The 72,089-nt window shown below is 43.6% G+C and overlaps 3 protein-coding genes across 3 annotated transcripts; 2 read left to right on the top strand and 1 right to left on the bottom strand.

Annotated features, from left to right (window-relative positions):
• Nucleotides 1-35,617: 35,617 nt before the first annotated feature.
• On the bottom strand, nt 35,618-40,438 carry LOC308105224 (clathrin heavy chain 1-like; the record flags this gene model as incomplete). The annotated part of the gene is made up of 1 exon (XM_080455859.1): nt 35,618-40,438. The coding sequence occupies one exon, from the start codon at nt 40,436-40,438 to the stop codon at nt 35,618-35,620; it is 4,821 nt and encodes a 1,606-aa protein (XP_080311985.1).
• A 7,959-nt stretch (nt 40,439-48,397) lies between these two features.
• Nucleotides 48,398-62,480, top strand: LOC308105223 (heat shock protein HSP 90-beta-like; the record flags this gene model as incomplete). Its single annotated transcript, XM_080455858.1, has 3 exons — nt 48,398-48,551; nt 52,680-52,934; nt 61,033-62,480. 3 exons carry the CDS (start codon nt 48,398-48,400, stop codon nt 62,478-62,480), a joined length of 1,857 nt encoding a protein of 618 aa, XP_080311984.1.
• Nucleotides 62,481-63,086: 606 nt separating this feature from the next.
• On the top strand, nt 63,087-63,950 carry LOC308105222 (protein adenylyltransferase FICD-like; the record flags this gene model as incomplete). Its single annotated transcript, XM_080455857.1, has 1 exon — nt 63,087-63,950. The coding sequence occupies one exon, from the start codon at nt 63,087-63,089 to the stop codon at nt 63,948-63,950; it is 864 nt and encodes a 287-aa protein (XP_080311983.1).
• Between the last annotated feature and the right edge of the window lie 8,139 nt (nt 63,951-72,089).

Raw genomic sequence — 72,089 nt, 5'->3', positions numbered from 1 at the left:
AGTGGAGCTACCTCTGGTGTTGTGATTGTGGACTTCATTTACGTTTTTGAAGTAGGCTACTTTGACAGTACTTTGACAGGTCTCCGCCGAAAACAAGCGCTCCCTAAAGTCTCACCTCCTCCCACGGAAACAATAATAGCCTCCCCGGAGGTGCCTATAGAGCGTGATGACGTATATGTCCGCTCCTAGTTCAATGTACTCCTTGGTGGTTTCGGTTGGGTGCTGTGTGCCTCCACAAAAAAAAAAGAAGCAAAAAAAAAAAAAAGCAACAACGGATATAATAATATCTCTAACAGGTTATCTATCTGACTGCCGGGTGGGTTTAACCATTTTACACATCTTATCAACACGGTTTTTATTTGTATTTATTTTTACCGGACGCTAAACCCTGGTGGCTTTGCATCTTTTTTTAAAAGTTTTATTTAATTAAAACATTTTTGCTCATGGAATATTAGGGGCCGAACAGAGGAACGTTGGGTTTATAGTTGTCGGGGAGCTCGATGCGTGCGTTTGGGTGTGAGCAGCAGCCAGGCAGCGGCGGGGCGGGTAGGACAACACTGGGTGTGAGCAGCAGCCAGGCAGCCTCGGCGGGGCGGGTAGGACAACACTGTCGGGGTGGCAGGTGGACGATATCAGGCTTGAAAGGAACCAACAGCAACCGCTGCGTTGATGAAACTTTGTTACACATTTCCATCCGGGTAAAATGAACTTTATATTCTACCATTATTGCTATAACGTGGAAATACTGTTTTAATTGACCATGATCAACAGGCATGCAGGAGGACACGGTGCCCCATGTTGGATATTATGATACACTGTAGCCATGGATCACACGACAGTGTGATCCGTGGCTAACAGTGTATCATAATATACATGATCCGTGTGGCTACAGTGTATCATAATATACAACATGTGATCCATGGCTGCTACAGTGTATCATGATGTTCAGGGCTCAATTTCAAAGGTTCAGTTGTTCAGGGTCTAGATACACTGTAGCTCTGGTCCATTAGAATGAGTTCTCCTTAACGCTATGTTACTTTTCGGCCGTTCCCCGGCATGCCCCACTACCCACCGGTAGCGGAGCCTCTCGTCTCTAGTAAAAAATAAAAAATGCTCTTATGCTGCTTTACCAAAACAAAGACGGTTTTAACATGTTGAAAGCCTACTTTCCTTAGTGGGAACACTCGGAGCCCCCCACCTCACGTCTAAAATACACATTTTGACCACAATGTAAAATAATCCACCGAATGGATTTTTTAAAATAGTTATTCCACTGCGCCTCCTACAGATTTGGTCGATGGCATTTCTCCATTGACCAGATATGTAGGGGGCGCAGTGGAGTAAATAAAATGTTTTCCCATCCGGTGAAATATTTTCTTTTCTCCCCAAAAAGTGTATTTTAGGCGTGAGGTGGGGGGCTCCGAGTGTTCCCACTGAGGAAAGTAGGCTTTCAACATCTTAAAACCGTCTTTGTTTTGGTGAGTAGCGAAAGTGTATGTTTTATTTTTACTAAAGACGAGAGGCTCCGATACCAGGGGTGTGCGGGCAACGGCTCTAAAGTACCATAGCGTTAAGGAGAACTCCGCGTTAGTATGGACCAGAGCTAGATACACTGTAGCCACTGTAGACATTGTTGTGGTTCTTCTTACCACAGATATAACGCAAGTTACTGTAACGTTAATAAATAAAAACATGTGCTTTGTGGTGATGTACAGCTGCTGGGATCTGTTTTTTTGGTCCCATATAACCACCACATTAGGCAAAAATAATAATAATAATTGTATATTTATACTGTAGCTACTGTAGACATTGTTGTGGTCCTTCTTACCAGAGCTATAAGGCAAGTTACTGTAAGGTTAATAAGTAAATACATGTGCTTTATGGTGATGTACAGTGATGTACAGCTGCTGGGACCTGGGGGTTTATTTTGTGCACCGACACGTTTTTATGTGTCCCCTATAGGCCCACATTAGGCATAAATAATAATAATTATGCAACGCTAACATTGTTTTCCTTTAATAGTACAGCCACGGGCTGCGTTTATATTGTCCCGAGTTCACTCATATTTCTATTGCCTAGGATGAAGACTATCACATACATGTATTTTTGTGAGTCTGACTTTTACTTTCATATTCACAGATATCTATGCAAATGTCAAAATCGATCAAATACATCTATGATAGTCTTCTTGATCCAAGCCATATTTCAGTTTATCAGTGATTCTTAAAACTCAAGGACCCCCAGCCCATGTTTGATATGCATGCATTATTATGGCATGGAACCCATGGAATAATTTTAATTTCTGGGACTCCCAATCTACACTGTATCCTCCAGTGTGTAACTCTGAGACTGTACAAATGTGAGGGTCCATTTGGTTCCATTTGCACGGTCTCAGAGAGAGTTACAGACCCGTAAAGGGTCCATTTGGTTCCTATAAAAAGAATCATTTAGCTGCCGGGGGAACCCCCTCAAGAGAGCTATAGTGGTCCAGATGATGCTGCTGCCACAAGGACAATGAATGCATCGAAAGAGTTCCAGTTTGAATTCGGAAGGGGAGGTGTAATGTAATATTAGAATGAAATGCATTTCATTATCAATTTTTATTCTTCTAATTCCAACTTGTATTCAAATGGTATATTGGCCTATGTTATTTTAGGTAAAATAATAATATACCTAATAAGCCACTACGTTTTGCTTTGCTAATGGCATGACTTGATGAAGCTTCAGTACAAATTGCACAGTTTATGAGCAGCTACACAATGGCTAATGGTTGGCTAATGGAATCTTTTAAGGCTGCCTGGAAAAGACACCTATTCTCTCAGGCTTATGGCAAATAGTTGCTTGTTGTTTTGTTCGGTTTTTTGTTCGTTGGTTGTTCATTGTTTCTGACGTGAAGCATCCTTGGGTTCATGAAAGGCGCTATATAAATTCAAGCTATTATTATTATTATTATTATTATTAAGCCTTTTAAATGTCATTGCTAAATTACAGTCAGCCTTTTATGTGACAACTAATCAGTCTGCTCGGCCAAAAGGCAATCTTTTGAGCTACAATGCAACACAAAATAATATGACAAATATCGATTGAGTGTTCTGTACATTGGTTTTGAAATGTCTTCCCTCGCTACGGAACTGAAGATGTTTAGCCGACAGCTGAACACAGTTCAGAGGGTTGTTTGGAGTGATAACAGGGTTACAGCATTGATTTCCACTGTGTGCACTAATTGCTGCATAATGTATGGTAGGGCTGGGCCTATCGAATGTTTTCATAGCGATTGTTCTGTTGATTACTTTTCCGATTAATTGAATAATCAAGAAGCATGTTTTTTTGTTTGATTTCTTTATTTATGAGTGAATCAATACCCCCAAAAATCTACTGATGTTCTTATCGTCAAAATCGACTAGTTTCAGACTGAGCTTGTAGATGAGCTATATTTGCTCATTTAAGCGTCACCCCTCAGTAAAATCAATTAGCGATTAGTTGTCATAATTGATTAAATCAATTAGTTCGATTAACTGTAGCACCCCTAATGTGTAGCCAGTATCCATATTGGTTTAGAAGTTCAAGGTTGTACTTTATTGTTACATTTTTTTGTACAGGTACATAAGACAGACAATGCAGCAGCATATGTGATGATGTTGATGATAATAATTAATAATAAAAACAGATAAATAATAGATGCAAAAAGAAAGGGAGAGAGTGCAAAAAAAGAGAACATCAGCATTGGTAAGAAGTGCACGGTTGATGAGGTGATTTTCTGTTGACTGGAATGGAATGAGTCATATCTGAACATGCATTTCTAACAGGGTTGTTCCAATCACAAGAGCTCTAGTATAGTGTTTCACTTTCCTTCTCAGACCAGAGCCTGACTTTAGTCCCTTCACACAGCATTGTATACAGTAACGATGCTCTATTCTGTAGTATTATTCATACCTAACCTTTTGCACTTGCAATTGTGCTGTTGTATTATAAATGATGCTGCATTGTTTGCAGTGGTGTAAAGTAACTAAGTACATTACTCAAGTACTGTACTTAAGTACAATTTTGAGGTACTCGGAGGCAAATATTGTACTTTTACTCCACTACAATTATTTGAAGACATTAGTTACTAGTTACTTTGCAGATATAAATTATTACATTATAAAACATACATTAAGCACTTTATCCCTATTTTATTTGAAAATAGCAGATCTACAAGCTCACAACGCGTTACGCGTCGCATCTCGACGCATTGTGAGCTTGTAGATCGGCTTTCAAACATTTTAGTACTTTTACTTTTGGTACTTTAAGTACATTTCGATACCAATACTTTAGTACTTTTACTCAAGTGAATGTTTCATTCCGGACTTTTACTTAACACATCAGGTGCCAGCATTTTTTCATAACAACTTACGTTGGGTGCCAGCATTCTCCCCATTGACTGCGCTTTGCTGTTTAAAGCTCTAGACTCCACGAGGAGCAAATCCATGTAAAAAAAAACATCCATTCATGTTGCGCGATGACCCTGGCTACAGCCTGGAACGATAACATTTCACTCGCGAGTTACAATGGGGGGGGATCGCGCATCGCGCATGACCGGTTTTCCCCACCGGAAACAGATTCGGAGATATAGGTGTTTTAAAGAAGGAAATAGACAGGAAGTGGATGGCAGCCATGTTTTTTTTTCCGGTGATCTATCTGGCCTATCCTTCTCAAGATCACAATGGGTACTCCCAGAGCTGCTCTAGCCCCGCCCGTGTGGAGAAAAACGAAAAAAACAAAAAGACATATTTCACGGTCTGGACCGTGTTCGGCACCGGACCGCTACTCTGCGCAAACACGGTTCAGACCGTGTTTGGCACCCGATGTGTTAACAGAGTACTTCTACATTGCAGTATCGATACTTTTACTTAAGTAAGACATTTGAGTACTTTTTCCACCACTGATTGTTTGTGTGAATACTGCACGTGTAGATTTCTTTAAACTTCAATAATCATATGAAAATATATTAAGGACTGGGGGAAGAAAAAAAAGTTAATCCTTGGGTTCTGCTCCATTTCCAATATAATTAAAGATTTTCTTTGAACCACAGCTCGATATGTAGGGCAGGGCATTTTGCCCAGAATACTGTTAATACCTCGGTTAGGGAGGAAGGAAGGCTGTCTGTACCACTTTCTCCTCTGTCTCTTTCTTGTCAATATGTAGACACCAGTGTCTCTTTCTTGTCGTGTAGATCTTGTCAATATGTAGACACCAGTGTCTCTTTCTTGTCATGTAGACACGAGTGTTTTTTGTTGAGATTCTGAATTCTTAACTCCCCATCTTGAAACCAATCCAGTAACTTTGATTGGTGCAGGGCCTGAGCATGGATACCATAATGTATTTAGTTCACTGCAGATAGTCTACATATAAAATGCATCATATAAAATTCAATTCCCCTTATAAAAAAATCATCCTTAACCCTTAAATTCATTATTTCAATGGACTAAAATCTTGTTTTATTTGATGGCCTGTTTGCCCTGGCATTTGGCCTTTGTGCCCTAAAAGAAATGGATAACACCAAAGGTCAAGTGGCCTTGCCCCTAAAATTCCAGGCCTGCATAGCAAGCAGCAGACCCAGCAAGGTTGGTCTACTACACGTAGCCTACACACTCTGATGGCATCAATATGATGTAATATACTACTGAGTCTGACGTCATAGTCTGGCCTGGACTCCATATTTGGACATGGCTAGCACGGAACCCCATATATGGGCATGAAAGGGACACGGTGCTCCTCGACAACGGCCTGCGCTATTAGGAAGCGTTTTCCGTTTGTTTATTGTTGTTTGTAGTTGTTGTTGTCAATTCATTCATTAAAGGGATTCTAGGTAACAAAAAATTCAGAGAACCGGCAGGGGTGGGCAGTGACACGTATGTATCCGAATAAAGCAACCTATTTTCGGCAAAGCCCCTTCAAAAGTCCCCTTCAAAAGTCCCCATTGGCTGGTGGTGGGGAAAACGGAGCTGCTGATTGGCTGAAGGGGAACGAACTGCTGATTGGCTGAAGGGGTTGTCAGTCAATGGTACAAACTTTTTTTTTTCTTTTTTTGATCTCTTAAGTTGCCTAGAACCCCTTTAATCGTATTTGAGGCAAACGTTTGAAATAATGGTGATATTGAATTGAATATCGCCCAGCGCCTAGCATGCAGCATTTGATCGGCACGCGACACACGTTCACATTGACCAGTTTTCCGAAAACAAGCTAAACGTAAATTCCTACCTGTGCCTCCGCCTGTAGCTGCAGCTCACCCATGGGGTCTCGCAGCTCCTCGGGGTCTCTGGAGGAGGAGGACCGGGGGGGCTTGATCATGATGTCGTCGTTACATTCGGAGTCGGAGTTGTTGGGCGACTCGGCCAGGTCCAGGAACTCGTCCCGGCGCTGGCCCCGGAAGCGGATCTTGTCCAGCCGCTTTAGCATGGTCCACAACACACTGCTCTGGGTCTTTATCTTAACATGGTGAATGGCAGCCCTGCACAGACCAAGACAGAGACAAAACAGGACATTTAATAAGGTGTTTGTTACAACAAAAAAAAAACATTTTCCCATCCCCCGGGCCGAATTTGTCACATATAGTACATTTATAGGCTACATAATACCAGCGCAGCCTAATAGTCTTTTACGAGCCAAGGACACTAGGACCCAGGAGCAACTGAAGAGCAGGCGTCGTCAGTACCTAGTCTGTGTGAAGCTAGGCTGCACTCGCCCTCCTGTTTTCGTACCTAGAGGGGCGGGTTTAACATCTCCGGCGAGAGAATGCGTGTGATCCCATTGGTTCACCGATCTGTCCCGTCAGCCCCCGCCCCATCAACACAACATTACGAGCGACGCCCACTGCACTCTGGTTGATTGGGGAAATGAAACACTTCCTATATCGGGTGCACCGACGCGCTGGTCCAGGCTTTTATTTTTTTTGCAAATCTAAACAATAAAAGCCTGGAGATCGAGGCTAGTGTGAAGCCAGCGAAGCAGACAGACAGACAGACAGCATGCCACGGACACTGAGACAGTGTTGGAGGCTACAGTAGATCGTCGTCTTTCGGGAGGCTAAATGCTTTCTACTGCCGTGTGGATTTCCATGTGTCCGTATCAACTAGGATTTCAGATCGAAGCCTTTGTTTATAAACGAAAATGAATGAAACTTACAAAGCGATCGATCATTTCCCTCTTAAACCGCTTGTTTTGACATTTTAGCCTAATTAGATGCGGCCAGCAACATTGTATATGAAGCATTATGTTGAATGAATCCAACAGGATAAAGTAAACGTTAATATTAAATCTTTTGACAGAGTAAACGCAGTGCTGCAGCAGCTGTCACTAACATGTATCAGCGCCACCTCCTCACATCAAAGGATTTGCACATTCCAAATATGTTAAATCCAATCAATGGAACAGTCACTTTGAAAAACAGAACGAGCGCAGCTGCTAGTTGTGAGAAGGTAGAATTGTTCTTCATGAATAGCCAATAATAAGTAATGAAGAGAAAAGGGCTGCTGCTGATGCTGCTGTTCATAAAAATGACGGGTTCTCTGGCCGAGCTGGGCCCAGTTTGTCACATATTATTAATAATTAATTTCTAATTTCTAGGCCCGATTCAAGCTCTATGCTGGGGTGCAAATAGTTAACAAAAAGGGAATTTTAACAGTTTGAACCATATTTTGATTATCGCGATAACATCGTTAATCGCAATTGTTTGGGCCACAATATCGTCTCATCCCTAGTAGTCATACCTGAAAGCTCAACACAACCACAGTGTCATCTAGTGCTGGTCACTGAGCAACCCTGCTTTTGCAACTAGGGATTAAATGCTTAGAGATCCCCTCCCCTTTACTGTAATCTAAATGTTTCAATCTGGTGTGTGTGTGGACTGGACAGAGTGACCTTTGTGCAACCCTCCTTCTCTAATCACACAAGTCCCTTAGGGCCATACTACACTTTTTGTTTGGGGAATACTGGATTAGAAATTGTAGTATGCATCGGCCTTTACTCTAATCCAGTATTCCCCAAACAAATCCTATCCTATCCTATATTAAAATCCTATATTAAAATTGGTTCATGGGAGGGCGGGCGGGCGAGCAGACCACTGACGTCACTCTGACTCAGCCATAACCATATAAGGAGTTCCCAATGCAGCTACGCCCAAATATGGAGTGTGCTGTCTAACCTCAATGTGTCGTCATGGTATCAGCCGCAAACAATCAGGGATCTCCATGAATGGGCATAAAAGGGACAAGGACTGACAGATACAGAGATCTCCATATGTGGGTATGCCCATATATGGGCATGTACTGATGACATCAGGGATCTCCATATATGGGCATATCTGTCAGATCGGCGGTGCAACGTAGGTGTGAACCTCTAGTTAATAAAAAAAAAACGTAATAAATGGTGAACATAGCAGCTCTACATGCTGTGAGCTTGTAGACCACATGCAGGCAAAAGGCTCTTGGCTGTGGTTTCCTTTCCATCAAATGTTAGCCTCGTTTGCCTATTCGCCAGCCTGTGGGCGCAGCACTGCAACCTTTGAGCAGAGTGTGTAGGAGGCCTGAAGGCCACGCCGAGATGAAAATACACCAGCATCCTACGCTGGTCTCTGTCACGGCAAAACCATGGCCTGTTGCAGAAACCCACATGTGTGGAGAGTTCACTTCAAGCAGTTTCACATGGTTAAACCCATTCAATCCGGGAACGCATCCGTGTCATTTTAACTAAGATTTATTTGGCCATTAAAAAATAGCAGATATACAAGCTCATAGTGCCGCGCTATGAGCTTGTACATCTGCAAAAAAAACAATGTATGTGAAAATGTGTGCAAATCGAATATATAAGATTTGAATAACTCAAATCTTTGCTTCTGGAGATTCTACAAATGTCTTCTAAATCCTAACAGTTTTCTGAAAAACCTATTTTGCTATAATATCAGTGGTTCTCAATCTTTTCCATGTCAAAATTATGTATTTGGCTCCAGACCCCCATCTCAAGATATGTTGTTCCACGGACCCCCCCCCCCAGAAGCAAATATCAGTTAAACATTTCAAATATATATGTTACAGGGAAATTGGCATTCCAGGGAAATTGAAAAAGGAGCGCTCGTTTTCACCGCCCCCCCAGGCAATTCTGTAGAACCAACACTAGAGGGCAATGCAAGCCACACTACGTGCATAGACGTGCATAGACATGAACGTGCATGCGTGTGCACGCGCGTGCGCGCTTGTGCATGCGTGCGTGCACACGCACTTTCATGCTTTCAATTTGGTTTATTGAAAGCTTGACTGTTAAGATAATTTTATTGTGTTCTGGCTTTTAACATTTGTTTTAGTTTATCCACGACACACACGCACACGCACAGGTGGCTAATAAGCCATGAAAAGATCTATTCTCACCCTATCGGTTTACAACTCGGACGGCGCTGATTCGACTAGCAGACCGTCGGTGCGGGCACTCATGCCTGGAGGCGCTCGGGCGCGCCCATAGAGGTATAATATAACTAGAGGGCGGATTGCCCCGCCCCCAGCTATCATTTCAATGAATGTGCTCAGTGGCGTTTTGAAGCACCCGGAAGCCTGCCGGAAGTACAATTATTGAGTCGTTTTTGGACACGCGTAGAGTTATGAGCATGCGCACTAGTGTCCTTTTTGTGTCCGACAGCAGCCTGGTTGCCAAGGAATGAACGAGAGATATTTATTAAATACACTCGAGATGCATATTTATATGTAAATGCATATATATTTATGTATAATATGTTTACATATTTATATGTATATATATAATATCTCTCAGTATGTTTTGCTCGTGCATGCATTTCTCCCCGCCTGCAGTCCATGGGGAACTTGACCTGGCTTTTTTCTTCTGGCACGCTTGATGCTGGTGTTTAACAAAGTGCCAGAGGTTTTTTAAAACAGGGTACATCCAGTGCCAGCGTTCTTACCGTTTACGCTGACCTGTTTAGAGCTGTAGAAGCCTCCACGAGGACCCGGATGTAAACAAAGAGTGTGTGCGCGATGGTCGAGGGTCCCGTCTAGCGACTGGAACAATAATATTTCTAACGCGATCCGCCATTGCAGAGTGATCGCCCGTCGAAAATAATAATAATAATAATAATAATAATGAATTGCATTTATATGGCGCTTTTCTAAGTACTCAAACTTACTCAAAGCGCTTTACAATGGTTCATTCATTCATACAGGGGGGGGCATTGGGAGGTGGAGCGGCGAACAGTCGACGCCAGCGTCCCCACTTTTTCCCACATTCATACACCAATGGTGGCAAGCTAGCGCCGACCGAATCATTGGAGGCAATGTAGGGTTCAGTGTCTTGCCCAAGGACACTTCGACATGTGGACAGGAGGAGTTGGGATTCGAACCGCCGACCCACGGATCAATGGACGACCTGCTCTACCTCCTGAGCCACAGCCGCCCCTTGTGTCCACCTTGTTTTCACCACTGTAAAAAAATATGGAGATATGGACCTTTTTCTCAGGATCCCATCATTGGAGAGGACGGGAGGTTTTTTGGACTGGATTCACATCCGTCCATTTTAAAGGGTCCTCGGATCATTCCTAAGTTGCGTTAGAGCGCCCCAAAAAAAGAAAACAAAAGATTTGAAAACACGTAGATCTACGTCTATGGCACTCGACGGGTGTATTTGCAAAGTGGGTAGGTGTTGTTGTAAGTACTGGGAGCTGATGGTAGGTGTTGTTGTAAGTACTGGGAGCTGATGGTAGGTGTTGTTGTAAGTACTGTGAGCTGATGGTAGGTGTTGTTGTAAGTACTGGGAGCTGATGGTAGGTGTTGTTGTAAGTACTGGGAGCTGATGGTAGGTGTTGTTGTAAGTACTGGGAGCTGATGGTAGGTGTTGTTGTAAGTACTGGGAGCTGATGGTAGGTGTTGTTGTAAGTACTGGGAGCTGATGGTAGCTGTTGTTGTAAGTACTGGGAGCTGATGGTAGGTGTTGTTGTTAGTACTGGGAGCTGTAGGTAGGTGTTGTTGTAAGTACTTGGAGCTGATGGTAGGTGTTGTTGTAAGTACTGGGAGCTGATGGTAGGTGTTGTTGTAAGTACTGGGAGCTGATGGTAGGTGTTGTTGTAAGTACTGGGAGCTGATGGTAGGTGTTGTTGTAAGTACTGGGAGCTGATGGTAGGTGTTGTTGTAAGTACTTGGAGCTGATGGTAGGTGTTGTTGTAAGTACTGGGAGCTGATGGTAGGTGTTGTTGTAAGTACTGGGAGCTGATGGTAGGTGTTGTTGTAAGTACTTGGAGCTGATGGTAGGTGTTGTTGTAAGTACTGGGAGCTGATGGTAGGTGTTGTTGTAAGTACTGGGAGCTGATGGTAGGTGTTGTTGTAAGTAATGGGAGCTGATGGTAGGTGTTGTTGTAAGTAATGGGAGCTGATGGTAGGTGTTGTTGTAAGTACTGGGAGCTGATGGTAGGTGTTGTTGTTGTTGTTGTTTTTAAGGAGAAGTATCAATACTGCAATGTAGAAATACTCTGTTAGGGCGCGCTCCCACCAAAACATGGTCGGCTAGCGTTAAACGCAGGTTGTGCGCGTTTTTTGCAGCCAGCGGATTCTAAAGAAACGGGAGCGACGCACCTGTCACTCACTTTCAGGACCCTCCCCGTAGCCCGCACGGCCTTCTGCCTTGATCACCATGGTGCTTCCTGAGTCTTGGGACGGTCCGCCTTCCACTCACCCGATTGGACAGAGGGTGCATTTTGTTGATGCTTCAAATGGACTTGTCCATTTGAAGCATCAAACTCCTGGAGGCAGGAGCTGATTTTAGCTCCTGCCTCCAGAAGTTTGATGCTTCAAATGGACAAGTCGTGTAGAGCGGATAAACGCAAGGTCTGCGCGACAAGCGGAAAAATCCGCTCTTGCGTGAATCCACGCATTTGCATTGACAAAGCATTGGCAGATTCTGCCCCAGAGGTAAAATAAAAGTGCGGTGGGAGCGCGCCCTTAGGGCACACATTTTACCTCTGGGGCGGAATCTGCCAATGCTTTGTCAATGTAAATAAGTGGATTCTTGGAATTCATTCATTCATTCATTCATGGATTCATGGACTCCAGAGGCGCTGAGTCGGCTCAAGCCCGACCTCTGCAACGCTCAGCACGGCGACCTGCTCCAGTGGCGCTGAGTCGGCTCAAGCCCGACCTCTGCAACGCTCAGCACGGCGACCTGCTCCAGCGGCGCTGAGTCGGCTCAAGCCCGACCTCTGCAACGCTCAGCACGGCGACCCCTGCTCGCCTGACGGCCTAACGCAGGGGTGGCCAGTGGTGGAAAAATTAATCAAATATTTTACTTAAGTAAAAGTGTCAATACTGCAATGTAGAAGTACTCTCAAGAGTAAAAGTCCGGAATTAAAACTTTACTTGAGTAAAAGTACAAAAGTATTGGCATCAAAATATACTTAAAGTAGCAAAAGTGAAAGTACTAAAATGTTTGAAAATAGCAGCTCTACAAGCTCACAACGCGTCGCGATGCGATGCGTTGTCCTCTCGGTGGGGGCTCCTCATGACGTAAAGACTACATTGTAGTGATAAATGACGTAAAGACTACATTGTAGTGATAAATGACGTAAAGACTACATCGTAGTGATACATGACGTAAAGACTACATCGTAGTGATACATGACGTAAAGACTACATCGTAGTGATAAATGACGTAAAGACTACATCGTAGTGATACATGACGTAAAGACTACATCGTAGTGATAAATGACGTAAAGACTACATTGAAGTGATAAATGACGTAAAGACTACATTGAAGTGATAAATGACGTAAAGACTACATTGTAGTGATAAATGACGTAAAGACTACATTGTAGTGATAAATGACGTAAAGACTACATCGTAGTGATAAATGACGTAAAGACTACATCGTAGTGATACATGACGTAAAGACTACATCGTAGTGATAAATGACGTAAAGACTACATTGAAGTGATAAATGACGTAAAGACTACATTGTAGTGATAAATGACGTAAACACTACATTGTAGTGATAAATGACGTAAACACTACATCGAAGTGATAAATGACGTAAAGACTACATCGTAGTGATAAATGACGTAAAGACTACATAGTAGTGATAAATGACGTAAACACTACATTGAAGTGATAAATGACGTAAACACTACATTGTAGTGATAAATGACGTAAAGACTACATTGAAGTGATAAATGACGTAAAGAGTGATAAATGACGTAAAGACTACATTGAAGTGATAAATGACGTAAAGACTACATTGAAGTGATAAATGACGTAAAGACTACATTGTAGTGATAAATGACGTAAAGACTACATTGAAGTGATAAATGACGTAAAGACTACATTGAAGAGATAAATGACGTAAAGACTACATTGAAGTGATAAATGACGTAAAGACTACATTGTAGTGATAAATGACGTAAAGACTACATTGAAGTGATAAATGACGTAAAGACTACATTGAAGTGATAAATGACGTAAAGACTACATTGAAGTGATAAATGACGTAAAGACTACATTGTAGTGATAAATGACGTAAAGACTACATTGTAGTGATAAATGACGTAAAGACTACATTGTAGTGATAAATGACGTAAAGACTACATTGTAGTGATAATTGACGTAAAGACTACATTGTAGTGATAAATGACGTAAAGACTACATTGAAGTGATAAATGACGTAAAGACTACATTGAAGTGATAAATGACGTAAAGACTACATTGTAGTGATAAATGACGTAAAGACTACATTGAAGTGATAAATGACGTAAAGACTACATTGTAGTGATAAATGACGTTGATAAAGCTGATAATGAATTAACTTTATAATAAGATGTAAAAAGATGGTTTGGTACTAAGACCCCCCAATACCCGTCCAGTCAACACTCAAAGAAATGATAGTCAGACACCTGGTAAGTCAAAAATGATCAGTCTATATTTGCCCGAGCGTGTACACAGACACAGTACAAGTTACAGACAAGAATAATAATCACACTGAAGTTTTAACAATAGACAAGGTTATTTATACAGAGTTGGACATCAATGACATCAGATGTAGGTGCATCCTTCTGATTGGCTGTAAGACCCTCATACGTAGAAGGAAGTCATCAGGATGGACGGCGCCTGCTGTCTTCATAATAAGTTGTTGTTCATCTTATGGTATCCTTGTATACATCTTATGGTTTCATAAACAAGTTATCCCTTCGATATTATAGGACATGTGGCAGGTTTATCTGTGACAGGGTGACAGCTGACAGAGTAAATTAGTGACGATGTCAGGTCATACAGAGATATAGGTCATGTATAGAGATACAGGTCATTAGGACATTAGATCACACCATTTGACATTAAAGCGCAAAGCGTTGACAAGACATGTTTTAACTGATTGGGAACATTCTGGAGATAGCCACTACGGCAGCTGCAGCTACATGGCCTTGGTAGAGAAAGTATAGTAAAGTTACAAATAGCATGTAAAAGCTTGGAGTTCAGGCCCATATATAACTTAACCCATTAAGACCTGAGAATATTCTAGAAATGTCTTCTAAATCCTAACAATTTTTTGAAAGAAAAACCCATTTTTTTTTCCTCGATTTTTCAAAAATAGCAGATCTACAAGCTCATAGCGCAGCACTCGGTGCCGCGCTATGAGCTTGTATATCTGCTATTTTTGAATAGCCTAAAGAAATCTAAAAGTGACACAGATGCGTTCCAGGTATCAATGGGTTAACCAGGTGAATGGACCCTAGACACATTATGATAATTTAAAGAAGAGATAAAATAACTCCATCAGACGTAAAGACTACATTGAAGTGATAAATGACGTAAAGACTACATTGAAGAGATAAATGACGTAAAGACTACATTGAAGTGATAAATGACGTAAAGACTACATTGAAGTGATAAATGACGTAAAGACTACATTGTAGTGATAAATGACGTAAAGACTACATTGAAGAGATAAATGACGTAAAGACTACATTGAAGTGATAAATGACGTAAAGACTACATTGTAGTGATAAATGACGTAAAGACTACATTGAAGAGATAAATGACGTAAAGACTACATTGAAGTGATAAATGACGTAAAGACTACATTGTAGTGATAAATGACGTAAAGACTACATTGAAGAGATAAATGACGTAAAGACTACATTGAAGAGATAAATGACGTAAAGACTACATTGAAGTGATAAATGACGTAAAGACTACATTGTAGTGATAAATGACGTAAAGACTACATTGAAGAGATAAATGACGTAAAGACTACATTGTAGTGATAAATGACGTAAAGACTACATTGAAGAGATAAATGACGTAAAGACTACATTGTAGTGATAAATGACGTAAAGACTACATTGAAGAGATAAATGACGTAAAGACTACATTGTAGTGATAAATGACGTAAAGACTACATTGAAGAGATAAATGACGTAAAGACTACATTGTAGTGATAAATGACGTAAAGACTACATTGAAGAGATAAATGACGTAAAGACTACATTGTAGTGATAAATGACGTAAAGACTACATTGAAGTGATAAATGACGTAAAGACTACATTGACGTGATAAATGACATAAAGACTACATTGAAGTGATAAATGACGTAAAGACTACATTGTAGTGATACATGACGTAAAGACTACATTGAAGTGATAAATGACGTAAAGACTACATTGTAGTGATAAATGACGTAAAGACTACATTGTAGTGATAAATGACGTAAAGACTACATTGGGGAGAACAAGGTCTAAAAATAATTGGCTACTCTGAATTGAAACGAGAAAAAGAGAGATAAAAGATCATGTGAAGCAATCAGTAAGTCATACATCACACAATGAAATGCAAATGATTCAGTATTAATTATTAATACATCAAAGAGTCTTCAGGGAAAAGTAAATGTTTATTTAATACTGCATGACCTTCAGGAGAGAGGAGAGGAGAGGAGAGGAGAGGAGAGGAGAGGAGAGGGGAGGGGAGGAGAGGAGCGGAGAGGAGAGGAGAGGAGAGGAGCGGAGAGGAGGGGAGGAGAGGAGACAGACCAGGCTCTCTCTCTCTCTCTCTCTCTCTCTCTCTCTCTCTCTCTTTCTCTCTCTCTCTCTCTCTCTCTCTCTCTCTCTCTCTCTCTCTGTCTTAGTCTCAGTGTCTCTCGTCCCCAGAGCCTCCATTATATGAGTGTTCACGTTTAATTAGCAAGTTCCGTACGGACAGTATGTAATGCTGATCTCCTGAGGTGTGTGTGTGTGTGTGTGTGTGTGTGTGTGTGTGTGTGTGTGTGTGTGTGTGTGTGTGTGGGTGTGTGTGCATGGGCGTGTGCATGAGCGTGTGCATGGGCGTGTGCATGGGCGTGTGCGTGGGCGTGTGCATGGGCGTGTGCGTGGGCGTGTGCGTGGGCGTGTGCGTGCCTGCCGTTTGATGTCTTTATATTTTAATTCAGTTTAATTCAGGATTGATCCTCAGGTTAACTCTCCTGAGATCTTGGGCTGGGATTTATTTCTGTGTGTTTCTGAAAGCCTGGCCCGGCCGTGAACCAGCAGGTTAACACTATATACTATATATATATATATTATATACTGCAGACATACAAACAATACACAACATTAACACATTCAATACGGGGACACATCTGTGTCACTTTAGATGTATTTGGCTATTCAAAAATAGCAGATCTACAAGCTCATAGCGCGGCACCGAGTGCCGCGCTATGAGCTTGCAGATCTGCTATTTTTGAAAAACGGTGAAACCTTCTCGCAAATATTTGAATGTATATCTTTTTTTAAGCAAACGTTTGTCACTCAAATCTTCCCTGGAACAACACATTTGACAAATGTTCGCTTTGCAAAATTTATATTCAAAGATTTGCACACATTTTTCAAAAATAGCAGATGTGCAAGCTCATAGTTTAGCACCGAGTGCCATGTTATGAGCTTGTAGATCTGCTGTTTTTGAATAGCCAAATACATCTATAATGACAGAGATGCGTTCCTGTTTTGAATGGGTTAACAAAAGCAAATGTTTTTTTAGGGGAAATTACTTTCCAGAATTGTACAGGCTGCGTCTTTATGGTTTTCTTCAACACATTCTTATTCCCAAGACGAGGCAAACGGGCGACGACTTTGGACGCATTTATACTGAAACGGCAAACGTTTGACGTATCGGGTGGGGGAGGGGCAGTGGGTGGCAGTGGCTCATGAGGGTGGACTTCCACAGCAGTGGTGGAAAGTAACTAAGCACATTTACTTAAGTACTGTACTTAAGTACGATTTTGAGGCATTTGTACTTTACTTGAGTATTTCCACTTTCCAATACTTTTACTTCTATTCCACTACTCCATCTTTGATCCAAATATTGTACTTTTACTCCACTACATTTATGTCACGGTCCGCTCCTCGGGCCGTGGACTGTGCCCTTATTATTTGGACCTTGAATGCCCTTATATGGTGTTGGACTCTTAAGGGCTGTTCTTTAGGCCTGTGTAGGCCGTTGTTCTTTATGTTCTGTATTTATTCTTGCATTGTTGTAACTCTGTTGCCATTTGCCTTGGTTCTCCTTGTACTTTTATTGTGTAGTCTTGTTCCTAGTTTTCCTGTCTCCTATCTAGTTGTTGCTACAGTACCTGTCTTGTCTCACCTCCCTTTGATTAGTTATGTTCTCCACCCGTGTCCTGTTAGTCTCCCAGCCAATCCCTGTGTTGATTGTCTTTGAGTCCACCTGTGTCCAGTTAGTCCTGTGTCTATTTAAGTCCTCTGTTTGCTTCCGTTCCCCGTTGGTTCCTTGATTGTAGTCGTGTGAGTTCATGCTAGTCTTTGTCTCCTGACTTATTGTTGCCTTGTGTTATATTCCCCTAGCTTTCCCAGTCTAGTTTTCCCTTTACTCCTGTATTGTCTATTTCATGTTCTAACTGATTACCCGGTGACTGACTTTGCCTGTACCTGACGTTGATGGCTGCCTACTCCTTTTGTGACGGTGTTAATAAACACTTTAATTCGAGCTGCATTGCCTCTGCCTCTCATCTCGCACTTGGGTCCTACACCTCCCTGCCTCGCACCGTGACAATTTATTTGAAAACTTTAGTTACTAGTTACTTTGGAGATATAAATGATTACATTATAAAACATACATTAACCAATTTAGCCCTATTTTATACGTAGGGGTATTTGAAAATAGCCGATCTACAAGCTCACAACACGTCGCGACACGTTGTGATCTTGTAGATCGGCTATTTTCAAACAATTTAGTACTTTTACTTTGGTACTTTAAGTACATTTTTATACCAATACTTTTGTACTTTTACCCAAGTAAATCTTTAATTCCGGACTTTCAGTTTTAGAGTACTTTTACATTGCAGTATTGCTACTTCTACTTAAGTAAAACATTTGAGTACCTTTTCCACCACTGTTCCACAGCGCCACCAGATTAATTGTTGGATATTTGGATCCACTCTTCTCTTCTGTAGTTTTCTTGAATGGCTGTAAGAATTTTACTGGATAAGAAGAAAGATCAGACATTTGACCTCGAAGGTGAAAACTTTGCATAAATAAAAAGTGAGTTTTTTTGGAGCTTGAGAACTTTCTTCTTCTTATCCTTGATTCTTCCCTTGATGTCCAGCACCTGGCCTAAATGCAGGCGTGGGATGTGCACACAATCTTCTCTGTGAACTGTAAGAATTTTACTAACAGCTTCAGCGTGTCCTTTGAGGTGTTGCCTATCCTTTGCCATTCCACCCTGGCCTGGAGAATGTTTTGCACCTCATCATATGAGGACAGCACAGATCCCATCATATCCAGCTTGGTGTTCCAGCGGGGCAGTTGAAGTTGCAACCCAGAGTGTTTGAAGAACGTGGTCAGAGACTTGCATTCATCCATGCATAACCTCACTTCTTCAAGCTCATCCTCTTCCTCGTCTCCAGCTTGACAGGGCTGACTGGACGTTCCGAGCCTGCATGGTCACTGACGAAAACCAGAATCTCTATTTCCAACTCCAGTACCAGTAGTCAGGCCAAAGTCTTGCCAGTTGTTTGATGCTTTCGTTCTTTATGTTTATGTTTTGGGCTGATTTGGAATTCCCAATTCTCATCAAAGTGCAGCGTTATACACGTATAGTTCACTTTTATATAGTCATCCGTCCACATACTTGTTTATTTGTTCATTTAAACAGATCCCCATTAGTCTTCCTGGGGTCCAAGACATTAAAATACATTAACCAAAACATACAACATATTATAGTGTATTACAAAGAAATACTAAAAACGAAATTTTTTACAAAAGTCGATTATCTCACAAAAAGAGCAGGGATACAACAGATTTAAAAAGTAGCACTATCAATCTGGTATGTAAGAATAGATGTTGTTTGTTTTGAGTGTACAGCATGTTGTGCCACACGTTCCTGGTCCCTCCCCTGCACGACATATAAGGGCAAGGGCGGGGCGTCTCCCTCAGCCAGCAGCCAGCTCAGGTGTGGCTGGTCCCAATCAGCTCAGGTGTGGCTGGTCCCAATAAGCTCAGGTGTGCCTGGTCCCAATCAGCTCAGGTGTGCCTGGTCCCAATCAGCTCAGGTGTGGCTGGTCCCAATCAGCTCAGTTGTGGCTGGTCCCAATCAGCTCAGGTGTGGCTGGTCCCAATCAGCTCAGGTGTGGCTGGTCCCAATCAGCTCAGGTGTGGCTGGTCCCAATCAGCCCGGCTGCTCCACATCACCGTCATCAGGAGCTGGCCAATAGAAGTTGCTGAGAACTGACGCCTGGATATTAACTACTGTGGTTAGTGTTGCCGGCTGTTTAGTCAGTTTTCTAGTGTTCCAGAGTGTTCTCTAAAAGCTACTTTGTATGTTTGATGTTAACCTTGTTCTCTGTTTCGTTCCAGGCTCCCTCCTCCTCAAACCCAGTGTCTCCCAGCTCCACTCACGCTCACCAACCTTCTCCACCAGCGCTCCACTCCCAAAAAAACCTCTCCCCTCCCCAGGACTTTCCATCCCACCGTTATTATTTAATACAATTCATTTTAACCCTTATTCCTGTCTCAGTGTCTTCATGGAATTGGACTTTGGTAGAGGTAAAGTTATCTGTCCATATAACATTATCTGTTGCGGCTCCACAGGCTTCAGCCTTCTGAATTTCTGGCAACCAGCTTTTATCTCGGCACGTTTCTCCTGTGTGTGTGTGTGTGTGTGTGTGTGTGTGTGTGTGTGTGTGTGTGTGTGTGTGTGTGTGTGTGTGTGTGTGTGTGTGTGTGTTGGAAGACAGACGTGCATGAAGGCAGCAGCACTTTAGCGCCGCATTTAGCGTGTGCAGCCCCCGTATCCACTAACAATTGCGTCAACTCTGTAAACGCTGGCGATCAAAAGCCCGGAAAGGCAGCATATTTTTTGCACAGACCCTGATGCATTTTTCCGTAACGGCCTTCTTTGCTTTTACAGAGACTCCTCCGGTCCTAACAAAGGAGTCCATGGGGAACTTGACCTGGCTTTTTTCTTCTGGCACGCTTGACGCTGGTGTTTAACAAAGTGCCAGAGGTTTTTTAAAACAGGGTACATCCAGTGCCAGCGTTCTTACCGTTTACGCTGACCTGTTTAGAGCTGTAGAAGCCTCCACGAGGACCCGGATGTAAACAAAGAGTGTGTGCGCGATGGTCGAGGGTCCCGTCTAGCGACTGGAACAATAATATTTCGAACGCGATCCGCCATTGCAGAGTGATCGCCCGTCGAAAATGGCTTGTTTTCACCACTGTAAAAAAATATGGAGATATGGACCTTTTTCTCAGGATCCCATCATTGGAGAGGACGGGAGGTTTTTTGGACTGGATTCACATCCGTCCATTTTAAAGGGTCCTCGGATCATTCCTAAGTTGCGTTAGAGCGCCCCAAAAAAAGAAAACAAAAGATTTGAAAACACGTAGATCTACGTCTATGGCACTCGACGGCTGTATTTGCAAAGTGGGTAGGTGTTGTTGTAAGTACTGGGAGCTGATGGTAGGTGTTGTTGTAAGTACTGGGAGCTGATGGTAGGTGTTGTTGTAAGTACTGTGAGCTGATGGTAGGTGTTGTTGTAAGTACTGGGAGCTGATGGTAGGTGTTGTTGTAAGTACTGGGAGCTGATGGTAGGTGTTGTTGTAAGTACTGGGAGCTGATGGTAGGTGTTGTTGTAAGTACTGGGAGCTGATGGTAGGTGTTGTTGTAAGTACTGGGAGCTGATGGTAGGTGTTGTTGTAAGTACTTGGAGCTGATGGTAGGTATTGTTGTAAGTACTGGGAGCTGATGGTAGGTGTTGTTGTAAGTACTGGGAGCTGATGGTAGGTGTTGTTGTAAGTACTTGGAGCTGATGGTAGGTGTTGTTGTAAGTACTGGGATCTGATGGTAGTCGTTGTTGTAAGTACTAGGAGCTGATGGTAGGTGTTGTTGTAAGTACTGGGAGTTGATGGTAGGTGTTGTTGTAAGTACTGGGAGCTGATGGTAGGTGTTGTTGTCAGCAATGGGAGCTGATGGTAGGTGTTGTTGTAAGCACTGGGAGCTGATGGTAGGTGTTGTTTTAAGTACCGGGAGCTGATGGTAGGTGTTGTTGTAAGTATCGGGAGCTGATGGTAGGTGTTGTTGTAAGTACCCGGGAGCTGATGGTAGGTGTTGTTGTAAGTACCGGGAGCTGATGGTAGGTGTTGTTGTAAGTACTGGGAGCTGATGGTAGGTGTTGTTGTAAGCAATGGGAGCTGATGGTAGGTGTTGTTTAAGCACTGGGAGCTGATGGTAGGTGTTGTTGTAAGCACTGGGAGCTGATGGTAGGTGTTGTTGTAAGTACCACGGGAGCTGATGGTAGGTGTTGTTGTAAGTACTGGGAGCTGATGGTAGGTGTTGTTGTAAGCAATGGGAGCTGATGGTAGGTGTTGTTTTAAGCACTGGGAGCTGATGGTAGGTGTTGTTGTAAGCACTGGGAGCTGATGGTAGGTGTTGTTGTAAGCACTGGGAGCTGATGGTAGGTGTTGTTGTTCGTACTGGGAGCTGATGGTAGGTGTTGTTGTAAGTACTGTGAGCTGATGGGGAGGTGTTGTTGTAAGTACTGGAGCTGATGGTAGGTGTTGTAAGTAATGGGAGCTGATGGTAGGTGTTGTTGTAAAGTACTGGGAGCTGATGGTAGGTGTTGTAAGTAATGGGAGCTGATGGTAGGTGTTGTTGTAAGTAATGGGAGCTGATGGTAGGTGCTGTTGTAAGTACTGGAGCTGATGGTAGGTGTTTTTTGTAAGTAACTGGAGCTGATGGTAGGTGTTGTTGTAAGTACTGGGAGCTGATGGTAGGTGTTGTTGTAAGTTACTGGAAGCTGGGGGCCATCCAGTCTGTCAATGCCCGCTCTAATCATGGTCATATCGCCGCGCAGAGCAGTGGCTCCCCCCCCCCCAAGTCCTCCCCGACACCACCACCCGCCCGCCCCACCACCACCCCTCATGGACACCTGGTGTTGTGATTTGGGTCGGAATCCAAATCAAGGACTTCTCCCACAGCCTCACCACTCGCTGTGTTATCGCTCACAGCCAGCGTACGCTCTGACATCAGCGAAGGAGATTGCTAGACTGGGTGAAACACCAAGGCCAGATTCCGGGCCTCCATACACACACACACACACACACACGCACACACACATGTAACATAAACCTGCATCACACGCCTTCGCGTCCCTGCTCCTCTCCCCCGTCCCCCCCCACCCTCCCCCCTGGGCTCCTTTTTTTTCCCCGCTCCTCCCACGCACTGCCCCATCTGGGGGCAGAGCGTGAGAGTAGTATTTTTTTTTTGCCCGTTCCATTCCATCCCACCCGCCCCCCCCCCCCCCCCCACACACAATTATTGCAATGAGGGAATGGGCAACCCGCCCAAGATAGCGCCGCTCATGGCTGCTGTGGTGTTGGGGAGTGTTGTTTCTGTCTGTTGTAAACTGTGATCCACTGTACAAATCAAATTCCTAACATGTTCACATGTCATGGCAATAAAGTCTTCTGATTCTGATTCTGATTCTGATGGTAGGTGTTGTTGTAAGTACTGGGAGCTGATGGTAGGTGTTGTTGTAAGTACTGGGAGCTGATGGTAGGTGTTGTTGTAAGTACTGGGAGCTGATGGTAGGTGTTGTTGTAAGTAATGGGAGCTGATGGTAGGTGTTGTTGTAAGTACTGGGAGCTGATGGTAGGTGTTGTTGTAAGTACTGTGAGCTGATGGTAGGTGTTGTTTTAAGTACTGGGAGCTGATGGTAGGTGTTGTAAGTACTGGGAGCTGATGGTAGGTGTTGTTGTAAGTACTGGGAGGTGATGGTAGGTGTTGTTGTAAGTACTGGGAGCTGATGGTAGGTGTTGTTGTAAGTACTGGGAGCTGATGGTAGGTGTTGTTGTAAGTACTGGGAGCTGATGGTAGGTGATAAGCATCTCCTTACTCATGTAATCGTGATAATACAGTGCTAATCAGTGCTAATCAGATGCAGGCTGTAATCAAGTGATAAATAATGGGTTTTATGGACATAATGGGTGATTAATTTCAGCTTTATTTTCGTGTGCAGCTGTTCTCCTCTGTGTTGAGACTGCTGACGTACGCAAGCACGCACGCATGCACACACGCACACACACACACACACACACACAATGGCATCACACATAACTCCAGAGAGAGAGAGAGAGAGAGAGAGAGAGAGAGAGAGAGAGAGAGAGAGAGAGGAGAGAGAGAGAGAGAGAGAGAGAGAGAGAGAGGAGAGAAGAGAGATGAGAGAGAGAGAGAGAGAGAGAGAGAGAGAGAGAGAGAGAGAGAGAGAGAGAGAGTGTGTGTGTGTGTGTGTGTGTGTGTGTGTGTGTGTGTGTGTGTGTGTGTGTGTGTGTGTGTGTGTGTGTGTGTGTGTGTGTGTGTGTGTGTGTGTGTGTGTGTGTGTGTGTGTGTGTGTGTGTGTGCCCGTGCGTGCGTGCGTGCGTGCGTGCGTGCGTGCGTGCGTGCGTGCGTGCGTGCGTGCGTGTGTGCGTGCTGGGGGGGGGTGAACTGAAGGACATAGTTTACAGGTTCCTAAAATAATTAGGATTGCACAACCACACACAAGCACGCGCACACAAACACATACACACAGACACACACACACACACACACACACACACACACACACACACACACACACACACACACACACACACACACACAGACACACATTTCAATTATATCCTTATTATTTAAACAATAAATGACATAATAAATTACACACTAGATCAGGGGTGTTTAACAGGGGGTCTGGGACCACTAGGGGGTCCTCAGAGTTACTACAGGGGTCCGCAAAATCTTAGGATGTATATATTTACATTAACCACTTGAACCGTAGTATCCCTATTCTGAGACCTTTAGCCAATCATAGTTATCATTGCTTTCATTACAATATAGAGCTATTTAACACTGTTACTGAACAAACACTCTATAGTAATGATTACTATCACAATATAGAGCTATTTAACACTGTTACTGAACAAACACTCTATAGTAATGATTAATATCACAATATAGAGCTATTTAACACTGTTACTGAACAAACACTCTATAGTAATGATTACTAACACAATATAGAGCTATTTAACACTGTTACTGAACAAACACTCTATAGTAATGATTAATATCACAATATAGAGCTATTTAACACTGTTACTGAACAAACACTCTATAGTAATGATTAATATCACAATATAGAGCTATTTAACACCGTTACTGAACAAACACTCTATAGTAATGATTAATATCACAATATAGAGCTATTTAACACCGTTACTGAACAAACACTCTATAGTAATGATTACTATCACAATATAGAGCTATTTAACACCGTTACTGAACAAACACTCTATAGTAATGATTACTATCACAATATAGAGCTATTTAACACCGTTACTGAACAAACACTCTATAGTAATGATTACTATCACAATATAGAGCTATTTAACACCGTTACTGAACACACACTCTATAGTAATGATTACTATCACAATATAGAGCTATTTAACACCGTTACTGAACAAACACTCTATAGTAATGATTACTATCACAATATAGAGCTATTTAACACCGTTACTGAACAAACACTCTATAGTAATGATTACTATCACAATATAGAGCTATTTAACACCCGTTACTGAACAAACACTCTATAGTAATGATTACTATCACAATATAGAGCTATTTAACACCGTTACTGAACAAACACTCTATAGTAATGATTACTATCACAATATAGAGCTATTTAACACCGTTACTGAACAAACACTCTATAGTAATGATTACTATCACAATATAGAGCTATTTAACACCGTTACTGAACAAACACTCTATAGTAATGATTACTATCACAATATAGAGCTATTTAACACCGTTACTGAACACACACTCTATAGTAATGATTACTATCACAATATAGAGCTATTTAACACCGTTACTGAACAAACACTCTATAGTAATGATTACTATCACAATATAGAGCTATTTAACACCGTTACTGAACAAACACTCTATAGTAATGATTACTATCACAATATAGAGCTATTTAACACCGTTACTGAACACACACTCTATAGTAATGATTACTATCACAATATAGAGCTATTTAACACCGTTACTGAACAAACACTCTATAGTAATGATTACTATCACAATATAGAGCTATTTAACACCGTTACTGAACAAACACTCTATAGTAATGATTACTATCACAATATAGAGCTATTTAACACCGTTACTGAACAAACACTCTATAGTAATGATTACTATCACAATATAGAGCTATTTAACACCGTTACTGAACAAACACTCTATAGTAATGATTACTATCACAATATAGAGCTATTTAACACCGTTACTGAACAAACACTCTATAGTAATGATTACTATCACAATATAGAGCTATTTAACACCGTTACTGAACAAACACTCTATAGTACTGATTACTATCACAATATAGAGCTATTTAACACTGTTACTGAACAAACACTCTATAGTAATGATTACTAACACAATATAGAGCTATTTAACACTGTTACTGAACAAACACTCTATAGTACTGATTACTATCACAATATAGAGCTATTTAACACTGTTACTGAACAAACACTCTATAGTAATGATTACTATCACAATATAGAGCTATTTAACACTGTTACTGAACAAACACTCTATAGTACTGATTACTATCACAATATAGAGCTATTTAACACTGTTACTGAACAAACACTCTATAGTAATGATTACTATCACAATATAGAGCTATTTAACACTGTTACTGAACAAACACTCTATAGTACTGATTACTATCACAATATAGAGCTATTTAACACTGTTACTGAACAAACACTCTATAGTACTGATTACTATCACAATATAGAGCTATTTAACACTGTTACTGAACAAACACTCTATAGTAATGATTACTATCACAATATAGAGCTATTTAACACTGTTACTGAACAAACACTCTATAGTAATGATTAATATCACAATATAGAGCTATTTAACACTGTTACTGAACAAACACTCTATAGTACTGATTACTAACACAATATAGAGCTATTTAACACTGTTACTGAACAAACACTCTATAATAATGATTACTATCACAATATAGAGCTATTTAACACTGTTACTGAACAAACACTCTATAATAATGATTACTATCACAATATAGAGCAATTTAACACTGTTACTGAACAAACACTCTATAGCAATGATTACTATCACAATATATAGATTTAACCTTTTAACCAAACAAATTAAACAAAATTGACCCTCCCTAATAAGTAAAACTCCTGTATTCAAAATTGTACTTCAGTAAAAAAGTGCAAAAGTATTTGGCAGCTACAAGTATTTAAAAAATGTATGTAGGCTATGACTTTGAAAACAGCAGATCTGCAAGCTTACAATGCATCCCAAAGTGACGTATTGTGAGCTTGCAGACTGGTTATTTTCCAACAGCTGAAGCAGTAGAAGAAGGGTTTTGTAATAATAAGAAGCTCTTTCCACCTTCTGTAAATAGTAGGGGGCACTAAGTGAAAAATCGTTACGCGGCGGATAAAAGCATGAAATTTGATACACATGTCCCTTGGGTCATCCTAAGACATCCTAGAAGGGGTGCCCAAAAAAATCTGAAACAGGAAGTGAGTTATCGACCAAATTTAAAATGGCCGCCTAGTGTTGTCGATTGACTCAAAAGACAACTAAAGAATCTCCAAAAAGTATAAATTGTGTCACACATGTCCCTTGGGTCATCCTAAGACATCCTAGAAGGGGTGCCCAAAAAAGTCTTCAACAGGAAGTGAGTTATTGACTAAATTGAAAATGGCCGCCTACAGTGTTGGCGATTGACTCAAAAAGCCTATAGAATCTCCAAAAAGCATACAATTTGGCACATATGTCCCTTGGGTCATCCTAACACATCCTAGAAGGGGTGCCCAAAATAATCTGAAACAGGAAGTGAGTTATTGACTAAATTGAAAATGGCCGCCTACAGTGTTGAAAGATGATGCAAGATACCTAAAGAATCTCATAAAAGCATGAAATGTGGTACAAATGTCCCTTGGGTGATCTGAACGCATTCTACAAGGGGTGCCCAAAAAGGTTTTAAACAGGAAGTGACCGCCTAAAGCAGTTGACACAAAAGAAAACATAAAGGGACGTCATAAAAGTGTATAATTTGGTACGTACATTGAGTGCTTCTTAATATATCCTAGAAGGGGTTATTTATTATTATTATTATTATTAGGAAACCGGTGGATTGTGCAGTCCGGGTAGGGAATGAGGCTTTGCCCCAGGTGAAGGAGTTTAAGTATCTCGGGGTCTTGTTCACGAGTGAGGGGAGGACGGAGCAGGAGATCAGCCGGAGAATCGGAGCAGCAGGAGCGGTATTGCAGTCGCTGTACCGCACTGTGGTGACGAAAAGAGAGCTGAGCCAGAAGGCAAAGCTCTCGGTCTTCCGAGCAATCTTCGTTCCTACTCTCACCTATGGTCATGAAGTGTGGGTCATGACCGAAAGAATAAGGTCGCGGGTACGAAATGAGTTTTCTCAGACGGGTGGCTGGCATCTCCCTTAGAGATAGGGTGAGAAGTTCGGTCACCCGGGAGAGACTCGGAGTAGAGTCGCTGCTCCTTCGCTTGGAAAGGAGCCAGCTTAGGTGGTTCGGGCATCTAGTACGGATGCCTCCCGAGCGTCTCCCTAGGGAGGTCCTCGCTGCACGTCCCACTGGGAGGAGACCCCGGGGCAGACCAAGGACCAGATGGGCGGATTACATCTCCACACTGGCCTGGGAACGCCTAGGGATCCCCCAGGAGGAAGTTGCTAATGTTGCTCAGGAGAGGAAGGTCTGGAGCTCTCTGCTGGAACTGTTGCCCCCGCGACCCGACTCCGGATAAGCGGTTGAAGATGGATGGATGGATGGATGGGTTATTTATTTGTTTGTTTGCTTGTTTATTAAACTTTTTAGGAAGGGACCATGTTGAAGAAATTCTAAATGGCTGTTTAAACAGTTGACCATGGCAGTCTGCATATTATGCAGACTCAATACGACAGGTTATGCAGTGCATAACCTGCCGTATTTTGTAGTCTACCTTTTTTTTATTGTACTCTTTGAATCTTCTTTATTTATCTAACTCTCTGCATATTCTTATTTATTTTACTCTGCATCTTATCTTACTCTGCATATTCTTATTTTACTCTCTGCATCTTATTTATTTTGCACTCTACATCTTCTTGCTTGTTTTACACTCTATCTTCTCATGTATTTTCTTCTTACTCATCGTAATCATTACTGTTTTTTTGTGATTAGTGTTTAGTAACTACATGTATTCATGTGTGCCATTTCCAGCACATTGGCATAATGCTCTGCAAGGTAACCCAGCATCCCGGCATCTACACTTTCTCGAACAGAAGGGCTTTGCAGCCACACGTGAGTTCTCTACAAACTTAAGCAGCCTCTGGCAAGAGTGTCCATAAAGGTGTCCACGAATCAGCGACTTTAATCCATCCATATTTGTCAGGAGATGGTAGAGATTGCATAGCTTTCAGGCTTCTGGACCAAATGCCAGATTGGCTGCTCGATTTGAATATTGTAGCAGTGCAGCCCGTGTGGGAGGAGTGTTTTCCATTGAGAGACTATTAAAACTTTGTTTGGCACCCCTTAGGATGCATTCAGATCACCTAAGGGACTTATTTCTTATTTCCACACAACAGCTCTGAGGTGTATCAAAGACATAGTTCAATGATGAAAATGAGTGGTCTTCTCCTTTAAACAAACTCCTTGTTCTTTTAATATATTTATATTATTATATGTATATTTATATATGTATACATAAATATAAAATCACTATAACTATATAAATATAGTATAAATATCTATAACTTTAAGTTATATATAGTTATATTGTCAGGGTACCCGTCTGTCTGTCCCTTTTATGCCCTTATATGGACATATCTATATCTGCCTGTCATTGTCCCCCTTTTTGCCAATATGTCTGATGTCATCAGTGGCGGTTCTGAACAACTGGATCTCCATATGCCTATATATGGTCATATCCGGTGATCCTGGACATCCGAACGACTGATCCTGGACATCCGAACGACTCGACACCGGGCACCGCCCTCCACTCCCTCGAGTCTTCGCCGAGTGTGAAGTCGGGCGGTCCCACATTATGGGATTAGCAGTGGGATCTGTGGCTCTGGACAGCGCAACCCCGAGCCGTATCGGTCAGATCGGTGGTTCTGGACAACGCCAATTTGACCGAACCGACGCCGGGGCATGGCGCTCCCTTGGGTCGTCATGAGCGACGTGCGCGCCGAGTTGGGGGTGATATGATACAGACGTAGAGTTTACATGCATTTATTGTACGATAGAGCTTGGTGTGAATTGCCTTTGACTGTAAGGGTACCAAAAGGAACGAATACATTATGCTACAGTACATGTGGGAAAAGCGGAACGAGGAGCGCCCGTTTTCATTTAAAGTATACCCCCATTTTTTCCTTTTTTTAAAGATTAGTTTTTGGGGCTTTTATGCCTTTATTTATAGGGCAGCAGACTGACAGGAAATGGGGAGTGACGCGCAGCTAAGGTCGTCGGGATCGGGACTCGACCTCGCGACACACCGCCAGGCTCGCAATACAGCCAATGGTGCCTCTAACTCTCAGTCATTTAGCTGGGGACCCCCTTGATCCCCGATTAAAGATCCTCAGGGGTCCACCACGTTGAGAACCACTTGAATACAAGCTGTTCAACATCCACTGGAAGAACTCAATGTCTTCTTTTAATTCTGTTGTTGGTTGTCATGGCTTCCAGTTCCCACTTGATGTTGTGTGGGAGTTCAGACTGCTCCAGATCGTACTGAGTAACTGCTAGCTTACATAGTGTCTTAAGACTAGGACTCAAATCCAAGATGAACAGGTTGTGTCCTCCAAATAGCATGATACGATCTCCCATCATGCAACAGCACATGTTACACTTTGAACGCGGCGGGCCTTTCCCCTTCGGCTCAACTTTCTTCCAGGAGAAGGTCTCTGGACTGAATCTCCACAGATCATTGAAGGTCTGGTTCGAGTTGCAGCCACCAAATATATACAGCTCTCCATTGTAAGCAAAGGCTGAATGACTGTAGCATCCGTCTGGAAGAACCTGTGCCGAAGGTGTGTTCAGCCAGCAGTTGGTCTCTGTGTCAAACACTCTGGTGTTGCTGACCTGGTGGTCCCCTAGGCCCCCAAATACAAACATCTTTGTCCCGATGATGGTGGCAGAGTGACAATCTGAACCAGGTGGTGGGGTGCCTCTGGTGTTGATTAAAGCCCAGACCATTATGGTGGTGTCCAACCCGTACATTGTATTAGTGTATCGAGACATGTTGACTCCTCCATAGATATACATGACCTTCCGCAACACACAGGCTGAGTGGTAGTACCTCCCCTCTGGTACAGTCCCAGAAACCCATGGTTTGAACCATCTGTGGGCATCGAGATCAAATGCATAAAGCACGTTGTAGGCTATTTTAAAGTCACTCCCTCCCCCATATACATATATACCTTCAATCAGCACAGCTGTGTAGCCATAGCACATGGATGGAACCTCAACAGGACATTCTCTTGCAGTCTCCTTTGGATGCAACTTCCTCCAGCCTAAAGAGACTGTGTTGAAGATGTGAACATCAATGGGACCATCGCCTCCGTAGGACCCTCCGAAGCAGTAGACTTCTTTCCCCGCTGCTACGCTGACCTGCTGGCATCCCTCTGCGGCCCCTTTGAGATTCACCGACCATCTCAACATGTCCAACACCAGCTCAACAGGTTTCAAAGCAAACTCACACTCAACCAAGCTTGAGCGTGTTGTGTTGTGTGCGCCGCTACTTATAATGGCACAGCGGCAAAAACGCCCAATGAAGCTCGTTCAATCCTTGATGTCGATGGGTTTTGTCGACCAATCAGGGAACAGGGATAGCCTGTCGATTGCCCTATTATGGCAAATCGATCACCATAGCAACCGCAGCCCAGGCTCTGGAAATCCCTGATAGTGTGTGGCATCGTGTGACCAACCTGTGACATCACTCACCTGCGACGTCAGTCGTCTATTATGTATAAATCTATGATGTATTTACACTCCATATTTGGGCACGGTTCAGCTCGATCAGATCCCACATTGAAATTAATGTTGAATTAAAAATAGAACAAAACATAAACCTTGTGTAGGAGCCTCTGTGGCCTACGGTCACAACTACGGTGCATTCACTCCACTGTGAGATTAGCTCTGGACACACAGACAGACAGACAGACAGACAGACAGACAAGATCTGCTATTTTCAATATGGGACGATTAAGTTGGGAAAGATGCAAATAGGGAATGCATGCCCCACCCTGTTATGTAATATGTTAAACCCGTTGTAACCTTCTGTCAGCCAGTTTTGTGTCCATACATGAGATCTATGTATCTGTCTGTCTGCCTGTGTCCCTTTTATGCCCTTATAAGGAGATTTCTGGTGATATCAGTATATGGCCATATATGGGCACGCCCATATATGGGCATATTCGGGGTATCGGCCGTTCTGGAAAGTCCTTGTGCTGTGGTAAACATCTGTGGAGAATGTGTGAAAAATGTCTGAAGAGCAGAAAAATGGCAGGTGTGGGGAATTCAATGAAATAAGTATCCACACTCTCTTGAGTAGTTGTTTTTTAATATTATAGGTTTGCACAGCACCAGCAGTCTAAACTGAGCAGTCGTTGGTTCAGTGACTATTTAACCCGGAGGCGACAGTGTCAGGGGAGGGGATACTTTAAAGGAGAATTCCGGACAAATTAAGTGTTATCTTTGATGTCTCGTTACTCACCTACCGATGTGAAAAGTAGCGTTCTTTTTTTTCATATATTCCCCTGTCGTCATTTTTTAAACCCCCTCCGTTGTCATAATGGGAGCGCGTGGCTAAGGGAAATTCGTCTATTATAACCGACGCAAACACTGGTTGCTTGTTTCTTCCAGAACCTGGCAACTCGTGTTGCCAGAATCTGGAAACAAGAAACCAGTGTTAAATCGTTCGCCATTGACGGCAGCCTCGCAGATAGTTTCAACGCATGTTTGACTATCATGAGACTCTACTATGAATACTAGTAGTGAAAAAAACAACTTTGCGTCGGTTATAATAGACGAATTTCCCTTAGCCACGCGCTCCCATTATGACAACGGAGGGGGTTTAAAAAATGACGACAAGGGAATATATGAAAAAAAAGAACGCTACTTTTCACATCGGTAGGTGAGTAACGAGACATCAAAGATAACACTTAATTTGTCCGGAATTCTCCTTTAAGTGTGCCTCAAGGTTCCGTCTTAGGTCCAGTTTTCTTCACCATTTACATAAACAACTAGTCTCCAAATTAAAAGATGACACAATTATTTATTGCACAGCTGACTCTGTCCAATTAGAAATGGAAAAAAACTCCTACAAGCTTTTAACACCCTGCAAGATGCACTCATCTCACTTAAACTGGTCCTGAACACTAGCAATACAAAATGTGTGATATTTTCAAGAGCTAAAAACATAAACTATAACTGGTTACATAGATACTGTTAGTGGATCCTCTATTGACAGAGTTACCGAATACAAATATCTTGGTATTTGACTTGATGAAAAATGCACATTTAAATATCACATTGCCGAGCTCACCACCAAACTAAGTCAGACATTTGGATTTCTTTTCAACAAAGTCAGCTTCCCGGTGAACTGCAGGAAAAGGATTGTTGATGCTGTCTTTATGTCAGTTTTGGATTACAGTGAAGTTATAGAAATGCTGCCCCTACCACTCTTTTACCCCTAGACACAGTTTATCACTCAGCACGTAGATGTATTACTGGTGAAAGCTACAGCACTCAGGTTGGTCTTCCCTCTGTGAGAGGAGAACTAGGTATCAGTTTAATTGTAAGGCTATTGATGGGAGGTTACCAACATACACCACATTGCTGCTAGAGTGGAAAAAAAGCCCTCACCAAAGAATGGCTTACACTTGAGGTTCCACCTGTTCAGTCTGAACGGGGAAAATCTGCTTTCTGCCATGATGCTCCAATTTCACGGAACACTGTTCTGTTATGGTTCTATTTTTGTCTCGGCATGGTGGAGAGTATGTTTTACCCTCTGTCCGTCCGTGTGTGTGTCCGTCCGCTCACAGCTAACATTGGTCAAGCTTCACGTGACATCACAATATGTAATATAAATAGGTAAGACAGGATTAATCAGGAACAATACTTTCTTTTACCACCTCGCCTGGCTCCGCACATTTTCTTGTTTTGTTTCCGTGTTTTATATCTGTACATGTCTTAATTGTTTGTGTGTGTGTGTGTGTGTGTGTGTGTGTGTGTGTGTGTGTGTGTGTGTGTGTGTGTGTGTGTGTGTGTGTGTGTGTGTGATCTCGAGAGCATTGCAAATGACGGTCAATAGAATAAATAAAGGTGTCAATCAATATCTTCAAGATAAGTTCAATTCAATTAAATTCGATTCAATTTTATTAAAGTGTTAACAAGTTGTCTCAAGACACTTTACATGTAGAGCAGAGACCCGACAGTCCCACCCTGAGCAAGACATTTTGCGACAGTGGCAACGAAAAACTCCCTCTTAACTGGAAGAAATGTCAGGCAGACCCTCGGCTCTAGGGTGGCGGCCTTCTGCCTCGACCGTGTCGGGGGGAAAGAAGAGAGAGAGAGGGAGAGACAGAGGAGCGACAGAGAGAGATACAAGTAGTAACAATAACAATAGTAGCAAATATAATAGTGTAAGATAGTATATGATAATATAATATAGTAGGCTACAACAATAATGTGTATACAGTATATAATGGTATAATATAAGAATGTTAAGATAATATACAGTATAGTGTAGTGGTATAGTGTAATGTAGGCTCATTTAGGCCACGACCAGAGCCTTTTCTGGCGTGTTCGAGACAACCGCCTATCCGACCGACTCGACGCCGGACACTCCCTCGGGTTGTCCGTGACACGTATGGCCAATTTGAAGTCGGTCAGTCGAACGTTATTGTTGACTGACACGGATCACTCAGATGGATTGAATGAATCCACAGGAAGTGATGGCCATACGTTCACGCAAGGCATGGGAACACTGGGAACTCGTGGACATACTGTGTAGGACGTGAACAAAAACGTGTGGGATTCAATGTGAGTCTGGTGAACGTTTGAACAAGATCTGTGGACGATCGGTCCTGATCTCCTGCAAGACAGACGGACAGACCCTCTTGTGATTTAAATCATTTCCTTTGACAAAATAAATAAAATGCCAGTCCTGCATGACAGCTTTAAAGTAAAGTAAAATAAATAAGGCAAAATAAAACATTGTGTTGGGTTGTGTCCTGTATAGTGCTTAGAATACAGTGGTGGCATACTACTACTACTACTGCTACTACTACTACTGCTGCTACTGCTGCTACTACTACTACTACTACTACTACTACTAAGAAGAAGAGAAAGAAGTGGAAAAAGAAGAAGCTGATGATGGATGGATGGGGCCTTTACTGCAATGATACTCAAAGTGAGGTTCGGGGACCCCCAGGGGTCCTTTGAGGGGTTTTCAGGTGGCTGCCGCACCATTTGGTTCCAGCCGATAGATAGTCTGGAACCAAATGAACCCGTGAAGAGGTTATGTGATCCTTCAATTTAAAAAAGCTTGAGAACCACTGGCCTATAATGCATATCAAACCACAGGGGTCCTTGATGTTAAAAAAAAGGACGACAATCACTGCCAGAGTATCAGTCACTGTATACAATATACAGTATACAATCACTGCCACACTCTGAGTAGCCTGCCCACCGCGTCTGATATCTGGTCTAGAGGGGCGGATTCAAAAACACAGGAGAAAACATCCGTGGGCTCCCATTGGTTCACCGATCTGTGCGGCTGCCCCGCCCCGCTCCGCGCCCCTCCTCCACCCCCAATGTGCAGCCCAGAGCCCTGACGTCACAATATTTGGCCCACTGCACTCTGGTTGGTTGGGGAAATGAAAGGTTGACTCCCACTTCCTATGCCAAAAATGTCAACAGCTTGGTCCAGGCTTTCTTTTTGAGCAAAACGAGAAGGAAAATAAAAGCCTGGATACCGAGGCTACTGCAAGAGCGACCAGATTTTAACCAGGCTTTTCACCAGGCTTCAACCAGGCTTTCACCAGGCCCTCCATACTGTCCACCTTGCCGAGGTACTCGCGCGTCACCTGGATGAAGTAGGGCATGGCGAAGTCCATGATGTTGTGCCTCCAGGCCATCTCCAGCACCACGTCGGGCCGCAGCAGGGCGTGGCAGTTGAAGAGGCAGGCGGCGAAGCACTCCTTCATGCCGGCCTGGACGAACCAGGCCAGCAGCTCCTCGGCCAGCTTCTGGTCGTTGGACTGCGCGGCATACTGCATGGCATCCTTGTACTGTTCGTCCTTCAGACACACCTCCACGCTCTCCTTCCAGCGGTCGCTGGCCTTGAACAGGTAGCCGGCGATGACCCGGAACTCCCGCGCCTTGTGCTTCTGCAGCCGCTCGGCCAACGCGGCGCCGTCAAAGTTGTCGTGCGCCTCGACGGAGGCGCGCAGCGCCTCAAAGTCCTTCTCGGCCACGAACAGGCCGTTGAGCGCCTCGTTGACGGACCTGTCGTTGCTGTGGCGCTGCGCCGACAGCAGGTAGGGCTTGACGAGGGGCAGCTCGTTGGCCTTGGCGAAAAGGTCGACGACGCGGTTGTGGTCCAACCGGGGGGTCAGCGCCACCAGCAGGTCGTTCAGCAGGTAGCGCTTGAACTCCAGGTAGAACTGGACGGCCTTGTAGCACAGCTCCACGTTGGCCACCTTGACGATCGTCTCCTTGAACTGTGCCTCCTTCCACGCCACCGTGGCGTGGCTCATCATGGTGACGGCGGCGTTGTCAAAGTCCTCGTACTTATCGTACAGGAAGACCAGCTCGGCCCACTGGTGGGCCTGCTCCGCGGCCCGCAGCACCTTGGGGATGTCGACGCGTGACCAGAACACCTCCAGGTACTCCTGCATCATCTGTGGCTTGAACTTGGCGTAGAGGAGGGCCAGCTCCGTGTACATGTCCATGTGCGTCTGCTCCAGGCCCAGGGCCGCCTCCAGCGCGGCCATCAGCTCCTTGAAGTGACCGCGCTCCTGGTAGTAGCCGACCAGCTCCTCCAGCTCGCCGGCGTGGACGATGACGTGGAGGCCGCACATCTGCGCCAGTCGGAACTCCTTCCCGTCGACGCAGGCGAAGCACACCTCCTTCCAGGTGGCGGTGCTGTTGGCCTTGCGGGCCGCGTCCGCCGCCGCCAGGTACTCGCCCATGTGCACCAGAGTCGAGGCCACCCGCCCGAAGTCGGACAGGCTGTTGTACAGCGACTTGGCCGGCGCATAGAGTTTCTCGGCATAGCAGCGGTCGGCGACTCGTTGGACGTCTGCGTCGTGGGGTCGGTCGATGAAGTCCTCCAGCTCCGCCAGACAGTTGGTCTTGGCCAGGGCGAAGAGCAGCTCCGTCTCCACGTAGGACTCGTGGGCCTTCTTGCGGGCCATTTGCAGGAACCTCGCCAAGTCCTCCCAGTTGCCGCTCTGATCGGCGGCCTGCACCACCTCCACGCACGCGGACGAGTCGTCGGCTTTGACGTAGGAGGCGATGGCATCCCTGACGAGGCCCTTCTGCAGTAGAGCCTTGGCCAGCGAGCTCCAGACGGCCGGCTCGTCACAGTGCTCCGCAAACTCGTAGGCCCGCGCCAGGTTGCCGACGTGCTCGATCAACACCTGCACAGCGGATGTGTTGACGTTGGACTTTTGGAAGACGGCGAAGGCCTCCTCGTAGAGGCCGTTGCTGACGGCCATGTCGGCGATGTCCTGGGCGTCATAGTTGTCCAGCCTCTGGACGTACTCCATCACGCGCGTGCGGTCGGCCTTGATCGCCATCAGGATAACCAGGTTCTGGAGGTTTCTGTGCTCAATGAAGTTGGAGTTGTCCAACACCATCTTCTCCAGCAGCTCGACGATGAGCTTGTTGGGCAGCTCCGCGGCCATGAAAGCCTTGATTATGACCGACACCTCCTCCGGGTCACGGGTTTCCGACAGGACCGTCTGCACCACGTGGTCGATGAGCGGCCGCCTAAAGGGGTTGGTCTCCTGCAGCACGCTGGCCCACAGCTCGGGGACGTTGCGGCGCACCAGGTAGCGGGACAGGCTGTTGAATAGCGAGTTGTCGTTGCAGACGCTGATGATCTCCTGGTCACACTTCCCTCTCATGTAGGCCATGCAGGCCAGGTGCGGGTCTCTCTTCTCGCAGTACTTGCCCACCACGCGGCTGTCGTAGTAGGGGTTCTCCATGAGGAAGCACTCGGGGCTGTTGCCGCAGTCGATGTAGACCTTGGCCAGGGCGTTATGGGTGGCCGGCTCCTCGCAGCCGTCGCGGAGACGAGCCTCCAGCCAGGGACGGAGAAGGTGCAGCCGGTTCCTCTTCTCCATCTCGGCCACCAATTCGTCGGTGGAGAACTCTCCTCCTCCCGCTCCCGGGATCAGGCCTTTGATCACGTCCTCGGAGCAGTCAACATCCAGCAGAGCTCCAACCACCGCGGGCAGGCGGCTGGGGTTCACCTCCCGCACGTACACCTCAATGCACCTGTGCAGCTTGTTGTGGTAGAAATAGAGGACCAGGTCGCGGACCAATTCAAAGCGGTCGCAGACGAAGATGAGCGGCAGCTGGTCGGAGAGCTTGGCCTCCATGAGGAAGTTCTTGACGTCCTCAGGGTTGTAGTGGTTGCTCTCCTTGCAGATCGTCTCCACCTTCTTGATCTGGCCCATCCGGCAGGCCGCTTGGATGTACTTGAAGTGGACCTCCGGGTCCTGGCTGGAGTTCACGATGGAGCCCAGAAAGTGGTAGAGACCGTCTGAGCTGCTAAAGGACTCAAAGAGCTCCGTCAGGGATTTTGTGGAGAGTCGCTCATGGTACTTGGACGCCACCTGGACGCAGATCTGCAGATTCTGCTGTACGCACGCCGACAGCATGGCTCTGAGACACTCCAGAGAGTCTTCCACCGACAGGGAGCCAAAGAAGTTGACCAGCTTCTCTGCGTCGAACAGCTGTGCCTGCCCTAAGGCCCGCTTAATGTCCGACAGGTCGGTGTAGTGCTCCAGCGCCCTCTGCAGGAGACCCGCCTTCTCACACAGCCGGGCGATGTCTGTGCGGTCATAGTTGGTGAACGTCTGGCTGCCCAGGATGGCATCGGCGACCTGGGGGTCGTGCATGAGGTTTATCTCCAGCAGACGGGTCTGCAGAGGGCCCTGCGAGGGCTTGTCGTTCTTCAGGGTGTCCAGGAGGAAGGAGGTGCACTGCTGGATCAGGTTGAACTCCACGAACACGTCCACAATCTGTGCCACGTCAGCCGTTGACATCTCGTCTCGGACCAGCATCTGTGCGTACTGCAGGCCCTGCTCCGGGTTGATCTGCACCACGTTCCTGAAGCTCTGGATGACCTTGTTGTGGACGTTGGTCCTCATGTAGATGCCGAGGGCCAGGCTGGGGTCCACAGCGTTCACCAGGTCGCCCAGCTCCTCGGAGCACTCCAGCTTGTCCTCCTTCAGCCACTTCTCCAGCAGCGGCTTGTTGCCCTGCTGCTGCAGCACCATGCGGCACAGCTCCAGGGACTCGAAGCGGTTGAGCCGGCTCTGCTCCATCAGGATGCTGAAGTACTGCAGAAGAGGGGAGCTCTGGCCCGGCTCGGCCGGCATGCTCATGAAGCGGCAGACGGTGTCCTGCGTGCGCAGGAGGCCCTTCGGCGCCGTGGCGGCCACCTTCGCCGCTTCGGCGTAGTTTCTGCTGGAGAAGAGGTCGTTGAACCGGCGCTCGAAGAGCTCCTCGGCGCCGCACAGGTTGTTGCGCACGGCGATGCGCAGGGCCAGGTCCGGTTTCTCCATGACGTTGGTGATGTACGCCACGATGTTCTTCTCCTCCACGCACACCGACAGCACCTGGCCCTTCCTGTTGACCCCCATGACGCCAGCGGTGGCGCCGTGCGGTGCCGTGACGAAGATGGACTCGTTGCTGATGCGGTTGGTGTAGATGGGCGTGGCCGTCTCCAGGTCGTACAGGTGCATGTAGCCGTATTTGGTGATGAGGAAAACCACGTCCTGCTTGGAGCCGATCTGCAAGGCGACGGGGAAGTCGTTCTGAGCCTCCGGGGGGAACGTCACGTCCACGGACCTCTTGGGGAAAGGCTGGTTGCCGGTGGGAGGCGCGCCCACCTCGACGATGTGCAGCTTCCCTCCGGCCTGCTTTCTGACGGAGAAGCAGAACAGGGTCGACTCCTCTTTGTTGGCCTCCATCTTGAAGTGGGCGAAGCCGGCAGCGTGGCCCTCGATGTGCTGGGACACCTTCCTGTCCACCGAGTACAGCTGCATGGCGCCCACCACGCGGCCGCGCTGCACCGAGATGCCCACCAGCACCAGCCACCGGCGGCTTACGTCCATGTGGTAGTTGATGATCTGGCAGCCCGCCAGGCTGGCGTGGCGCTCGAACACCTTGGCGGGCTGCGCGTCGCCCTCCATGCCCCAGTGGTAGACGCCGTGCTCGGTCACGAGCGCCACCGTGTCGAGGGAGATCCACTTCCAGAAGGTCACGTCGTCCGTCATGGTGTGAGCCTTCAGCTTGCTCATGAGCTCGATGTCGAAGATCTGGAGGGTCTTGCCGGCCTTGAGAGCGATTACGTTCCTGCCGGGGTTCATGATGGCGCTGTCGGCGGAGATGGGCCGGCGGATGGGCGTGTCGGGGTCGGCCATGTCGACGATCACCACCTGGGCCTGCTCGCCCACCTTCTCCCGGACGCAGATGAACTTGTCCGACTCCATGGTCAGGGTGCTGAAGCCGATGTTGGCCGGGTTGATGCCCAGTTTCTGGAGCTGGAGGTGCTCCTGGAAGCGGATTGGCAGGGGTTGAGCCATGGCGGCGCTTCCTCACTACCTTCCCCCCTGTTCCTTCTTCTCTTGTCAATAAACTGCAGTCTCCTCTCCCGGATCCCAGCCAGACAGCCAGGGAAAGGTCGGTCTAAAGTCCAAATGAGTAACTTCTGTGTCCGTGGGAGTTCAACAACTATCAGTATAATGATTGCCCTTTGACGATGTTCCACGCTTATATTTGTCTCAGGAAGCAAATGTCATCATCCAGTATGCTGACGACACAACGCTAATGGGCCTGGTTGTCACGACGACAACCAGACACTGACAACCAGGTGTGTATGTGTCCACAGGACTGTAAACAAAGTGCTATTCACATATCTAGTCAACTACTTCTCTAATGTTAGTGATGTACACCAGGGTTTCTCAAAGGTGCCATGATGTAAGTCCAGGGGTGCCACAGCATACTTTGATAATATTTGAAATGTACCAATATCACTTCAGTTTAACCACACTGAGTTGCACTGCTCTTGGTGCGTCCTTGTTCAATACCCCCCCTCTCCCCAGAATAGGGATGCTGGGGTTCAAGTGGTTCAATGTCAAGTATGAAGTTATTTTTAATGTGTCCTAATGGAAACTGATATTCTCTCAAGTTTTCCTACATTTATGTCATATTACGGTACTTTATTTTATTTACCATAATACAACATCAATTTAAGATGATGTAAAGTAACAATGTCATTTAGTGCCGTGGATGAAGAAGTTATTTACAGTGCCCTGAGACAAAAAAGTTTGAGAACCACTGATAACAGAAAGTATTGGTATTGGTATCAAAATGTACTTAAAGTACCAAAAGTAGAAAGCTGTTGTGAGCTTGTAGATCTGCTAATTTCACAATATTTATCTGTGAGTCGAACTAAATGTAATGCCTCAACTCCTACAATTGCTTGTCAGGGTCGGGGTCCCCAGTTCAAATATGATTATGTTGGGGAGAAAACAATACTTTAAATATGAATTTATACAGAAAGCCCACTGATCGTAATGCCCTACTACATGGTGACAGTTACCATCCCACACCTCTAAAAAAGGTATCCCCATGGGCCAATTCAAAAGAATTCGCAGGATTTGCAGTCAAGATGATTCTTTCCAGGTACATGCTGAAGACTTAGAGTGTCGTTTTAAACAGCGTGGCTATCCAGTCCAATGGATTCAACCTGCCGCAGCTCAATTCAATAGATGTACTCAACTTGAATGTTTAAAACCCAAAGAGAAAACAGACAGAAACTGAGAAAAACACATCAAGTATTTTGTTCAATATTCTCCTCTGGGTCACCATTTTGAAGAATTGATCAAGAGGCATTGGTACATTCTAAACTCTGACCCTATTCTTGGCAAGTCTTTTGCAGTCCCTCCCCGCATTGTGTATAAAAGACCACCCAATTTGAGGAACCTACTGGTTAGGTCACACTTACGTCAGGCAACTCCCACACATTTTCTTAGTAATATTCCTGATGGCAATTACAAATGCGGCAGATGCGCTCAATGCAGTTTCACTTATAAATGTCACACTTTTAATCACCCTGTAACAGGTAAATGTTTTAAGATCAGAGGCGTCATCAGTTGCACCAAATCCAATATCATCTACGTGATCAAATGTGTATGTGGGCAAGACATTAACACCCCTGAAAACGAGGATCTCAGAACACAGGAGTGACATTAGAACTAAGGATTTTAGAAATCCTGTGGCAGTACATTTCCATCAAGCCCAACACTGCATCTCTTCATTGAAATATATAGGCATCGAGCGTGTTACATTGCCACCCAGAGGGGGAGACATTGATTCTTTACTCCTCAAAAGGGAAGCCTATTGGATTTCTACTTTGGACACAGTGAAAAGAGGTCTAAATGAATCTTTTGATATCAGGCCATTTCTGTAAACCCCCTTATTAGTCCTACTTTTATATATCTTAGGTTCCCCTCTTCTGTTTTTACCTGGGTATTTACCCCTTATTACTTTTAACATTCCTAATGTCGAATTTTTGCTATTGCCTAGAAGGCCCTTTAATGTAATATTTGTATGTGTATTTGGTGCAGTGACTTACTTTCTCCTCTCTTTTTGTGATCTTCCATAGGGTGCTGGTGACAGGATTTCCTTCCTCCTGGTGCAGCAGTATAGGACATGTTTTTTATGGACAATTACAGGGACCTGTCAGGTTTATCTTGAGCCTTGGCCTGCATTAGTTGTTCTCTTGTTCCGTCATACAATCGTTTACTTGTTTTCTGTCTATTAGTGTTTTCACACACCTTCAGGACACCTATAATAGAGTACGCTCTTAGAGCTGAGTTGTTTTGTTTATCTCCCTGAGATTATTAGGATACTTATGTTGAGGGATTCTAGTGGCGATCCCCCCCCCTATTATTTAGACCCTGTTTAAACAAATACAATTTCATGTCCTATGATGCAGCATGTCACTGTGTCCCCCCTTTGCTATGTTTTAAGTACCTATTCTTTATATTTATAACTAAATGTATTAATCTTGGGAAACTTTAGATGTATTTTTGTTTATTGCTATTTTTGGATCCTGGGATGGGTGCACACTGTTTATCTCCAGAGACTCTTTCTTGATTTGATATATTAGTCAACCTTCTGATTGAGTTGGCAGTGACCTCACTTGCCCTATTGGGGTGAGCCTATCATTGCATAGTAGTACCTATATAAACCTCTGTGTATGCCCTTTTCCACTATATATGTCCTGATGAAGGCCTGAACAGGCCGAAACGTTGACGAGCAATAAATTATGGAGCTTTTTGCAACTACCAGTGTGCAGACTTTATTCTTTTTCATTTTCGTCCCCAGTTCAAATATGATTATGTTGGGGGGGTCCCCAGTTCAAATATGATTATGTTGGGGGGGTCCCCAGTTCAAATATGATTATTTTGGGGGTCCGCAGTTCAAAGATGATGAGGTTGAGGACCATATAGTGGCTGATAACCGATAGAGGGAAGGGATGGGTTGCTATGTAAACACTGGGCACAGTTGCATAGTGGAACTTTACGTACCAGTAGCACAATACCTCAATGTAGAAATACTCTATTAAAAGTATGAGTAAAAGTAGGAGAGAGAGAGAGAGAGAGAGAGAGAGAGAGAGAGAGAGAGAGAGAGAGAGAGATCATTTTGTTTTAAAGCTGACAGGCAGAAACGACAGACTTCGACATCATCAAACTTTTAAGAGGCAGAAATATGACTGAAGGCTGGAGAGAGAGTACACACACTCACACTCACACTCAGACACACACACACGCACACACACACACACACACACACACACACACGCTCAAATGCACGCACATGCACGCACACAGGCGCACGCACACACGACAGACACACACACACACACACACACACACACACACACACACACACACACACACAGGCACGCACGCACAGAATAATGACTCCAGGTAGGGGGATGTCAGGTTGGAGTGATAGGCAGAGAGAGAGAGAGAGAGAGAGAGAGAGAGAGAGAGAGAGAGAGAGAGAGAGAGAGAGAGAGAGAGAGAGCTGACCCAATTGTGTGTGTGTGTGTGTGTGTGTGTGTGTGTGTGTGTGTGTGTGTGTGTGTGTGTGTGTGTGTGTGTGTGTGTGTGTGTGTGTGTGTGTGTGTGTGTGTGTGTGTGTGTGCCTTGCTCGCCCTTAGCTCCATTGCTCTTGCTGGTGGGAGGTCAACAGTAAACAAACCAACATACAGTAGAAGTGTATACAGGGTATCTGCACATTTATAAAGTGACTATATAAAGACATTTTTAAAGTCTAAATGGTCAATTAAGACATATGGAAGAGGCAAGTATCTCACAATAATGGCACCCAGGGATGCAGTGTGTGTGGGGGGGGGGGGGGGGGGTGGGGGGGGAGGTGATATCCCCCCCATTTTTGGGACGAAGAAAAAAGAAAAAACATCATTGTGGGTGGGGCCTGCATTCCCAACTTGCATTGTTCTTCACAGGAGTAGTTGTGAAAATAGCAGATCTACAAGCTCACAATGCCTCGCAGTGCGAGGCATTGTGAGCTTGTAGATCGGCTATTTTCACAATGTTTATCTGTGGAACCGAGTCAAACTAAATAATGCCTACAAGTGCATGTCAGGGTGGAGGGGGGGGGGGGGGGGGTCCCCAGGGTGTCCCCAGGGTGTCCCCAGGGTGTCCCCAATTCATATATGATTATTTTGGGGGTTTCCCACTTCAAATATTATTATTTTGGGGGGTCGTGGAAAGAAAAGTTTAGGAACCCTTGACCTAGTTGCTTGTTGTTGTTTTCATAGACTTGGTAGCTTGTATCTTCCGCAATCTCTGGCAACACGGGCCCCTATAAATACTCCAGTTTTGCCACGCCCCCCCCCCCCCCCCCCCCCCCAGACAGCCGTGCAGCTTTTTGACACAAACAAACTCTTATCAAGATTGTCAGTAAAAACAAAGTAACGATGACACCTTCTAATGTTCAAGTTTAAACACTGGATGGAAGAACAAACTGCTGAGTCATGATGTGTGACAGAGAAGAGGATGTTTTGTTTACAAACTGACTGCATTCTACAACAAAACAGGTGAGTTAGCATAGCTACAGGTAGCTGCTTAGCAGTGTTGGCAGGTCTGCTTGTAAATAAGCGACTTTGGGCTTGTTTTTCTGTGAAGTTGTTAAAATGTTAAAGCATTATATTGTGATAGTAATCATTGCTATATAGTGTTTGTTCAGTAACAGTGTTAAATAGCTCTATATTGTGATAGTAATCATTGCTATATAGTGTTTGTTCAGTAACAGTGTTAAATAGCTCTATATTGTGATAGTAATCATTGCTATATAGAGTGTTTGTTCAGTAACAGGAGTCTCCATGTCTCTCCAGCTCTTTAGTAAACATTTTCAGGTAGGTGGCAACATTTCTGCCAATCAGGAGAGAGTATTAGCTTAATTTATATAGTGTTCCAGTTCCAATGTTGTCTTATCCATTGTCATCACAATTGCCCTTAACATTTTTCCTGTTCTGAGTTCCCTATCCTGTTCTGTGGAGCATAATACATGAAAGCAGTCTTTCCTTGTTTACTGCGCTTACGTGGACTGGTATATCTAATGTGTGTTTTGTGTGTCTGCCCATATATGGAGATCTGTACATATGTCTGTCCTTGTCCATTTTATGGCCAGATCAGTATATGGCCATATATGGGTATATGTGGTTGTGGGAAGTCCTTGTGCAGTGGTAAACATCTGTGGAGATCTGTGTGAAGAAGCCGTGAAAAAAAAACATAAACAAAAAACATATGTGTAGCGAGCGCTGCTGCTAGGATAAAGATACCAAGGATTAGTCGATGACGTCACTGCTAAAATACCAAGGATGTGTCAGTGAAGTCACTGTCATATGATAATTACAGACGATGTTACATTGCGAGGTTTCAAAGACCTGCGCACACACTGCTTTGGTTGTGTATTGTTGCTCTGTTAATATTATAACTCAAGACAACGTCAGGAACAAAGTTTATTATTCACTCTAAACCGTGACTCTTCTTTTGTGACATGATATTCTCTATCTCCCAAAGCCCCATAGTCCACAGCACCCCCATGAGGCACATAAGTACCATTACTGTTGAATGAAGTGTACTCGGGTATGGAAGAATTTTGGCCAATGTGAATCCTGGCCAGCTGGGAGAGGGCAATCGTACTCGGGAACGGTTCGAATCAATCAATCGGACCCATTCTGAATCCGGCCCTTAAAGTAATCAAAACATTGGTTCGTTTGGGCCACAGCTAGAGCCTCTGGTGGTTCTGGACAACCGCCTATCCGACTGAGTCGATTTCCGGGCACTGGCACTCCCTCGGGTCGTCTGCGAAGTCTGTACCGGATTTGCAGTCGGGCGGTCGAACGGTTCTCGAGATACGTGCATTACAGACATACATACAGAGATTCGGTGCATTTATAGTAAGATGTTAGTTTGTCGTCAGTCGCTAATAAAGAACCTGTTAATTAAAACCAGAGAGAGAGAGGGGGGAGAGACAGACAGACAGACAGACAGACAGACAGACAGGCGGTATCTGTCTACTGGAGCATTGAAATGAAGGCTACAGAGTGTAAAATTAAACCTTGTGAAGAGAATAATGATGATTTATGTAAATCATATCAACAGAATAATGATTATTTATGTAAATCATATCAACAAAGCACAGTTAATAAACTGACTCTTATTTCAGATTAATTAGCAGCCAGTCAAGTGTGTCTGTTATAATAAAACATAGTTGAATATTACTTTCTCATTTAATCCATTGTTGATTTGACTTGATTTAATTTGGTTTCCTGGTCAACACTCTATGCAAGTACATATAAGACGATCAATAATCGAATTGAAACATTATGTTCAGTTATTGACGTTTTTTAGACAGTTTTTATGTCAGATGTCAACAGGTCTGTAACTCTGAAAGTGTACAATTGGAACCAAATGGACCATTATGGGTCCATTTGTACACTGTGTCACTATGACTCAGACATAGCCATAAACAAACCCGATACGCCCATATATGGCCGTGTCACTATGACTGAGACATAGCCATAAACAAACCCGATACGCCCATATATGGCCGTGAAAAGGGGGGGGGCGTACAGGGATTGCATCATCAAAACCAACGGGGGGGGGCTTGTTTTCGCCAAAAACACATTATTATAATTTGATCATTTATATCTGCAAAGTATTAGTAACTAAAGTTTTCAAATAATTGAAGTGGAGTAAAAGCACAATATTTTCCTCTGAGATGTAGTGGAGTAAAAGTAAAAGTATTGAAAATTGGAAATACTCAAGTACAGTACCGGAGTAAATGTACTTAGTTACTTTACACCACTGGTTTGTGGAAAGTGTTGAAAGTGTTGTGAAGGAGGTTGTGAATTCACGTCCTGTTTTGTAAATGACGAAACAAAAGCCTTTTTCATCATAAGAAAGAGAAGACGGCACTTCTCTTTTCTTCAGTGTGTCGTGTGGAAGTCGACCGTACCAGATACCTGCGAGAACACTTAGATAGGGTAAGTGATATTTTTTGGTTAAAACAAAACGTTTTTTGTTAAAGAGGTGGTGCCATGGTTTTTCACTTTTTCTGTTTTTCATGTGTCTATGAGGTTGATAGAACTTCATTAAGCCCCCTGGTGGTGTTTTTATGGTGTTTTATGTCTTCTCTGACTATTTTGAGTTTCTTCCTGGAGGCTGAAACCTTGAGGGTCAAACGTGCCAATAGAAAAACAGAGCTTTAATGACGCAGTAGAAATATACCCTCCCCCTCATTATCATAACACAACAGGTGTGGGCATGAGGAGGAGGGAGGGACTAGGACAGGTGGGTGGTCTTGTAGGAGGAGGCGGAGGGACTGGTTCAGCCAGGTGGGAGGTGCTAAGGTGAGAACCAGGTATACTTAATGAACTGGAGACGTGTCCACATAAAAACATAGTTTTAACACTTTCTGTACACTTTTTTGAAAAAAATCTTCCTCCTAGTATAACCATAATACCTGATGATTATGTTTTAGGGGGGTAAAAATCACTGAAAATCACGGCACCCCGTCTTTAAAAGGTTAAAGCACTATATTGTGATAGTAATCATTACTATAGAGTGTTTGTTCAGTAACGGTGTTAAATAGCTCTATGTTGTGATAGTAATCATTACTATAGAGTGTTTGTTCAGTAACGGTGTTAAATAGCTCTATATTGTGATAGTAATCATTACTATAGAGTGTTTGTTCAGTAACGGTGTTAAATAGCTCTATATTGTGATAGTAATCATTACTATAGAGTGTGTGTTCAGTAACGGTGTTAAATAGCTCTATATTGTGATAGTAATCATTACTATAGAGTGTTTGTTCAGTAACAGTGTTAAATAGCTCTATATTGTGATAGTAATCATTACTATAGAGTGTTTGTTCAGTAACAGTGTTAAATAGCTCTATATTGTGATAGTAATCATTGCTTTAACGTCTTAAAGGTAGAAATGGCCGTGGCTTTCCACTCTGATGACATCGAGATCCAAGAGGAAGACTACGACGATATCGACGCCCAGACGGCAGAAGAAGACGTCAAACGTGAGAATGTGGACGAGCAGACTCCAGCTCCGCTGGAACAACCACCCAAGAAACGCAAGTCTGGTAAGAAATATTATTAAAAAATCATCCATAATATGAATGTATAATATGTTATTAAAACATCCATATATGACTTTATCTAATTATATTATTAGGGGTGTGCCGATGTATCGTCCCGCGATATATCGCGATATTAAAACGTGACGATATGTATCGTCGTGACGTCATACTGTATTGTTCCTTAAAGGTTTCATGACATTCAGTTTTACAACACATTAAAAGTCTTTGTCGTGGTCCTTTAAACGTGTATAAAAAGTTTTAACTGAAAATTCCACTCCAGTGAGCCATTGCAGGTGTTTTTCTCTCACATTTCTAAAGCCTTTTCAACCGCAATAAAAAAAGAAATCTTTGCCTGCGGGTGTCGCTGTTGAGGGATTTTGCCTGTCAATCATCACCTCTGCTCCGCCCCCCCCCCCCCCCCCCCCCCCCAAAGGAAAGGATAGGGGAGGGACGAGGAGGAGAGTGGGCGGGATTAATGGCCTGTGACTTCACTATCCAAGGGACAATCTCAGATTACTTTTCAGCCTAACTATTCAGAAAACCCCAGACCACAGAAAATCCACTGAATGTTCAAAGTTCTGTTTTTTTGGGTGTAATTGAGGTCATAAAATCCCCCAAAAAACATTTTAAAAAAAAGTGAAAATGAATGTCATAGAACCTTTAAGCTTGCATAATTGTATTTATTTTTGTGTGTAAAACACTTTTTTATATGTTTTATAAATAGAGCACTTTTAAACTGAAGATGATGGCCAAAGTTTATGATATTAAAAAAATAAAATAATGTACCGTATCGTATCAATATCATGAGCCCAATATTGTGTATCGTATCATATCGTGACATTTGTGTATCGGCACACCCCTATAAATGATCAATATATGAATATATATATTTCTAGATTTTCAAATCCAGTCAGACCATTGAGTTATGGCCGTTTGACAGTGGTGAAAAAAGTACTCACATATGTGTTACAATACTGAAATGTAGAAATACTCTGTTACAAGTAAAAGTCTGTAATTCAAAATATACTCGGGTAAAAGTACAAAAGTATTTGTATCAAAATATACTTACGAATACTTATGAGTATTTCCTTATGCAGAAAGGCCCATTTCACAAGTTTTCAAATGTATACAAATCTTTTGAAAATGGCCTCGATCTACAAGCTCACAATGATCGCGACGCATTGTGAGCTTGTAGATCTGCTATTTTCAAATGGCCGAAATGTATATACGGCTGAAGTGGTTAATGTATGTTTTGTAATAATACAGCCTTCTGTCACTGGTTGTGACACAATAAGGTCCTCCGGACAGGATTGCATCAGAAAAACAGCCTTCAGAAACTGTAACTTCCTCTCAGTGGTGTAAAGTAACTAAGTACATTTACTTAAGTACTGCACTTAAGTACACTTTTGATTTTTACTTTACTGGAGTATTTCCAATTTTCAGTGCTTTTGCTTCTACTCCACTACATCTCAGAGGCAGATACTTTTACTCCACTACATTTATTTGAAAACTTTAGTTAGGTTGTAGATTTTGATTATTATTACAAAACATACATTAACCACTTCAGCCCTATATATATTTCTGCCATTTGAAAATAGCAGATCTACAAGCTTGTAGATCTGCTATTTTCAAATGATTTTTTATACATTTTGAACGTGTGAAATGGGACATTCTGCATAATGAGTACTTTTACTTTTGGTACTTTAAGTACATTTTGATGCCAATACTATTGTACTTTCACTCAAGTACATTATTAATTCCAGACTTTTACTCGTAAGAGAGTATTTCTACGTTGCAGTATTGATACTTTTACTTAAGTAAGAAATGTGAGTAGATCTACTTTTTCCACCACTGGTTGTGACACAAGGACCTCCGGACAGGGATTGCATCATCAAAACCAACAGCCTTCAGAAACTATAACTTCCTCTCATTAATGACTTGCTGTTTCTGACAGTGGTGGAAAAAGTACTCACATGTTTTACTTAAGTAAAAGTATCAATTCTGCAAAGTAGAAATATAATGTAAAAAGTCCGGAATTCAAAGTTTACTTGAGTAAAAGTACAAAAGTATTGGCATAAAAATGTACTTAAAGTACCAAAAGTAAAAGTACTCATTATGCAGAATGTCCCATAAGAGTTCAAGTGTATACAAATCTTTTGAAAATAGCAGATCTACAAGCTCACAATGTGTCGCATCGCAACGCATTGTGAGCTTGTAGATCTGCTATTTTCAAATGACCAAAATGTATATTGGGCTGAAGTGGTTAATGTATGTTTTTGTAATAATAATCAAAATCTACAAAGTAACTAGTAACTAAAGTTTTCAAATAATTGTAGTGGAGTAAAAGTACTGACAATTGGAAATACTCCAGTAAAGTACAAATACTTCAAAATGATACTTAAGTACAGTACTGTACTTAGTTACTTTCCTCCACTGGCTGTTTCTGACAATGTGCTGTTAAGTTATGAGCCGTTGCTATGGTTACAGCTGCAGTGTTTATGACTTAGGGCTGAAGCAATGCCATATAAGGTTTGTGTCGGATGTTAATCAAAACAAACACATAAATACTGCTTCATTATTCTGTCATAATAACATTAAACTACTTGAGAAACTTGTGTGTGTGTGTGTGTGTGTGTGTGTGTGTGCGTGTGAGTGCGCTTCTGTGTGTGTGTGTGTGTGTGTGTGTGTGTGTGTGTGTGTGTGTGTGTGTGTGTGTGTGTGTGTGTGTTTGCGTGTGTGTGTGCGTGTGCGTGTGCGTGTGCGTGTGCGCGTGCGCTTCTGTGTGTGTGTGTTTGTGTGTGTGCGCGTGTGAGTGCGCTTCTGTGTGTGTGTGTGTGTGTGTGTGTGTGTGTGTGTGTGTGTGTGTGTGTGTGTGTGTGTGTGTGTGTGTGTGTGTGTGTGTGTGTGTGTGTGTGTGTGTGTGTGTGTGTGTGCAGTCAGTAGAAGGGTCAAGCTGGTAGGACTGGCTGTTGGGTTGCTGTGTGTTGTTCAAGCTCTCCTCAACATCGGTCTCAGACTGTCTCTCCGTAAGTCAACTTTCATAACGTTTTATACGTCTGTGATATAACATGTTTTATATGTCTGTGATAATATAACATGTTTTATATGTGTGTGATAATATAACATGTTTTATATGTCTGTGATAATATAACATGTTTTATATGTCTGTGATATAACATGTTTTATACGTCTGTGATAATATAACATGTTTTATAAGTCTGTGATAATATAACATGTTTTATAAGTCTGTGATAATATAACATGTTTTATACGTCTGTGATAATATAACATGTTTTATACCTCTGTGATATCATTTAATCATATATTGCGGAAGAGCGCCCCCTATCGGAAATGTCCAGCAATGGCAGGGAATGTGTTAATTGATGAAAAGTTGTGACTTTTTAAATCTTTTGAAATGATAAAGCTCAGCTCAGGGTCCTGGTAGAGTTAACATACAGTACAGTAGAGCTGAGGGAACATAGACAACCTACCCCACAACCTCATGAAGGGTAACATACAGTAGAGCTGAGGGAACATAGACAACCTACCCCACAACCTCATGAAGGGTAACATACGATAGAGCTGAGGGAACATAGACAGCCTACCCCACAACCTCATGAAGGGTAACATACAGTAGAGCTGAGGGAACATAGACAACCTACCCCACAACCTCATGAAGGGTAACATACGATAGAGCTGAGGGAACATAGACAGCCTACCCCACAACCTCATGAAGGGTAACATACAGTAGAGCTGAGGGAACATAGACAACCTACCCCACAACCTCATGAAGGGTAACATACAGTAGAGCTGAGGGAACATAGACAACCTACCCCACAACCTCATGAAGGGTAACATACAGTAGAGCTGAGGGAACATAGACAACCTACCCCACAACCTCATGAAGGGTAACATACGATAGAGCTGAGGGAACATAGACAGCCTACCCCACAACCTCATGAAGGGTAACATACAGTAGAGCTGAGGGAACATAGACAACCTACCCCACAACCTCATGAAGGGTAACATACAGTAGAGCTGAGGGAACAATCTTCCTCACAACCTCATTAATGATCAGAACAAAGTGTGTGTGTGTAAAAGTCATCAGTTTGTTGATTGTCCTTCTAACAGATTCTGAATGGATGAAAGAGAAAGACAACCTGGTCAAAGACCTGGACCAGATGACTGACCAGAAGGACCAGATAAAGTCCAGATACGACAACCTGACAGACCATAATGACCAGCTACAGTCCAGTTTTGACCAGATACAGTCCAGATACGACAACCTGACTGACCAGAATGGCCAGCTACAGTCCAGTTTTGACCAGCTACAGTCCAGATGCAACCGACTAATTGAACGAGATGACATCATGAGGGCCATTTGTGGTCAGTGACACATCACTGTTTTTATTCATTGTTATATCATGTTTTTCATCATGTTATCGTTAATTAGAGCAAATGGGGAAAAGCAGTGGCTAACTTTATTATTTTTGTTATTAGAACCAGATGGATTTACATTCGATGGTGGTGTGTGTTATTACATCTCTTCTACTGAGGGGAAATCCTGGGATGAGAGCAGACAATACTGTAGAGACAAACAAGCAGACCTGATCATCATAAACAGCAAAGAAAAACAGGTGTGTGTGTGTGTGTGTGTGTGTGTGTGTGTGTGTGTGTGTGTGTGTGTGTGTGTGTGTGTGTGTGTGTGTGTGTGTGTGTGTGTGTGCGCGTGCTAGTTTGTACCTCAGTAACCAGTAGCTTCTCTGTCCAGGACCTTGTTGACAGAGTTGCTCCCAGACACGTCTTGTGGATTGGTTTGACTGACAGAGAAGAGGAAGGAATCTTTAAGTGGGTGGATGGAACACCACTGACCTCACCAACGTAAGACTTTACCTTCATTAATAATAACATGGAACACCACTGACCTCACCAATGTAAGACTTTACCTTCATTAATAATAATAATCAATTTAAGAAAATACACAAAAAGGTTTCTGCCCGACAGCAACAATATGTATGTTTACCTTAAGACACGACAAGAATTGTAATTAATGAAATGTTTATTTCTACAGGTTCTGGGGATCTGGTCAGCCTGATGTCAAAGGAGGAAACCAAAACTGTGTTTACTATAATAATGCAGGGTCTGGTGGACAATGGGTTGACTCATCATGTTCTCCCACTTCCCATTGGATGTGTGAAAGAGTTGTGTAGCAAATCATCATGAAATCATCATACTGAAACATGTATTAATGCCATGTTTCATTATTCAATCAACACTGGTTATGTGTACTGAAACATGTATTAATGCCATTAAATCATTACTGGTTATCTGTACTGAAACATGTATTAATTAAGTAATTAAGTCACATTGTCTGTGACTTAGGCTAAATTATATGTCCTAAGTCACAATTACACCCCTGCCCGACCACTTCGGTCTGCCGCCTCGAGGCGACTGGTTGCCTCGTAGCTCAGTGGTCCTTCTGGCCGATCTACACGGTCACAACTTTTTTCTGTTCTGGCCCCACAGTGGTGGAATGAACTCCCCACTGATGTCAGGACAGCAGAGTCACTGATGTCAGGACAGCAGAGTCACTGATGTCAGGACAGCAGAGTCACTGATGTCAGGACAGCAGAGTCACTGATGTCAGGACAGCAGAGTCACTGATGTCAGGACAGCAGAGACACTGATGTCAGGACAGCAGAGTCACTGATGTCAGGACAGCAGAGTCACTGATGTCAGGACAGCAGAGTCACTGCCCATCTTTCACCGCAGGCTGAAAACCCACCTCTTCAGGAAACACTGCCCTGACCCTTCTTCTTAGCCTTGCCTACTTGTTGTCAATTAGTTGTACAAGCTCTTGTTTTATTGGACCATGTTTATTTGATATACTGATTGGTTTTAGCTCTTGCTCTTTATTTTTCCTACTTTGTCTCCTCTGTTTAAGAAAGTAGGTTGAATGCACTTATTGTAAGTCTCTTTGGATAAAAGTGTCTGCTAAATGACTGTAATGTAACGTCTGCTAAATGACTGTAATGTAACGTCTGCTAAATGACTGTAATGTAACGTCTGCTAAATGACTGTAATGTAACGTCTGCTAAATGACTGTAATGTAACGTCTGCTAAATGACTGTAATGTAACGTCTGCTAAATGACTGTAATGTAATGTCTGCTAAATGACTGTAATGTAACGTCTGCTAAATGACTGTAATGTAACGTCTGCTAAATGACTGTAATGTAACGTCTGCTAAATGACTGTAATGTAACGTCTGCTAAATGACTGTAATGTAATGTCTGCTAAATGACTGTAATGTAATGTCTGCTAAATGACTGTAATGTAACGTCTGCTAAATGACTGTAATGTAACGTCTGCTAAATGACTGTAATGTAACGTCTGCTAAATGACTGTAATGTAACGTCTGCTAAATGACTGAAATGTAACGTCTGCTAAATGACTGTAATGTAATGTCTGCTAAATGACTGTAATGTAACGTCTGCTAAATGACTGTAATGTAATGTAATGTCTGCTAAATGACTGTAATGTAACGTCTGCTAAATGACTGTAATGTAATGTCTGCTAAATGGCTGTAATGTAACGTCTGCTAAATGACTGTAATGTAACGTCTGCTAAATGACTGTAATGTAACGTCTGCTAAATGACTGTAATGTAATGTCTGCTAAATGGCTGTAATGTAATGTAACAATGGGCCTCATCTACTAAGCTTGTTTACGTCCATATCTTGTACTTCTAGGCATTTACGCAAATTCCCACGCTGAGAGTCTGATTCATCATATTTTTTAATGCCGTGAATTTTGACGTTGTGAGACAGACGTACAGTACATGGGACCAAAGCTTGCGTATGTCATTAGAATGACTTATTCTTCAGGCTGAATCAATTACAATAGTGCCAAACCTCAAATAAAATATATATGTCCCCAACATGTGTCAAACACACCAACATTATGTCAAACGATCTATTGTCTCTCAGATATACAAGCTCATAGCGCGGCACCGAGTGCCGCGCTACAAGCTTGTAGATCTGCTATGTTTGAAAAATCGTGAAAATGTGTGCAAATCTTTGAATATATGTTGTTTTAATGCGAACATTTTTAACTAAAATCTTTGCTTCTGTGGGTCCCTGGAACCCACTATTTTGAGATGGGGGTCCGCGGCCAAATACATCATTTTGGGGGTCCTTGACATGAAAAATTTTGAGAACCACTGATATAGAAACATACGTTTTTTCAGAATACGGCTTCAGGTCTTAATGGGTTATGGCACTTTTATTGATATATAAATTGGCTTGGTACACCGCAGAGCAGACATAACAACGTACGCGTTTGAGCGTCGAGACTTCATCAGCGAGCGTTGTATCTTCCAGCAGACACCACTGCTTGTAAAGAACAAAACAGCTGCCTTGGTGAGAGCTCTGTGTAAAATGCATCTCGTGTTTCCCTGTTAAATGGCCCCAGCCTGCTGTGTAGTGGTGCGGGTCTGGCTGCAGAGCGCTGTGTTGCAGCAGCACTTTGAAACGAGCCCAGTGGCGTTTTTATGGAGACAAAGTGTCATCTTTATGGACGTTGTAACATTGTGGCCATCATTGCCGTCGTCGTGGTGTCGTTGTCGCTGATGCATGCAGGTAGCCGTGCGCTCCTCCTGTCTGCAGTAGATTTTAATGTGCAGCAGCATCCAGTATGGTGGATATCAGCAGTGGTGTAAAGTAATTAAGTACATTTACTCAAGTACTGTACTTAAGTACAATTTTTAAGCGTTATTACTTTACTGGAGTGTTTCCAATTTTTAATACTTTTGCTTCTACTCCACTACATCTCAGAGGAAAATATTGTACTTTTACTGCACTGCAATTATACGAAATTTTTAGTTACTTTGAAGATTTTGATCATTATTACAAAACATACATTAACCACTTCAGCCCTATATACATTTCAGCCATTTGAAAATAGCCGATCTACACGTGTGTGTGTGTGTGTGTGTGTGTGTGTGTGTGTGTGTGTGTGTGTGTGTGTGTGTGTGTGTGTGTGTGTGTGTGTGTCAATGGTGTAAAGTAACCAAGTAAATGTACTCAAGTACTGTACTTAAGTATTTTTAAGTATATTTTTACTTTTCTGGTGTATTTGCAATTTGCTACTCCACTACATCTCAGAGGCAAATATTGTACTTTTACTCCACTACAATTGATTGAAAACTTTAGTTACTAGTTACTTCGTAGATTTTGATTACAATTACAAAGCCACTTCAGCCCTATATACATTTCGGCCACTTGCACTTTACCCAAGTGCCACAAATGTATTGATTACGTGTTATCAGTCGTCACCTTGCCAAACTAATGGCCTAAGTCATTTATTGTTTAAAGTTTTTCAGAAAAAAAGTAAAAACTGATCCAAAACTATATGATATTTCTTAATAATTTCACCCAAAACGTTTATAACAAATTATGACTATTAACATCTCATTGACTGCCAGAGTTAAAACCTCGTTCATAGCTGCCCTTGCCAGCGATTTTCGTGTTTTTTTGTTTCGTTATTTTGTTATTTAATTACATATAGAAAGTCTAGCTGGACATTTGAATCGTTTTGATCGTTCCACCACTAGGGTGCAGCACATACCAGCTTGATCAGCTCGCTGACACACTCGCCCCGCCCCCACACCCACTCAAACAGCCAAACACATTAACCGGATGTGAAATGGTCTCAGATTCTCTGATCGGCGAAAATTACGATGTGATACACGACGGGGATGACTGTTCGTCACCCAGACCATAGATTATAGGAGGGGAGGTCTCCGATTGCTTTTTATACTGTGTGAAAAACCGTTTGTTTCCCTATTATGGTCGAAAATGACTGGGGGGAAAAAAATTAAAACCGGAAACGGAACCCAAGTCATGAAACCGGATGCAGTGGTGGGTGAAGTAAGTGGAAACTGAAACTTAGACTGATTCATTACAGAATAGCGTGATCAGAGCATAAAGATCAATAAAGACCATAGATCGCATTAATGCGATCTTGGCGGCCAGGCGCTCTATTTATTAGATCGCATTAATGCGATAATGGCGGCCAATGAGTAACATAAAAATAACACTGTCTGTCAGTTATGTAACATAAGAGATTTAAATAGGTTTAAATAGGATTAAACCTGACTTAGGCCATTTTTTTGGCCTAAGTCAGAAAACCATGCGACTTAGGCCAAAACAATGGCCTATTTTGGCCTAAGTCACTCTAGGGAGATAGGCTATTATACGAAAAGGGGAGGGAACAGCATGATCCTTTTCAATTAGGAGATAGGTCATTATACTAAAAGGGGAGGGAACAGCATGATCCTTTTCAATTAGGTGATCGGTCATTATACTAAAGGGGGAGGGAACAGCATGATCCTTTTCAATTAGGAGATAGGTCATTATACGAAAAGGGGAGGGAACAGCATGATCCTTTTCAATTAGGAGATAGGTCCTTATACTAAAAGGGAGGGAACAGCATGATCCTTTTCAATTAGGAGATAGGCCATTTTACCAGAGGTGGCCAGTGTCATGAAGAGCTGACTTTAAGGCAAAAATATCATTTTCCTCAGAAAAAGACTTAGGCCATTAGTTTAGCAAGGTGACGCAGTGTTAGCAAGTAGATTCCGTATAGTTTGTTTACGTGTTAACACAGTTAAAGAACATTCTGTGTAGTTTTGTTTGCATGTTGTTATAAGTGACGATGGGCCCCATATTATCACTGTTTAAATCATCTCTTCTTTGGCTGTAAGAGGCACTTTTATCAAACGGGTCTTTTCTCCCTAAACGGAAGGAAACACTAACGCTAATGATGAGGCTCAGGAGACAAACATTGTTTGTGTTGATTCAAATCAATTAACCGCGGGTCAAACTTTTCATCATATTAACCGCGGGTCAAACTTTTCATCATATTAACCGCGGGTCAAGCTTTTAACCGCAGGTTGACGATTTAATAATTGCTGACGTGTTAAACAATGCTTAACCTTCTGGTTAGTGTAATCCTTGGATGACAGAAACCCATAGAGTGGATCAGCTGCACACTGAGTCACTTATTACATTACAATGCAACAGAAGAGACGTGTGTGTGTGTGTGTGTGTGTGTGTGTGTGTGTGTGTGTGTGTGTGTGTGTGTGTGTGTGTGTGTGTGTGTGTGTGTGTGTGTGTGTGTGTGTGTGTGTGTGTGTGTGTGTGTGTGTGTCGCGCGCACGAAGAGATATAGATTAATCATGGTGTTTAGGCTGCCAGTCATTTCCTTTAATTATAGATCAACAGAGTTGATCCAGCAGTGCATTATGATGACATAATTAGTCTAAATGATGTTGAATTAAAAAGCTAATCAAATAAATAGAGGAGGAGTGGTGAAATGGAATGGATGTGTCGTCCATCAGGATTTGAGTGCGTGGGGATCTCGTTTTAAAGCCGTTGTGCTTTTATGGGCGCTCCATTTTAGAGGACCTTGTATTGTTAACTGTACTTCCATGTACTTTTTCCATGTCTTTCTAAATAAAGTACTTCAATCAATCAGAGTCAACATCTGTCTAGCCTTGATCTTCGGCTTTTTTTTCCTTCGCGTTTTGCTCCAAAAAAAAAGAGCCTGGACCATGAAGCTGTTGACATTTCTGCCATAGGAAGTGGGAGTCAACCTTTCATTTCCCCAACCAACCAGAGTGCAGTGGGCGTCGCTCCAAATGTTGTGACATCAGGGCTCTCAATGCTGCACATTGGGGGAGGAGGAGGGGCACGGGGCGGGGCGGGCGCACATATCGATTAACCAATGGGAGCCCACGGATATTTTCTCCTGAGATTTTGAATCCGACCCTAGTCTAGACCAGATATCAGACGCGCTGGGGCAGGCTCTGGGGCAGGCTCTACTGGGGCAGGCTGGGGCAGGCTCTACTGGGGCAGGGCTACCATCCGTCTGATACAGAGATATAGAACGTTATGTGAGATGTGAGAGCGAGGTGTAGAGAACACCAGCTCAGGACTCCTGTATTGCTGCCCTCCACACCCTGCGCTCTAGCCCGGTGGTTCTCCAACCGTTTCATGTCAAGGACCCCCAAATTGACAGTTATTAGCCCGCGGACCCCCTTTTGAAAAGATAATGCCAGGGACCCCCAAAAAGAGAAGACGTTTTACGGCTCTAGCAGTGATTTTCAACCATTTTAATTTCAAGGACCCCCCAGTTTGACATGCATTAGGGCTACGGACCCCCATTTAATGGTATTCCTATCTCTGGGACCGCAATTATTATTGTAAAAGCAATGTTAATTTAACTCTGAGAGTTTACACATGGAACCAAATGGACCCGTTAGGGTCGATTTGGTTCCATTTGTACACTCTCTGAGTTACAGACCTGTAAGGGTCAATTTGGTTCACAACTATAGTGTCTTTCACTTAGCTGGGGACCCCCTGGAACTTCCTCAAGGACCCCTGGGGGTCCCCGGACCTCACTTTGAGAACCAATGGTCTAATCAACACCAAGCAGTGTGTCTTGATTGATTGATTGAATACTTTATTTAGAAAGACATGGAAACAGTACATGGAAGTACAATTCACAATACAAGGTCCTCTAAACTGGATCGCTCATAAAAGCACTTGGCTTGTTTAAAATGAGATCCCCGTGCACTTAAATCATGATGACATTTAAGAAGACATACAAATATACACTACTATGCAGAACGTCATACAATCAGCTTACAGGTTACTGGTATAAAAAATAAGAAATATGTCCGACACACTGTTGATCGTTACTCCTGAGCATGCGGGTTTGCCAGTGAAAATCCTGTGATCACCAGGCCTGCCCTGACTGCAAACAGACTATCCCAGTACACACCTGGGAAATGTGATGGAGCCTATCATGATCAAATAGGACATGCAGGGTTGTTCATACTATTCTCTTTAGATTATTTAATAACATATTTATGTTTCTTAAGTTGGCCACTCACCTGGCTATGCTTAATAAATAGTTTTTATTTGTTTTTGACTCTGACACTGTTACAGGAAAATGTTGGCACCTCCATAGCATTAGGTGTCCTGTCTCACTCCTGCCATAGGCCGTGTCAAACTGAAATTAGATTTTTGCTGGGCTTGTGAACAGATACCTACCCGTACGGTCTGTCTGAGACCATGGTGTAGGCTACATACATACTGACACTGTACGTTGTTTCTCAGAGGAATGAGGAACCCTACCACCCCATCGCCATCGTGGTCATCTTGTTGTTTTTGGATGAAAATGAAGAGTGGATGGCATCAAGTAATTAATAAGAATGGATTAAAAAGATTGGAAAATAAAATAAATACAGGCTGCAGATGCAAAAAAAAGTTTTTGCTTAAGTTCTTGCTAACATGCCACTTGCAAAGGACTTGCTGCACCCATCCATCCCCCGTGGAAGAGCAGAGGAGGCACAGAAACGCCTTGTTCAGAGTCCCAACTCGTACTTTATGGAGGTGAAATGTATCCTGGATGTTATAAGATTACCAGTGTTCAGCCGCGCCCAGACGGTGGTCGTTTACAGTCAAGGTTGACACCAGTGAGCCCATTGGCCGTGGGACCAAGGTGATCCTGCACCTGAAGGAGGACCAGGCGGAATACCTAGATGAGAAGAAGATCAAGGAGATAGTCAAGAGGCATTCCCAGTTCATCGGTTACCCCATCACCTTGTTTACGGAGAAGGAGCGCGACAAGGAGATCAGCGACGACGAGGCCGCTGATGAGGAGGAGAAGGCTGAGAAAGAGGTGAAGGAAGTTGGTGACGACAAGCCCAAGATCGAAGACGTGGGCTCAGACGAAGAGGAGGACTCAAAGGACGACAAAGACAAAAAGAAGAAAAAGAAGATCAAGGAGAAGTACATCGCCCAGGAGGAGCTGAACAAGACCAAGCCCATCTGGAACCGAAAGCCTGATGAGATTACCAACGAGGAGTACGGAGAGTTCTACAAGAGTCTGACCAATGACTGGGAGGACCACGTGGCTGTCAAGCACTTCTCTGTGGAGGGCCAGCTGGAGTTCCAAGCTCTGCTGTTCATTCCCCGCCGCGCACCCTTTGACCAATTTGAGAACAAGAAAAAGAAGAATGTCAAGCTGTACGTCAGGAGGGTTTTCATCATGGACAGTTGTGATGAGCTCATACCAGAGTACCTGAACTTTGTGCGTGGTGTGGTCGATTCTGACGACCTGCCCCTCAACATCTCCAGAGAGATGCTGCAGCAGAACAAGATCCTCAAGGTGATCCGCAAGAACATTGTCAAGAAATGCCTGGATCTCTTTGAGGAGCTGTCTGAGGACAAGGAGAAGTACAAGCAATTCTATGAAGCCTTCTCCAAGAACCTGAAGCTGGGCATTACCGCCGACAATCAGAACCTTAAGAAGCTGTCTGAGCTGCTACGCTATCAGACCTCCCAGTCTGGTGATGAGATGACCTCCCTCAAGGAGTACGTCTCCCGCATGAAGGAAAACCAGAAGTCCATCTACTACATCACAGGTGAGAGCAAGGAGCAGGTGTCTCACTCTTCATTTGTGGAGCGCGTGCACAAACGTGGCTTCGAAGTGGTGTACATGACAGAGCCCATCGACGAATACTGCCTCCAGCAGCTCAAGGAGTTTGGCGGTAAGACCCTCGTCTCTGTCACCAAAGAGGGCCTGGAGCTCCCCGAGGACGAGGAAGAGAAGAAGAAAATGGAGGAGGACAAGAGCAAGTTTGAAAACCTCTGCAAGCTCATGAAAGAGATTCTCGACAAGAAAGTCGAGAAGGTGACCGTGTCCAACAGACTGGTCACGTCTCCCTGTTGCATCGTGACCAGCGCTCACGGCTGGACGGCCAACATGGAGCGCATGATGAAGGCCCAGACCCTCAGAGATAACTCTACCATGGGCTACATGGCGTCCAAGAAGCACCTGGAGACCCAATGTTATTCTCCATAGAGACTTTACGAACCTGGGGATGGACGTTTGAACACCCTGACATCTGATGAGTTTTGGACTCTGTCTGGACCAACCTCAGATCAGGCCTCAGATCTAGGGCCTAGATGTGAGGGCCGCGACGGAAAAATGATGTGACGACGGAAAACTAGATGTGAGGACATCTAGTTATTATTATTACTAATAATAATGATTATTATTATTATTAGTGATTATTATTAGTATTATTAGTATTATTATTACTACTAGACCAAGACCGGTGCACGTTGGGCCTACTCGGAAACGATGCAAGTTGGGAATGCATGCCCCACCCAGTTTTGTAATGCCTGTTATACACATTGGCCTACCTGGTGTAACCATCTGTCTGTCTGTGTTCCTTTTATGCCCATATATGGAGATCTCTGTGTCTGTCTGTCTGTCTGTGTTCCTTTTATGCCCATATACAGAGATCCATGATGTCATGCAGTAGATTGGCCACACGTGTGTGATGTCAGATCAGAGCTCGGTCAGACTATATAATGTCGGCAATCACTGTTATCATCTCGTTGGCTTTTGTTGGACTTGACCTTTAATTGCTAGCAACTTGTTCAAGATTCGGAATATTCCATAATGTCTGAACCCATGGACCAAGAGGAAGAGGTTGAGACCAAGGCCCTGCCTATCTCACCTTGTCATGAGAGGGCTCTGGTGAGCAGAGACCGCACCATCCCTCTGGTGGAGGAGATTGACCAACGTCACTTTGGTATCATCGACAGCAAAGTGCGCAGGCTTATGTCCATTCCCAAGGGTAATTCTGCCCTCCGACGGGTAATGGAGGAAACCTACTACCACCACATGATATACCACACATTGGCCATTGAAGGTAACACATTGACTCTATCCGAGATCCACCACATCATTGAGACAGGCAATGCCGTACCTGGCAAGAGCCTGCATAAGCAGTACGAGCCCATTGGCATAGATGCAGCCATGAAATATATTAACACCACCCTGCTGTCTAGAGCTGGAGACATCGCCGTCACAGACATCTTGGAGATCCACCGCAGAGTGTTTTTCTACGCTGGCCCTGTGGATGCAGGGAGGCTGCGCACCTGCCAGGTGCGTGTAGGCCAACATTTTCCACCCCACCCTCAGGATCTTGACCGACACATGCAAGAACTGGTCGAGTGGCTCAACTCTGAGGAGGCCCTTCAGCTGCACCCTGTTGAGTATGCAGCACTCGCCCACTACAAACTGGTGTATGTACACCCCTTTGTCGATGGCAATGGGCGCACATCACGGCTGCTAATGAACCTGATACTCATGAAGGCACGGTACCCACCCATTACAATTCGCAAAGAACAAAGTACTGAGTATTTCGCAGCTCTGCACACGGCAGACAAGGGTGATGTTCGACCTTTCATTCGTTTCATAGCCCAATGCACCGAGATCACTCTGGACACTATACTTTGCTTATTTGGGCTTGCTTCCTGATGTTGTTTTAAAACAATTTGTGTTGTTAACTGTAAATCGCTCTGGATTAAGAGTTTCAAAAACATTCCAAATTTTCCCATATTTTGTTGAATTTAGCAGATCTTCAAGTTCACAGCGCTTTGCATCTCGACACATTGTGAGCTTGTAGATCTGCTATTTTCAAATAGCCAATATTTTTAGGGTACGCTGTCCACCTTTGTGACCGGTACCTGTTTTACAGTTATCATGAATTTATGACAGTAAACATCTCTTCTGGTATTGTGTCCATAAAATAATTTGAAATTATATATCAGTATTCTTTGGGTTTTGTGATGGTGATAAACATAAATCATATCAGTATTTTTTAGGTTTTGTGGTGATAAACATTATATTCTGTGTATTTTCTACAAAGTGAGCTTAACGTTCACTTCTAAGTTAAAGCCACATGTGCGATGTCTGTGGCTCCTACTTAACACTAGGCATGTAACGATTTATCGTATATCGATTTAAATCGATTCAAAGTGGTGATGATTTAAATCGATGCAATAAAATATGACATCGCGATGCAACCAGCAGAGGGCGCAATCGAGTCAGACTCCCTTCGTTGTTATCCGCCTACTATTTTGTCCCCTCAGGGCCACCATAGCTGCCTGCGTCGGTCTCTGCTTCACTCACTCAAAGGCAGGCTATGAACGGCAGAGAGGGGTTCACGTCCTCTCAGGCTATGAAATCTAAACAACTAGGATCGCACTGCATAAAGGTCCGAGGGAAATGTGCGTTGCATGCAAACATGTTTATTTGATTGATGAATAGCCCAAACTAACGACGTTGCTAGCTGTCTGATTTAAACTGTAGGAAACATACAACTGATAGGCTTCTAATGAAAATGTCTAATTCTGGAGTACGGCTGTAGAGTGCAATGAATAATAATTTAATTTAATAATTTAACAATTGTATCAGACTGCTGACAACGTCAAACTCCTTTCAACACTGTCTTTCAGATATATAGCGAATTTCATTGATACTACTAATCAATTAATTATTATCTAATCTCATTTGGAGCAGTTTAAAACAGTTTCCCTTAATGTGTTGTTTTATACAGAATGCTGAGAATGTAGCATAGATAAAAAATAACTTGTAAATCCCAAGGCAAAGCCTTAGTTTGTTTATTTGAAGAGGTTTTCTTTATCATTTATTTCATCTGGGATATATGTTTCAAAATTCATTTATTTATTTAGGTTTATTATTTATAGACTTATATATTTAAAGTTATTATTTAACAAATAACATGTCTTAATGTGTCAGTTAATACATGTACCTCATGAATAAAAAGGCTTTATTTAATTTCATATATTAAAAAGAGGATAAGAGAAAATATAGTTTTTAAAACATACATGATTTTTGTAAAATAAATAATCAAGGTTTTTCAGTAATTTTTCTGGAAAATAAATGTGCTAAAAAAATCGTGAGAAATCGTATCGTGAACCTCGAATCGTGATTCGAATCGTATCGTGAGTTGAGTGAATCGTTACATGCCTAATGTACAATAGTCTACGTAGGTGGTGCACCTCCTACTGGCTCCTCTGTCACACTGCAGTGTGTCTACTTAGGTGGTGCACCTCCTACTGGCTCCGCAGTGTGTCTACGTAGTAGAGATGCGCGGATGGGGTTTATCGTCACCCAAATCCACGTATACATGTTCATTATCCACCCGCCATCCAACCGCATTAGTTGTACCATCCTATTTCTAGATCTGCACCAACCGCATCACATTATTATTATTTTCCTGACGTTAGTTTTCTTATAAACAATGTTACTCACCACTGTCTGTCGCGACTCGAGATGTAGTGACGGTATACAATCCATATCTATGGTAACAACAAGGCGGAGCTTCATTCACTTTAATTACTTTCGCTTTCTTGTTTTCATAGACCTGGCTGCTTATTTCTCTCGCAAAATCTGGCAACACTGGCTGCCTGCGGTACAAAGACCCCAGCAGTCTGAACTCCCACACAACATCAGGTGGGAACTGGCAGCCACTAAAAGAACATTTGTGGCAGGTTGTGCAGAACGACCGCTCACTCCTACAAACTCCTCCCGCCAAACACCCCCTCCCCGCTGACATGCTCCGCCCCCCAGCCCTGTAGAAATACGTGCAGTGACAAATATCACCCTCCTCCCGCCCCGGCTTCCCTTCTCCGAAAAAAGGATATTTACTCGCGACTCACATGAAAACCTCATATGTCCAAGACATACTTTCAATCCTCAGGATTCAATTTTTAACAAAATGCATAAACTGCATAAACAGCAGATCTACAAGCTCAAAAGGCCTTTTGAGCTTGTAGATCTGTTATGTTTTGACTACTTTAGTGTGACACTTTAGGATGACCAAGTAGGGCGTTAAAGTTTATGAAAACAAATTGTAAAAACAAACTGTGGAGATAAGAGGTTTCCACCTTACAGCAACACTGTGATCACTGTTGTCAGGCAGAAACCTGGTTTCTCCAACTTTCACATTTTGATGTGTTTTCTTTGTGAATCAATGACTTACTTCATCGCACAAGAATGTCGCACAAAAGTAGTAAAAATTGACAATCTACAAGCTCACTGCGCGTCACAATGTGACGCGTTGTGAGCTTGTAGATCGGCTATGCAATGGCAGATTCATCTGGAACCAGGCTATGACTTCACTGCCACTAGTGAGCGCTAATCCCCCTGGGCTCACAGCTTCATTTTTTTTATTGGTGTCGTGTAGGCATATCTTAGAATGGTAAATGGTGCATTTATATAGCTCTTTTATCCAAAGCCCTTTACATAGATTGTGCATTACATTCACACACACACACACACACACACACACACACACACACACACACACACACACACACACACACACACACACACACACACACACACACACACACACACACACACACACACACACACACACACACACACACAGATGGCAGAGGAAACCATGCAAGGCACCAACCTGCTCATCAGGAGCAGTTAGGGGTTCAGCGTCTTGCTCAAGGACACTTCGACATTAGCTCTGGGGGAGCCCCCCAGCCCGGGATCGAACTGGGAACCTTAGGGTTTCCAGTTCACTCTACCCGGCCACTCTACCCCTGAGCCACTGCCGCCCCAGAATGTAGAGGTTCTCCTCTCCTCTCCTCTTTTTTCCCTGTACACCAAACCTCTTTGCCAAAAATAGCCGATCTACAGGCTCATAGGCATAACGACTAAAGTGGGGAGAAAAAAAGGATGGACAGGCACCAGTATATCTCAAAGAACTCATCGAGCCCTATAAACCAGCCAGAACACCATTGCGTCCACAGTATGAAAAAATGCTTACGGCTCCAGGAAACCCCCAAAAAGTTAGAACAGGAGGCAGAGCATTTAAGTTTCAGGCACCTCAGCTGTGGAACCTTCTCCCAGTCTCAGTCCGTGAAGCAGACACACTCTGTATATTTAAGACTAGACTAAACACCTTTCTCTATGATAAAGCCTATAGCCGAAGTGTATAGACTCAGTCACCCTATAGTCATCCTCTCTCCCCCCCCCCTCCCCACCTCCCCCCTTTTCCTCTCTCCTCTCTCCTCTCGTCCTCTCTCTTCTCGTCCTCCCTTTGGTTGTGTGGGTTTGTGTCCCATTGGTACAATCGTAATTAACCCTGTACGGATTCACGCTCTAGTAAGGCCTGCCACTAATTCTACAACCGGGGACCCGCTCCCCGGAGTTTCTTTTATTTCCCACGTTGCAGGTCCATGGACTGTCACTACGGACCCCCAGCTGCGGCTCAATACTGTGACTGCGGACCGGGCCTCTCCATGGAGCATGACCGTGGATTTCTACTACACTACACTATACCACTACACTATACTGTATATTATCTTAAAATTCTTATATTATACCATTATATACTGCATACACACTATTGCTGTACTATATTATATTATCATATACTATCTTACACTATTATATTTGCTACTATTGTTATTGTTACTACTTGCACTGTATCTCTTTCTGTCTCTCCTCTGTCTGTCTCTCCCTCTCTCTCTTCTTTCCCCCGACACGGTCGAGGCAGAAGGCCGCCACCCTAGAGCCTAGGGTCTGCCTGACGTTTCTTCCAGTTAAGAGGGAGTTTTTCGTTGCCACTGTCGCAAAATTGCTTGCTCATGGTGGGATGTCGGGTCTCTTCTCTACATGTAAAGTGTCTTGAGACAACTTGTTGTGATTTGACACTTTAATAAAATTGAATTGAATTGAATTGAATTGCTTCATCTCTCTCAGCTAAGGGGTCCCTGCTTCATCTCTCTCTCAGCTAAGGGGTCCCTACTTCATCTCTCTCTCAGCTAAGGGGTCCCTGCTTCATCTCTCTATCAGCTAAGGGGTCCCTGCTTCATCTCTCTCTCAGCTAAGGGGTCCCTGCTTCATCTCTCTCTCAGCTAAGGGGTCCCTGCTTCATCTCTCTATCAGCTAAGGGGTCCCTGCTTCATCTCTCTCTCAGCTAAGGGGTCCCTGCTTCATCTCTCTCTCAGCTAAGGGGTCCCTGCTTCATCTCTCTCTCTCAGCTAAGGGGTCCCTGCTTCATCTCTCTATCAGCTAAGGGGTCCCTGCTTCATATCTCTCTCTCAGCTATGGGGTCCCTGCTTCATCTCTCTCAGCTAAGGGGTCCCTGCTTCATCTCTCTCAGCTATGGGGTCCCTGCTTCATCTCTCTCAGCTAAGGGGTCCCTGCTTCATTTGTCTCTCAGCTAAGGGGTCCCTGCTTCATCTCTCTCAGCTAAGGGGTCCCTGCTTCATCTCTATCTCAGCTAAGGGGTCCCTGCTTCATCTCTATCTCAGCTAAGGGGTCCCTGCTTCATCTCTCTCAGCTAAGGGGTCCTTGCTTCATCTCTATCTCAGCTAAGGGGTCCCTGCATCATATTTCTCTCAGCTAAGGGGTCCCTGCTTAATCTCTCTCTCTCAGCTAATGGGTCCCTGCTTCATCTCTCTCACTCTCAGCTAAGGGGTCCCTGCTTCATCTGTCTCAGCTAAGGGGTCCCTGCTTCATCTCTCTCTCAGCTAAGGGGTCCCTGCTTCATCTCTCTCTCAGCTAAGGGGTCCCTGCTTCATCTCTCTCTCTCAGCTAAGGGGTCCCTGCTTCATCTCTATCTCTCAGCTAAGGGGTCCCTGCTTCATCTTTCTCTCAGCTAAGGGGTCCCTGCTTAATCTCTCTCTCTCTCAGCTTAGGGGTCCCTGCTTCATCTGTCTCAGCTAAGGGGTCCCTGCTTCATCTCTCTCTCAGCTAAGGGGTCCCTGCTTCATCTCTCTCAGCTAAGGGGTCCCTGATTCATCTCTCTCTCAGCTAAGGGGTCCCTGCTTCATCTGTCTCAGCTAAGGGGTCCCTGCTTCATCTCTCTCTCAGCTAACGGGTCCCTGCTTCATCTCTCTCTCAGCTAAGGGGTCCCTGCTTCATCTCTCTCAGCTAAGGGGTCCCTGATTCATCTCTCTCTCAGCTAAGGGGTCCCATCTTCATCTCTCTCTCAACTAAGGGGTCCCTGCTTCATCTCTCTCTCAGCTAAGGGGTCCCTGCTTCATCTGTTGTTTTCATCCTGGTGTTTACATCCTGGTGTTTTCATCCTGTTGTTTTCATCCTGTTGTTTTCATCCTGTTGTTTTCATCCTGTTGTTTTCATCCTGGTGTTTTCATCCTGTTGTTTTCATCCTGGTGTTTTCATCCTGGTGTTTTCATCCTGGTGTTCTCATCCTGTTTTTTTCAGAGCAGACCAGACCAGAATGCTGGCTGCGTTCCAAACGCCTGCAGCTGTATCTGCTTTTTTTAAAAAGACGTTTGAATGAATAAAACATGTATAGAACTGCACTGTTGTGACGAAAAGAGAGCTGAGCCCGGAAGGCAAGGCAAGGCTCTCCATGTACTGAGCAATCTTTGTTCCTATATGATCATGAGGTGTGGGGTCCTGCCTGAAAGAAGGAGATCGCCAATACAAGCGGCCGAAAGGAGTTGTTTTTTTTTTCAGACGGGTGGCCTCTGCCTAAGGCCAGGTTTAGACAACAACGGTTTCTAGAGAAAACGCCAGTGGTGGAAAAAGTACTCAAATGTTTTACATTAAAGTATCAATACTTTATGGTAGAAGAACTCTGTTACAAGTAAAAGTCTGGAATAAAAAAAGTACTTGAGTAAAAGTACAAAAGTATTGGTATCAAAATGTACTTAAAGTACCAAAAGTAAAAGTAAAACAAATTAGAAAATATCCGATCTACAAGCTCACAACGCGTCGCTATGCGACGCGTTGTGAGCTTGTAGATCTGATATTTTCAAATAGCCTAGGTATAAAATAAGGCTAAAGTGGGTAATGCATGTTTTATAATGTAATAATTTACATCTGCAATGTAACTAGTGTGATGCCCCACTCCCTTATATGGAGTAGGGGAGTGTGCTCTACTAATGCTGTCCTTCTAGGTGAACAGGGTGTGGCAGTCAATGTACTAATGGCTCATTGGAGAGCACCTGGGCCCGGTGCCTCCAGGAGGCTATAAAAGCCAGCCCATGATCAGTCCACAGTGAGATCCAGAGGAGAGAGGACTGCCGTCCTCTTCAGCTGCTCCCCGTGCTTGTGTTCAGTTCTATTTGATTATTCTTTTCATCCACACACCCTGCACTACACCATGTTCCACTCATCCACACTTACACCACTGATTTACTGACTCCACACCTCATTCCTTTATTGTTATGCTTTCCTTGTACGTTCTCTCTCAGTTCTCTCTCAGTTATGTGTTAGTTTGCTAGTTAATAAATACTTTTGTTAAACTTTCCGTTGGTCTCCCTCCCTATTATTTGTCATGGCAAGAGCCAGCCATGGCACTAGTAACTAAAGTTTTCAAATAATTGTGGTGGAGTAAAAGTACAATATTTGCCTCTGAGATGTAGTGGAGTAGAAGTAAAAGTACAGACAATTAGAAATACTCCAGTAAAGTAAAAGTACCTCAAAATTGTACTTAAGTACAGTATTTGAGTAAATGTACTTAGTCACTTTACACCACTGGAAAACGCCAAAGTCCCGTTACGTTCTCACTTTTTATTTAGCGTTTAGACGGAGTCGCAACACTGATTGAAAACGCTGCAGTGTGCATGCCAGGTGGCTAGGTGGCGCTGTGACGCACTGCCAGATAGACCAGTCGCCAGAACAACCGTTCTACTTCCTATCTCAGCTGTTTGTGATAGGAACCATGTATTACATGTAATGGTTCTTTAGCAGGTGATAGGAACCATGTATTAAATTAGATGGTTCTTTAGCAGGTGATGGGAACCATGTATTAAGTGAAATGGTTCTTTAGCAGGTGACTTGGTGGAACCATATAACCTTTTTAAGAAGCTTTTAAGCACCGTTATGTATTTCTGTATGTAATGTTGTGATTGTTTTAGCATCAGTAGAGAGATCCGTGTGTCAATGGGAAGGTTGCAGGTTCCAACCTCGGCTGGCCTGGTTGGTGTGTGTCAAAGTGTCCATGAGCGAAGGTTTACACATGTAACCATGAGCAAAGGTTTACATATGTAACCATGAGCAAAGGTTTACATATGTAACCATGATGAGCAAAGGTTTACACATGTAACCATGAGCAAAGGTTTACACATGTAACCATTAGCAAAGGTTTACATATGTAACTATGATGAGCAAAGGTTTACACATGTAACCAAATGGACCCGGAGAGAAGTTACGGGTGGATGGACGAACATATAATGTTCAATAAGATAACACAACGTGTGGTAAAAAATGCCTCTGGATTCATGATCTGTTAAGCTTTTATATAATTAATCTTATTAATGAATAATTAATTCATATTACAAGATTAATATTATTATTTAGAGATCACATTGATATGCCATTGATGATTCTTAGAGAATACACATGTATTCAATACTGACATATGTGCAGTATATGTTGGACTGCACTGCCCTCTACTGGTTGAAATCTCTCTATCTCTATCTCTCTCTCTCTCTCTTTCTCTCTCTCTCTCTCTCTCTCTCTCTCTCTCTCTCTCTCTCTCTCTCTCTCTCTCTCTCAGTCCATTTATCTGTAAGCTTTAAATAACAGAGAGAGAGAGAGAGAGAGAGAGGATAAAAGGGAGGGTGAGTAAGAGAGATTGTCTCCAGACAA

Source organism: Gymnoscopelus braueri, assembly GCF_963280865.1.
Source record: "Gymnoscopelus braueri genome assembly, chromosome: 17".
Classification (NCBI taxonomy): domain Eukaryota; kingdom Metazoa; phylum Chordata; class Actinopteri; order Myctophiformes; family Myctophidae; genus Gymnoscopelus; species Gymnoscopelus braueri.
Note: the sequence above shows the minus strand (reverse complement) of the source record. Positions and strands in the feature narration are given on the sequence as shown.